At 36.7% G+C, this 72,089-nt stretch overlaps 1 protein-coding gene across 2 annotated transcripts; it reads right to left on the bottom strand.

The window, feature by feature from the left end:
* Nucleotides 1–34,799: 34,799 nt before the first annotated feature.
* On the bottom strand, nucleotides 34,800–68,192 carry CPA3 (carboxypeptidase A3). Of its 2 annotated transcripts, XM_047727386.1 has the most exons (11): nucleotides 68,097–68,192; nucleotides 67,923–67,998; nucleotides 65,450–65,574; nucleotides 55,510–55,612; nucleotides 55,276–55,377; nucleotides 53,947–54,048; nucleotides 52,528–52,638; nucleotides 51,518–51,608; nucleotides 50,080–50,282; nucleotides 47,955–48,039; nucleotides 34,800–36,874 (listed from the first exon to the last, which is right to left on the bottom strand). In XM_047727386.1, exons 1-11 carry the CDS (start codon nucleotides 68,162–68,164, stop codon nucleotides 36,687–36,689), a joined length of 1,254 nt encoding a protein of 417 aa, XP_047583342.1. In that variant the 5' UTR covers nucleotides 68,165–68,192; the 3' UTR covers nucleotides 34,800–36,686. The 2 variants fall into 2 exon arrangements, with proteins under 2 accessions (XP_047583342.1, XP_047583349.1); XM_047727393.1 differs by lacking the exon at nucleotides 55,276–55,377.
* Between the last annotated feature and the right edge of the window lie 3,897 nt (nucleotides 68,193–72,089).

The raw sequence follows: 72,089 nt of genomic DNA, 5'->3' as shown, positions 1-72,089 counted from the left end.
TCCTAGGATTTCCTGAAGAAGTCATGTAGGCAAGAAAGGAAATTCTCCAGAGCTCAGTTCAGTGTCATGCTTGGAAAAAATAATGCTATCACAATTTAACTCCACTTACTTGATATTTCTCAATAAACCAGAATGCTATCTCTGTATATAGATAAAGGAGGTTATCTTGAAAAACACAACAAACTATATAAATGAGTAAAGGTTATAAATAAATAAAGGAGGTTATCTTGAAAAACACAACAAACTATTTTTGTTTTTAGCAGTTACCTTGGAAAGAGGAGCTCACGATGAAGGTCAGTATGAGAAGAAGATGTATTTTTTCATTTTATACCCTTCTGAACGTTTAAAATAAAAATATGTGCATGTATTATTTAAAACAATTAAAAACTAAAATAGTGAAAATTTGTTCAGTACTAATGAATAGAAGACTGAGTTCAGAAATAGCGCAGAAAGATACATGCCGATTCTGTATATGTTAAAGCAGCTTCTTAGTGGTGTGAACAATAGTTGTAGGGTGAACCAGGGAAGCTCATAATGGAAAGAAGGTTAGGTGTGCTGGGTGGCGGGGGCTAGATGGGGGTTGCGGAAGGGAAGAAACCTATTCTAGGCATTTGGAACAAGGTCTGAAGAAGATGGAGCGGAAGAGACTTGGGCCAGAGCATGAGTGTTAGAAACCAATGTGAACTTTGCTGCTGGCTTGAAGGGAGATAAATGTTGTGACAGATGCCTGCAAAGCTTTTGGCAAGGAATGGGGTTCCATTTGGTATGATGCATTTCAAGGTTAAGCTCCTTTGTGTCATGTAGATGTGGCATGTTTTTGGCTCCAGGCTGAACCTTGGGGTTTAGGATTTATATAATTGTGAAAGGCATTGAGTCAAGAGGCAAGGCACATGATTTGGTGAATAACATTTGCTCTAATTCCTCACACATACATTGAAGCAATAGAAATCACCCCCAAAATATCACGAAGGGATTCCAGCAAAACAGGAACAAAAGAGAGAGAGCTCGTTAAGTTGACACATGCATTAAGTTTATGCATGTATCATTCATTGTGTGATTAATTTTTGGGTGTGTTGAGTAAATAAAAATTGTAAAATCATATCAAAAATTGGCTTGAGAGTAGGATGATAACCCTATCATCTTCCTGGAGTTGACCTTGGCTGAGAAGGAAGGAGCTCTGATGAAATCAGGTGCAAAACTGGGTATTCGACTGATGCAATAAATGTAACTCAACCACACTAATGCCTGCCATAATTCTTCCCCTGTTATGACAAGTCAAAAGGAGATAAAACTATAAAATGGTAATATAAATGGTAAAAGCTGTGGGTGTCTGCCTTATTTTAGGAGTCTTTTCTGTTGAGGAGCATACTCCAAGGAGTCTACTGGAGCTTACAAAATATAGCTATTGGCTTTAATTTGATGCTTGTTATTCATTGAAGCCACTGGCTCTGATGGTGTCAGACCACTTATGTTGCATAGAGTGTCTCCTCAAAGAAGGACTCATATTCCAGCCCCTCTTGGCTCAAAAACACTTTCCCACCATTGAATTTTAAAATGGAAAACGTTTTTGTTTATTTAAAGCCTGGATGGTGTGAGATACCAGGAAGCTGATTGGGAAGGAGAGGCTCTCTCTCTCTTCAGAAGGACTTGAATGAAGAAGGATATCAGTAGTTTGAAACTCTTGTAGACTTCTTGCCACCCTGTGGATAGTGGTGGTAAAACCTGTCCAGGATGTAGTAGCTATATAGAGTAGACATGGAGACAAGGTCCTAAGGAAAGTTTTTGAAATTTCTAATTTAGTTATGCCTGAAATCAAGCCTGCAAGTTGTTATTTTCAGGAATGTGGGTTAATATATTCCACTCTCTTCACCTAAACCTTTATTTTACTCCAGCTCTTGGGAGAGAGGTCTTCTGTCCCAAGCAATAGAAAGATTTTTTTACCTGTTACTTAAAAGTACTATGAGAGATTATAAGAAAAATGAGATGTAGGAAGAAATGAAAAAAACAATGTAATGTAAATATGACAATTAAATTACAATAAAGGCAAAAGGTTAGGAGCTAAAATTATAGCTAGTTTAAAAATAAGGATATAAACAATCAACGATTAAAAGTATATCAGTAACTCCCTCAAAGAAAAAAGGGTGGCTCAGTTGGCTAAGTTTCCAACTCTTGATTTCTGCTTAGGTCAAGATCTCAGGGTCATGAGATTGAGCCCCATGTTGGGCTCTGAGCTCAGTGGGGAGTTTGTTTGAGATTCTCTCTCTCCTTTTTCCTTTGCCCCTTCCCCTCTCAGGCTCGCGAGTGCTTTCTCTCTCTAATTAAAAAAAAATAATAAAGGAGAGAAAAGATGAACATAAAGACTAAAACCTATGATATAAAAGTTTAGAATATAAAAGTAGAGGAGAGTAAAGATTAAGAAAAGAAATGAAAAATAATAAAGAAATAAAAAACAATAAAACCAAAAATCTTAAAGGTTCACCAGGAAGAAAAAAACCAAAAAATTATTGATGGGATTTCTTCCATGGGGCAAAGAGCCAAGAAAGCAGAAAGCTCTTAGCTTGAGCAGTTACCTGTAAATACATAAGGATGTCTGCTAATTACTGACACAGGGCAAAACAGTGGGGGGGAAACCTAGCCTTCTCATCTTTGGGAAACTTGAAAAGTGTTACTCATTTCCCTCCACCAGCACACACACAATAGGTACTTGTCCAATTCTTTATTGTCTGAAAATTTGGCATATTATGCATACAGCCCAGAGAGTCTAGTTATAGTCAATTAGACAATTGGCAGGAAAGGCAGGGAGTCACTGGATTCCTTTTTTCAAATGATTTCTTTTAAAGAAGAAATATATGGAGAATATGACAGCAATAAAATAGCTGTAATCACTAAATAGCAATAAACTATGATTCCATTTGAGTTTACATGAGATGGCAGATTTTAGCTTTGTGTTTAACAGTCTTTCAGTTATTAAAATACTAGAACAAGAAAGCAATTCTATAACCAATTTAATAAAAAATCTTTATAGCATTTTTACTTAACCAACATTTTTCAGTTGAGATTCAAATAAAAATGAATTTAGTTCAAATTGAAAAAATTTGTTGGGAAAAATATTGGTATGAATGACCTTGTTCACTTCTTAGCAAAATTAGAAATAGTGAAAAGTCAATTCTCATATCCCTGAAAACTTAGGAGACAAAAACCAACTTGATGTTGAGACTCTAGAACAATATGAAATATGAAATTTCATCAGTTTCTCCCTTTTTGTATATAATCTAGAACGTTGACAAAACACGTTCATTCACAAAAGCTATTTTTCTTTACTTGCCTATACTACCAAATTTACCATTATATTCAGTGTCAGTATTTTTTTCTTGCTTAAAGTGTTTCCTGAAATATCTTAACTATTGCTTCATTAATTTTATGAAATTTACTTGGAATAGCTGTGATAGTTAACTTTTTGTTTGTCAGTTTGGCTAGATCATGGTACTCAGGTATTTGGCCAAACATCTATGGATGTTGCTATAAAGGTATTTTTTAGACAAGATAAATGTTTAAATTAGTAGACTTTGAGTAAAGCAGATGGTGCTCCATGATGTTGGTAGGCTCATCCAATGAGTTGGAAGGTCTTAGGAAAAAAGACTGACCTCTATGAAGAAGACGTAATTTTGCCAGCAGACAGCCTTTGAACCCAAACTACAATATTAATTCTTCCCTGGGTATTCAGCCTGCCTGCCTACTCTAGAGATTCTGGACTTGCCAGCCTTATGTGAGCCAATTCCTTAAGATAAATCTCTCCATATAGGCACACATTCTACTTGTTCTGTTCCTATGGAGAACCCTGGCTAATACAATATCCAAATTCTCTGAACAGCAGAGAATTGAAGAAATTTATTTTTTTTGCAGTGGAAAATGTACTTGGCTCAGAAAAAATATCAATTCTGATCAATAGAGTATAATATCAAACTGTTGTCTGCAGCAATGTAAATATCTTACCTCTTTCCTCCATTAAAAATTTCTTAAATGAAACACACTGGATTGACAACTTTAATTATTATGAGATCTTCATAGGTTGCTGATCTCTGGGATTCACAAAAGTGAAGTCACATCTAGTCTTCCTACCCAGCAGTCCCCCACGCCCTCTAACAAGAACTTCATATAGAAAAAATACATAATGTTTTTCTGGTAACTGCAGGCATTTCTTTAATAACATAATTATTTAAAAATTTTTTTTGACTTGCATTAATTTTCAGTATCCTCTGTAATACTAATTCTGAAAAGATAATTATAGAAAAGAGTATTTTGTTTGTTCTCTAAATATTAAAAATTCTTTCTTAAAGGAAATTTACAAGTCAATCCTAAACTTTAAAGAGTAATAGGACAGGAATAGCTGAAACAATTTAAGAATCTGGACTTGGGAGTATCTTTAGCATATATCAAGATTTTTTACAAAGCTGCAGTAATTAATGTGGTATGATAATTGACACAGGAATAAACCAACAGACAATATAACAGAATGGAGAGCCAGAAATATTGTCATGTATATATATAGGTGTATGGTAAATGAAAGAGCTTACATTATAAAGCAGCATTATAAAGCAGAGGGGTAGACCCACAAAGCTCAAATCATAAAGGAAAATATTTTTGCCTGATAAATGGCAAAAGATTTCATAAGCAAGGTGAAAAGAAAAACAATTGACCAAGAGAAATTATTTTCAAAGCATGTAACTGAAGAATTAATACTTAGAATATGCAGAAAATTTCTGTAAATCAGTAAGAAAAAAAGAAAGCTTAGTTGGAAAATGGACAGGAGATGTAAGCAAGAGATTAAGAGAATTAGAAGTTCAGCAGCCAAAAAGCATATGAAAAAATGCTCAAACTCACATAATCAGGAAACTGAAAATTTAAAAACGAGGTTACTCAGAACGAACATTTCATACTCATTAGAAGTCTGAAAATATTTTGTCAGAAAGGATGAATACCTACCATTTCTACCGACATGGACAGAACTGGAGGGTATTATGCTAAGTGAAATAAGTCAAGCAGAGAAAGACAATTATCCTATGGTTTGACTAATATGTGGAACATAATGGATAGTGCAGATGACCATAGAGGAAGGGAGGGAAACCTGGATGGGAAGAAATCAGAGAGGGAGACAAACCATGAGACACTCTGGACTCTAGGAAACAAAATGAGGGTTGCAGAAGGGAGGCGGATGGGGTGGGGTAACTGGGTGATGGGCATTAAGGAGGGCATGTGTGGTGATAAGCACTGGGTGTTATATGCAACTAATCAATGAACGCTACATCAAAAACTAATAATGTACTATATGTTGGCTAATTGAACTTAATAAAAAACATCTAAAAATATTAACTATTATCGAGGATGAGGGGAAACAGAAACCCATACCCTGCTGATGTAGTAACAGTGACAGCTACTTGACTACATCTAGTATAGCTGAAGATTCCTATACTCTTATATACATATGCCCTAGAGAATGCTTACAATATGCATAATGAGACACATAAAAATGTTTTTTGGAGTATTACTTCTAATAGTCAAAATGTATATACAACATATTAGTAGAGGAGTAGATAAAAATTGTGGTATATTGAATATATAATAGCAGTTAACATGAACTAACTGTTGTGTCAATTTGAATAAATACAGAAAACATGGTACTAAATGAAAAAAACAAGTTGTAGAAGGATTCATAGGCTAGACTAGTATTAAAGTAAATCTTTTAAAACATCTCACATTCATATATTACTTTGGAACAAATACACCCATAGTACAAGTATAAAAAAATGGACAGAAAAACAGAGACCATATTCAGAGCAGATGAATAAGGAAGGATGAAGAATCTGGGGAGGATGCAAGGGAGTTTTAAATAAGGCTCTAGTGTCCTTTTACTCAAAACTCACTGTGGTGAAGATGGGCTAGAAGCGGCAGAGGAGGAAGGAGCGCTTGTTGGAAGCCTCACTGTCTTGGAAGAGTGGTTGCCCCATTGTCTGTTTGGCAGTGTCTTTCTCATTCTGAGCCAGGGCAGACAGTGGGGAGTGGCAAAGCACCTTTGCACCTTCTTTTCAGCCATCAGGTTTTCTGCAACCCAGTGCCAACACATTCATGGATCACCAATTACATTTCTCGATCCAATTCTAAGGATTTTACAAATAGTGGCCATTTCTCCAGATTTTGGCAATTAAGAGCCAGGTCTAGTTTTCACTGCTGTGAGTTCTCAGCACTTATTGGGGGGTTTTTTAAGCATCTGTATTAGTCAGAGTAGACTAGAATATACTGTGATAATAAATAAAAATGCAAAGCACAGTGGCTTAAACTAGCCCATGTTTCATTCTAGCTCCTGCAGTATCCAATGCAGATATTCCTGGTCAGTGGGCTTTTCTGACTGGTTCTCCAAGCAGTGTACTCATGGACCTGGGCTTCTTAAAGGATGGAGAGAAAGATGGTCACAGATTGTGAAGTATGGTCAGCAGCCAGTTCTGAATGTAATTTACTTCACTGTTGGCCAACACCACCAGCCAGAACTCAATCACATAGTCCCACCTAGCCACAAGGGGTCCAGGGAACCTCAGAGGAAAAACAAATGAGTTTCATGAATTTATAGTATTGTCCAGCCACCACATTTTACCGAGGATGGAAGACTCTGTGACAGAATTTAAAACCATTATGTTTTGTTTATTTAACTTTTACTTTTAATTATTTACTTAGTTATCATTAATTAGGTGATAAGCCCCTGCAAACTCACTACCCTAAATATGAGCAAGGACCTTGACAAAATCCTGCAACTAACTAAATGCTCTTCCCCACCTCCATCCTGACTCCCTACACAAGATTACCACCATTCTGAAACTGTATTGATTGTTCCATTGTTTTTCTTTCTTTAAAAAAATCAACCATTCTCTTGAGGTAATAACAGAGGTGGAAGTAATAACAGAGAGAGATCCTTTGTGCCATTTACCCAGATTCCCCCAATGGTAACATCCTGAAAAATTATACTACAGCATTATAACCAGGATCTTAACATTGCTACTACACTCAAGATATAAAATATTTCCATCACGGACAGGATCAGTTATGTTGCACTTCTGTAGTCACACCATTTCCCCTCTGGTCCTCAATCCCTCCTTAGCCCTGGTATTTCCTAGATTGTTCCCCACATTTATAATTCTGTCATTTCAAGAATGTTATACAAAGAGAACCACTTCATTTTGGGCTTGGGATTTTCTTCTCTCAGCGTAATTCTCTGCAAACTCATCTAGACTGTTGCGGATATTAATAGTTCATTCCCTTAAATTGCTCAGTGTATTCCATGGTACGGAGGTACTGCAGTTGTTTAGCCATTTCCCAACAAACGGCAACTGAATTGTTTTCAGTTTTGAGGTACACAAATAAAGTTCCTATGAATATTTGTGTATAGCTGCTGCTGCTTCTTCTTCTTTTTTTTTTTTTTGGAACATAAATCTTCATTTCTCTAGGATAAGTGCCCAGGAGTGCAATTGGTGAAGTTCATGTTTTAACTTTGATAGTCCTCTTGTCCTTCCACACAAACTCTAGAATAACTTTGTCTATATCTACAAAACACCTTGCTAGGATTTTGGTAGAAATTGTGTTAAACTTGTATATCAATTTGGGGGGAACTGACAGCTTTACTGCGTTGAATCTACTAATCCATGAACATGGTGTGACTCTCCTTTTATTTAAATCTTTTATTTAAATTGTGCTTTGTAGTTTATAGTACGAGTCCTGTACATGTGTTATTAGATTTATACCTGTTTTGTACAATTTTTAATGACATATTTTTAATTTCAATGTCCACATGTATTTATTGCTAGTGTATAGAAATTTAATTGATATTTCTGTTTATCTTGTATCCTGCAACCTTCTTGAATTCACTTATTAGTCCTAGGAGTTTTTTTTTGTTTGTTTGTTTGTTTTTTGAAATTCCTTGGGATATTCTATATAGAAAATCATGTCTCTGCAATAGGGATACTTTTATATCTTCCTTTCTGATCTTTATGTTTTTATTTCATTTTCTCATATTATTGCACTGGATCGACCTACCAGTACTATGTGAAATAAGAGTGTGAGAGTAGATACCCTTGTCTTGTTCCGAATTTGAGGTGAAAGCATCGCCTTTCACCCTAAATATAGTATTAGCTTTGGAAGGTTTTTTTTTTTTTTTTTTTTTTTTTTTAAGATGCTCTTTATCAGGTTGAGGGAATTTCGTCTCTATTTTTTCTGAGAGGTTTTGTAATGAATGAGTATTGAATTGTCAAATGCCTTTTCTGGATCTATTGATATAATCCTGGGATTTTTCTTCTGGGAATTTGTAAGGCTCCACTTGGTGATGGCATAAAATCCTTTTCATATACTGTTGAATTCTATTTGTTAATATTTTATTAGGGATTTTTGCATTTATGTTCATCAGGGATGTTGACCTGTAGATTTCTCTTTTAATATGTCTATGGTTTTGGTAGCAGGCTAATTCTGGCTTCATAAATGAATTGGAAAGTATCCTTTTCCTTTCTATTCCATGCCTTCTTATTAGAAGAGATTTCGTAGAACTGGTATCTAAAGTTCCGTTAATTTTGTTTTCGGGGGGCCTACTTTTTCCCTGTTGTTTAGGTTGGTTAATTTCTGCTTATTTTATTTTATTTTTTATTTGTTCATCCATTTTGCTTCCATCCACTGAGGTTTTTATTTTGTTAAAAAATTTTTTTTGAGTTCTAAAATTTCCATTAGTTCTTCTTTTTACCTTCTTTGTTGATACTATTTATTTTTTCATTGAGACTGTTTCTTTTTTTTGTGTGTGCTTATAATTGTGCACATGCATTTTATATTATGGCTACTTTAAAAATGTTTATTAGATAATATTAACATTACTTTCATCTCTGTCTTTTCAACTATCTTTTAACTCAGTTTTAGATCTTCATTGTTTTTGGTCTGACAAGTGATTTTTCAAATAAAACCTGGACATTTCGTGTACTACATTATGAGATTCTGGATTTTCTTTTAAACCTTCTGTTCTGGTATCTCTCTGGAGAATAAGGGAGGGCCCTGCCTCACTACTACCAGGTAGGTATAGAAGTCCAGGTTCCCTACCTGGTCTTTGTTGGTACCTGAGGATGTGGTTCCTCATTACTGATGGGCAGGTTTGGGAGTTCTGCCTCCTTAGTAGGCCTCCAGTGATACTTCCCTGGCAGAGAGGGTTATGGATACCACATTACTGCTCCTCGTGTGGTCTCCACTGTAAGCATGTCAGCCTCACTACACTGGGTAGTGACGAAGGTACTGAATTTCCCCAGGGCTTCCTCTCACACCACCACAGTGGAGAGGAAAGACCAGCACCCTGTTACTCTCAGGTTGGAGTGAAAAAATCCAGGTTCCCCATGTTGTCTTCCCTAAACCCACAAAGGACGTTATTTTTGCACGGTGCAGATGGAAGTCCTGATTCCCTACTCTACTCTTTGACACTACCGCTATTGGTGGTTTGGAGTTCTTTGTTACCACTTGATGGGATGTGGGTGAGTAGTGGGATTGTGGTGGAAGTGTAGGCAGTTTACTCAGTCTTTGCTGGCATGGGTTGGGCCAGAGTTTTCTGTGGTGTTTTGATGGAATAGAGCAGTTTTTGCCTACAGGTTTTTTTTGTCTTGCTAGGCTGTCCCTTTCCTGATTCTTTGGCCAGGGAGAATAGGCTTTGTTGGGGCCTTTTGTTCTCTGTGTCCATTGGTATTTCTATGTTGCTGGAGTCTTCAGCTCTATGTGTGGTATATATAAGGCAAAAATAAAACCCAGAAAACTCCCTAGACTTCCGTGGGTCATAACACATCCCTAGATTGTCTACTTTTTTCCTCCACCTTTCAGGTCTTCTAATGATTGTCTTATTTTTTTGTTTGTTCATTAATTAAATAGAGGTATAGTTGACATATAACATTTTTCAGTTTCAGGCATACAACATAATGATTCTATATATGTATAAATGATCACAGTTGTCTAGTTAATATCTGTCACCATAATAGTTGCAACACTTTTTTCTTGTGAAGACTTTTAAGATCTACTCACTTGGCAACTTTAAAATATGCAATACTGTATTATTAACTATAGTCACCATGTTGTACACCATGCTATACAAGCTGACCTCGGCAACATGCACTTAAACTGCCATGGTGAGAGTTTTTTTTTTTTTTTTTTAAATTTCAATCTATGAACAACTATCTATCTACTTATCTAATATATTTTTAAAATTTTAATTCCAGTGTAGTTAACATACCAGTTTCTTACACCACACATAAAAATAAACTCAAAACAGATTAAGGATCTAAATATGAGATCTGAAACCCTAAAAATCTTAGAAGAGAGCAGTAATTTCTCAGACATTGGCTGCAGCAACGTTTTTCTACATATGTCTCCTGAGGCAAGGGAAACAAAAGCAAAATTAAACTACTGGGACTACATGAAAATAAAAAGCTTCTGCACAGCCAAGTAAACAACTAACAAAACTAAAAGACAACCTACTCAATGGGAGAAGATATTTGCAAATGACATATCTGATAAAATATATGAAGAACTTATACAACTCAAACCCAGAAAACATAATCCAGTTAAAAGATGGGCAGAAGACACAGACATTGCTCCAAAGAGTACACAGGAATGACCAACTAACACATGAAAGGATGCTCAATGTCACTCATCATCAGGAAATGCAAATGAAAACCACAATGAGATATCACTTCATACCTGCTGGAATAGGAACCTTTTTGAGATGAAGGTCAACTGCTCTGGGACTTCAACATCTTCCTGGAGAGGGAAGTAGAGGTCTTCCCGCACAGGCAGTGAAGTGGAGGTGGCAGGAGATCTTTGCGTCTCGACTCCAGGAGAAAGAAACCATGCAAAGCTACGCTGTTTGTGCTCATGAAAAGCACTCTCCACACCGGAGGCGGCCGGCCCCACGGAAGACGCCCTGCGTTTTAATCCGCAAGGGCGATCCACACAGGTCATGTGACCCGAACAAGCCGCAGCATAGAAACTGCACCGGAAGAGCTTGCCAAGTGCGGATCCAGCAGTGAGGTGCGTGAGGTGCGTGTGGTGCGTGACGTGCACACGCACTGGGCCCTGGAGTGTGTGGAGCGCCACTGCCAGTGAAAGAAGTTAGAGAGCTGCTTGTTTGCGTCCTTCGTGGCAGACCCGGCTGGGCTGGGAAAAGTGTGGTGGGATCCAGACCAGGACTTGGACATGGTGACTCTAGTGGCCCCTGCCACCCCTGGCCACCGCTGCTGTGGGATTCGCGAGGCAACTGCGTGCAAAGGCCTGGCCCCATCCATCCTGCGGAAGTGAAGAGACCTTTCTCCCCTGCAACCCCCCAAAACGGGGAAAGACTTGCAAACCATTTGGATGAGTTCTGTGGCTGATTGTGTTTGCAATTCCAGCGAAGGGAGCCCTGCTCTGTACGGGGCAGTTGCTTTATCTCTACACCTCTTGGCAGCCTCTGCTGAGTTGTTACCACATTGGTCCACCGTCTTCCACCAAAAATGTTTCTGAGGTGTCTCCGGGACAGCTCTTGCAGTAGACCCTGACCTCTGTTGATCATATCTCCATTCTGAAGGGGTCAGTTGCCAGGAATACCATGACATGGCGCTTTGTTTACAGAGCTACAGACTTCAAAAAACCTCCATAGCCTAGAGGTTGAGAGATAGGCACCATGACTGCTGATGGTAGTGATGAACGATAGCATCAGGCCTTTCAGTTGTCTTGTCAGTCTTTAAGCTCTTTACAGCCAGGAGGAGATCGTGTCGTGCCTGCTGACAAGTCTGAGGGAGACCCCGACTCTGATCTTCATTCTTAACTTCTGTGTTGTTTCTCCAGTGGGGTACAATGGTGGCTTCTATGTTAATTTAGCGACTGGATGAGCTGAAGAAACTGTGCGAGCAAAATTATCCTTTGGTCTCTGGAAGAAGACACGTGTTCTTTTGCTGACTCGTTCTGTAAGTAGACATGATTGAGTCTGTGAAGAGAAAATTCTGAGAACCTCTGAGAACCAGCAGACAGGGAAGCTACTGAGTACTGCTTTGTTGGCTGGGGTCACCAATACTCCAGGCATATCCGGGTTGTGTGAAGTAGGTGAAGGGGGTCAAAATTACAAACTAACAGTTATAAATAAGTCATGAGAATGTAATGTTCAGCATGATGTTTGTCTTATATTTTATATACGGGGTTTTTAGTTATACTTAGTGGGAGGAGTAGGGAAAAATACATCTAAGCCCCTGGAAGTGGGAGCTGCTTTCCTTTTTTGTATGGATAAATTGTATTTTTACTTTTTTTTTTTTTAAGATTTATTTATTTGTTTTAGAGAGAGGTGCACACCTTCTTGTGTGCTCCCACCCATGGGGGGAGGGGCAGAGAGAGACTCTTCAAGCGGACTCCCCTGAGCAAGGAGCCAATTGGGGCTCCATCTCACATGCGATGAGAAACTAAGAGTTGGAAGCTTAAACCAGTGAGCCACCCAGGCACCCCTCTTTTTACATATTCTAATGTAGCCGTTGCTAATTTTTAACTTTACAAAAAGAGTATCATGTTCAACCTTTCTGTTTTGTCTCTTTTTTTCCTGTTATCTTATCACATTGTATCATATATCATTTAATATCATATTAATGATATTAATATCATGTTGAATTAATGTGATATTGAAAAAAGTTCTCCTTATGGCAACAAGTCCCTGTGTAGTTAATTAGTTTTGCCTGCTATGTATATATAACATGGTTCATTCATCCAAGTTACTGTGGATAGATATTTGAGATGTTTTCATGTTTTCGCTATTGTGAACAATGCTAGTATGAACCGTGTTTTACAAGTATCCTATCCTACAGGAGCTAGAGTTTCTTTTTATAAATACCTAGGAGTGGAATGAATTGCTAGACTATAGGTTATGTAAATCTTTTAACTATAGAATATAATGTTAAATTCTTTAACAAAGTGGTTTTACTAATTTACATTCCCCCTAGCAGTGTGTTACAGATACAAGAGATGTTTACTGAGCTGAAGTTTGAAAACTCTCCCAGGCAGTAAGCTTCTGGGTGATTGTGGGGCTCCCTTCAAATTTTCTGTCTCTCTAGCATCACTTAACTGTCAATTGTTGTGTAATGACCAATATCTAAAAACTACTTTTTCAAATATTTTGGTTTTTTTTTTTTTTTTTTTTTTTTTTTTTTTAGTTTCTGGCAGATGAGTTAATCTGGTCTCTGAGTCTGTCTGGTTTGAAAGTAGAAGTCTTTTAAAATCATTTAAACTCCTATTTTTCCTGTAATAATTGCCTTTTTTTAATTTATAAAATTATTTGTATTTATTCTCTACTTTCCTTGATTAAGTTTGGCAAAGTTTATTTAGTCAGTTTTTCCAGATAGCCATATTTTAGCATTTTATCTTTGTTGGTCTTCTCTATTCTATGTTTTCATTCATCTCTTATCTTGTATTTTCTTTAGTTTTATCCTGTTGCTCCTTTTCTGCTCTCTTAAGATGGACAATTAATTCATTAATTTTGAGGCTTTTCAGTTTTTTTCTGTCAGTAGTCCTAAAGAGGCTGTATAACTTTCCCTCCGATCACTGTTTTTCTCACATCACATGAATTTTGATACATAATTTAAAAAATTTTTAAATCAGTTCTATCATTGAGCACTACATCAAAAACTAATGGTATACTATATGTTGGCTGATTAAAAAAATGAGTATGCTTATCATGGAGTTAGAGACTATTATGCTAAGTGAAATAAGTCAGTCAGAAAGACAAATACCATATTCCACTCATCTGTGGAATTTAAGAAACAAAATGATGAACATAATAGGAAAAAAGAGACAAAACAGAAAACAGACTTTTAGAGAACAAACTGATGATTATCAGAAGGAGGTGGGTGGGGATATGGGTTAAATAGGTGATGGAGATTAAGAAGTGCGCTTGTGATGAGCACTGGATATTGTATATAAGTGATGAATCACTAAATCCTGTATTTTACAGTGTATGTTACCTAAATAGAATTTAATAAAAACTTGGAAGAAAAAAATAAAAAAAAAAGAACTCTAATCAGTAAAAATGTGTTTGAGAGTATTCTGCTAAAAAAATAATAAATCAATAAAATAAAATTGAAAAAGTAAAAAAAATTTTAATCTGTTCTAGATATTTAAAAATTTCCATTAAGGTCTTATTTTAACCCATGAGTCATTTATCAGGGCTTTTAAAAATAAATTTTGAATAAGTGGGAATTAAAAATTTGTATTTGCATTATTAATGACTAATTGCATACTTTTTTGGGTAAAATTGTTGAGGTCTTATGGCCTAATTCATGATAAATTTTTATAGTCATCCGTACTTGAGAATATTTTTATTCAAAGTATCAGATGTTTATTAGGTTTTGTTTTTTAGTTATGTCATCCAGATCTTGTATATCTTTGTTGTTTTTTTCCTCTATTTGTCTTCTCAATAATTGAGAAAGCTGTGCTGAAATCCCTCACTATGATGGTAGATTTATTACTCTGTCCTTGTGATGAAGTTTTAGAATATAAGTGAGGTCCAGAGCTGAGGACCAAGAAAAATTCTTGAGACCTCTGTGGTGCAAAATGGTGGTTTATTAGAGCACGGGGACAGAACCCGTGGGCAGAAAGAGCCTCACCAGGGTCAGGAGGAGTGGCTCATTCTCTACCTACAAGTTGGAAGGAGGAGGTTAAGGAAGCGGGAGGTTTCAAAGGAACTTTCATATGCTAAAGAGGACCTGCAAGATAACTGAGGGCTTGCCTTTGTCAAGTTAGGTGGTTTTCCCCCTCTAGCAAGGCATTAATGGTGAGATAGTTGGGAGATTCAAGGAGGAATGTCACACTTGGCCCACCCTTGAGTGTGGGGTGGGTTTACGGGGTGTCAGCTTCTGCTTTGTCTTCAGTCATATTTCTGTTCCCTCATCATTTGCAGTTCTTATAAAATTTACTTTATATACTTTTAGGCATTTTATTAGTAACCACATATTTAAAACTACTTTATCTTCTTGGATAATTACATTAAGTAGTGAATTGAATTCTCTCTTTAATAATACGTTTTACTTTGATATTTATTTAATATATTGTTAGTAATAGCTGTAGCAACTTTGTTTTGGTTGTATTTGCTTTGTATTTAATTTTCTATCATTTTACTTTTAGTTTTTGTGTGTTCTTATGCTTTAGGAATATCTTTTATAAACAGCATATTTTAGATTTTGTAAAATCTAAACTGTGACTTTATCTTTTTAAAATCTAGTTAATATTTATGCTAATTATTAATATATTTGGACCAGTCCAAAATATCTCAACTTACTTTTTTTTTTTCCCCATGTAAGGGTCTATTCAGCTAGAGACGCTCCACCTCGGTTGGACAGCCATTTTGTTGTTTATGCAGTAAAACTTAAATTGATCCTGCCCCCCCCCCCGCCCAAGGGGAACTTACTTAAAAGCAAGTCTGGGAAACCAGTCCCAGGTAACACAGCCCAAATACAAGGGTGGGTCAGGTCAGGTGGAAATAACAGCCCAAATGTAGGGATGAGTTGGGTCAGGTGGAGACATCCAATCAGTAGAGCGTGCATACTGTCTCCCTAGCTACCAAGGAGTGTGGGCCCCACCTTTTGGGCGCCAATTCTGACCAAGGTGATAGGCTAGTTCAAATGTCTATTATAGGGTAAATTGTAATTCAATTGGTCACTTGGTGTGACCTAGCATGACTGTGTAGCTTTCTCTGTGTGTTACAATCTCATGGCCTTTGCCCTTAAAAGCTAGTCTGTGAAGCAGAGAGGGGTCGCCCTCTCTGTAAGAGGCGCGGCCCTGAGCGTTTGGTTTGATTCTTGATGCTTGGCGCGAAATAAAGCTTTGCTTGACCTTCGCTTTATATCAGTCTCGCTCCATTAATCATGGACCCATTATTGGGGGACCTTTCACCCCCCTCTATTTCTATTTCTTTTCACCCACTTCATCTCCTTCTCTCTTTTAAATTAATAACTTTGTCTACTCCAAATGCTCTTCTGGGAATTGTTACTGATTCATGAGATAAAGACCTCCTGCTAGAATTTAAAATAAGTACCGCTCCCTTCATTGAGAAAGTCTTTATATGTAAAAATCACATTACCTGAACTAAGTGATTTTAGTGATGTGATTGATACACACTGGTGCAAGAAAATTGTTAAGAACTGACAAACAGTTCACAAACTGGCTAGCTTGGTGGACTACAGGTTGCGTTCTTACACACCTTGTGAGAACCTAACTAACTCTCAACATACTGAAAACATTTAAGTTTTTAAATAGGATTATTATATTTCCTCTTTTATGTTGATAATAGATTTCTTTCCTTCCCTCTCTTTAAGGTAGGAACCAACTTTAGCATAGCAACCAAGGTACTTTATCTCTTTTATTCACATATCACTTGCAGCATCTCTTGTTTGCCCTTTTATGTAAGCATCTCCCACCCTGTTGTCATCATGGATCTTTGCATGGCATACCTTCTGAGGCCTTATGAGAATGAATGTGTTTATTAAGCCTTGAGATTTGATTTATATTTGGGCTGGATATACAGTTCTAAATACTAAGTTCATTTTCTTCAGTACTTTGGGAATTCTACTTCCATAGTCTTTTTTTTTTTTTTAAAGATTTTATTTATTTATTTGACAGAGAGAGATCACAAGTAGGCAGAGAGGCAAGCAGAGAGAGAGAGAGAGAGGGAAGCAGGTCCCCTGCCAAGCAGAGAGCCTGATGCGGGACTCGATCCCAGGACCCTGAGATCGTGACCTGAGCCGAAGGCAGTGGCTTAACCCACTGAGCCACCCAGGTGCCCGTCCTTCCATAGTCTTTATGGCAGTGTTGTTTCTGAATAATTTGATTCTTACTTCCTTAGTGTAATATGTTTTTTTCTTTTTGTTAACTTTTAGGATTTTTTCTTTATCTTTCTTATTCTTAATTTTTAATATAATGTGGTGTGCATTTTTCTTTCTTTCTCTTTCTTGCCACTGTACAGACTCTTTCCATCTTAGGCCTGTTATCTTTAAAAAAATCGAGTATTTATCTGCATTGCTTCTTCAAATATTTACTCCTCTTCAATTTTTTTTCTCTTTCTGTGATTTGCATTTTAGCGCTTCTCTTTCTATTCCTTATGCCTGTTGATTTTTTTTTTTATTTCTTTGCCCTTCCTTTCTGAGCAGTGTTTTTTTTGAAGTGTACCATTTTTGTGTTATTTATTTCAACTATTATAATCTTGTTTTTAAAATATTTGCTTCACTCTTTAATAAATTTTTAATCCTATTGATGAATTCTTTCCTTTAAAAAGAATATTTCAGGTGCCTGGGTGGCCCAGTTGGTTAAGCTACTGCCTTTGGCTCAGGTCATGATCCTGGAGTCCCAGGATCGGTCTGCATCAGGCTCCCAGCTCCAGGGGAGTCTGCTTCTCTCTCTGACCTTCTCCCCTCTCATGTTCTTTCTCTCTCTCAAATGGGTAAATAAAATCTTAAGAAGAAATAAAAAAATATTTCATTAAGCTGATTTAAAGTTATTGGTGTGTGTATTTTTGCTTTTGATAGAATCTGAAAAGCCAGATAGTTATAACCCTTAAATATCTTATGCTTTTGATTTATGTGCTTTGTTTTTCTTGGGGTTATTCTGTCAAGCAGAGCAGATAGGGGAAGGTCAGACCCCTTCCTTTGTCACCTCAATTAGCTCAAGGAGCAGGAGTGGGGTATATGTATGAGCCCTGGCGTCCAGAGGTTCAGGCAGTGAAAAACTCAGTCCATCTCTCCTCATCCTAAAAAAAGAAGGTAATGTAGGGCATTGCCCTTTGCCCCTCAGGAAAGAGTAGCTTTAGGTGGGGATCTTCCTTAAACATAGCGACTTAACCGGAGTTGATACTTTACTTTATGCATGGTGTCACAGTAGCTCCTGCCATTGATTTTCCTTTGTTTTTGAGATCACTCAGAACACATCTGAGTTGCTGTAGGTGTAGGGTAGATACTCTTTATCTCAACGGTGCCTTTTCTATTTTATTCTATTTTCTATCCTCTACACTCTACTGAGCTGCCTCTTGTTCTCCCTGAAGCCAGTCTCTTCCTCTCACATTAGTTCAAGATAGCCCTTTGTTTTCATCTCAGGGATTTCTCATACCTTTCTTGGTATCTTTGGTTGGTCTTGGGAGTGAGAGTTAAGAACAATTGCCTCTTCACCTTCCTAACCTAGTAGGATCTAGAAATGGATCCACCTACTCTTTGCTACTATTTTTAGGGACCATCATCCCCCCCCCATCCAGCACAAAGTAACCTATAGTTTTTCATTGTTTTATTTTTACAAAAGGTGTTTAGAATATAAGTAAAAATGTAAGATGAAAAATATTATACTCAAACTCTTTGTGTTGTTTCTAAACTTTTTGCCACATGTGCAATCATTTTTTTTTATGCTGCAGGGTTTTTGTTTTTTTTTTTAACCACACAGTACTTATTTTTATTTGTTTTTCTTATTGATTTTATGGTTCTACAGTGTTTATTTTGACATACTGTATAATATTTTTAAAAATGATATAACAAAGTTTACCAAGGCTCTCTTAGGTTTAGGTTATTTTTATTTTCCACTATTAGAGGTGAATATAACAGCTTTATAAATGTATCTTTTGTCTTTTGATTTATTGGTTTAGATTTGTTTTAAGAATGAGATTACAGGGTCCATGGACATAAAAACTTTATGGCTCTTGATAAAAATTACCAAATTGCCCTTCAAAGAATGATACTATTCTTTGAATGGTTTTCTATATACTTATTCTGATGTATACTTAATTGCACATGCACAAACTTGTTGTATATCACTTAAGACAAATCCTCTTCTTTTTACACTACTCTGATTACATTTTTTAGGGATACATTAAATTAAAATGGTGATAGACCATCTCCTTTTTTTTAAAACCACTATTACTTCCAAATAGCCCTTTAAAGTCCTCTTAATTCTAATTCTAATTCTAATTTAAGTAATTAGGAATATAAATATAAATTAAGACAATGGGTGACATTTACTCCCTTAGATTCTAGCAATGTAGAGAGCATGTATTACTTAATATAGTTTGAGGTCTTAGGTGTAAAGATACAAAATGTTTTTTGAGCTCCATTTATTTCTACAAGTTGTCTGAAAGTCTGGCCTTCCCCCTGTTTGGAACCATCTAAGTCCTGAGGGTTTTGTATCATGCAAGAAAGGGCTGAGGGGTGTAAAAAGGAAAGCTGTTAGACTTGTTGCCAACCCTGATGTCTGGTGCTCAAACTAGATATAATTTGATATAGAAAATGTAAAAATGTAACATTATTTACATTTAGAAGCCTTGCTGTTCATACCTGCTATTATCTTTAAACAAAAACTCTGAATACTTTGCTTACATATATTGTTTACATCATGCTCCTAATTTAAAGATTCCTGAAATAGTTATGGTTAATATGTACCAAGCACTGTTTTAGATGTATATTTAATCCTTGCAGTAATTCTTGTTGCATAATAAACAATGTCAAAATCTTGGGGGTTTACAATAATAAACATTCATTTTCTCCCTCATAGGTCTGTGGGTTGTCTGTGGCTCAGCTGGGCTCTAAGATTGCCTGGCCTTGCCTCTGGGCTGTGGGTTGAGTTCCTGTCTGCTTCTCCAGTGCCATTGGCTGTCTGGGGCATGGTCTTCTTATTACAGACAACTGAAGTGTAAGTAGGCAGGCTAAACCACACAAACATATTTAAAACTTCTGCTTGACTTACGTCTACTAAAATTCCATTGTCTCATGCAACTCACATGCCAAGTGCAGCTGCAGTAGGTTGAGATATGTATACTTTGCCCACAGTGGGAGGCACTGCAAAGTCATGTGGGAAAGAGTGTAGATGTGTATGTAATCTTATTAAGGAGTGAGTAAAGAACCGAGAACAATTGTACAGATTGTCTCTTGTTAATTCACTGTCATCGTCATCCCCTATATGATATTAAAGGTGCTGATTGCACTTCATTTTAGGAGAGAAGCCTAGTGTATTAATTAGCTTGGGCTGCCATAACAAAATCTCATTGACTGGGTGGCTTAAACAACAGATATTTCTTTCTCACAGTTGTGGAGCCTCAGAATAGGGTACCAGCATGATTGGGTTCTGGTGAGTGCTCTCTGTCTGGCTTGTCACCTTCTCACTGTGCCCTCAAGTGGTGGGCAGAGGGAAGGGTCCAGCTCTCCAGTGACTTCTTGTAAGAGCACATTCTGTCATGGGGGTCCACTCTGTCAGCAGGTGGGCAGGTAAAGGGCAATGGCAGACAAAGGTTTACTTCTGAGTTTTGGGGATTCTTCTATAGGATTACTTGGTGCCAGCAGCTGAGATCACCATCATCACAGGTTTTCTGTGATTCCTTAAACCTTCTGACCTCTGAAAGCCATTGGTGGTTTTCCCTTACCTTGGCTCCCCCAGAGCTTCCCTTAATTTTGTAAGCACTTGTCATATTTTATTGAATTTAAGATGCTATCAATTGTGTTGCTAAGAAAGGAAAAAGAACTACTAATCAGATAAAAAGTTTTTTACCCCTAAGCTTTTTGTTCCATATTTTTAGAAAAGGCTCTTTTAGACTTAATTAGATAGGTTTATAAAACACCCGCACATATGATTGTACATACATAAAAATGTAAATATGAGCACAATAAATCTACTATTCCTGAAATAACTTTATATCCAGAATTTTGGTCTTCTGAATCATTTTTTCCACTTAGAGTACTCGATGTGAGTTTTTCCCCTCATCAGGAGGCATTGGGAGAAATGGTAATGGATCATTTCTTAAGAGTACTCCATCATTACCTACTGTCTTTTCTTCCAAGCTGCTAACAAACATTCTGCTAGTTTGGCTGGAATTGTCTTAATTTTATGTCAAATCCTGTTCCATTCACAAAGAGTACTTAAATAGTTTGTGGATTTAGTATGTAAGGATTTTACAGTGGTTGAGTCATGCCAGTGGGAATGACCATGAGGTTCTGCACTTCTCTGTGAGCTTAGTCTTTATTCTTCTTGATAGACATTTCTATGATGCATCAAGAATTGATCAGTAGGTTGTATAGGATTGCTAGGGATCTGTTCCAAAGACTTTTAGCTAGCTCAGTTGGGTATCTGTCTGTTTTCTGAGCTGTGACATCTTGGGTGAAGATCTCATTTTTGTATACCATTTTGCAATTTAAAATTAAATCTAAACCCTTAGAATGTAGAACAGCAAGAGTGAAGGCTAATGTATATGGACTTTGAGTGATAGGGATATGTCAGTGTTGATTCATTGATTGTAATAAATATGCCACCGTGGTGTGAGATATTGGTGAGGGAGGCTATGCATGTGTGTGGCAGGGAATATATGGGAACTCTATTTTATGGGAACTCTACTTTCTGCTCAGTTTTGCTGTGAACCTAAAATCATTCTAAAAAATTGAAAAAAGTCTATTAAAATATTAAATATAAAAATAATCTTGTTATTGGTAATTATTTATACCTTTATAGAGTTAGGCTACTTTTTATAACCTGTGTCATGGTGTTGTTATCTTTAGCATCTTTAGTAGTGACAGTATCAGCACTGGAGTTTCTTTAGCATTTTCTGTTTGACCAAACAAATGGTTTTATTAATTTACTCAACTGAACTGTAGGTAACTGGCAATTAAGTAACTGCTATTCATAGTCAGCAAAAAGTTTCTGACAAATTGATACTTAGGGCCTTAAGGATAATCTTGGATGGTACATAAATTATTCACAGAAACCTCTTTTTCAGCTCTTCTGGATGACTATGCAATTTCTTCTGTCTTGATTTTCCTCTTATTTTGGGTTCCCCTAAAAGCAGAGCCTGAGATAAGGATGTGGGTACATAGCCTATTTAGAAAGTGCTCTCTGAGGGTGCCTGGATGGCTCAGTGGGTTAAGCATCCAACTCTTAATTTTGATTCAGGTCATGATCTCAGGATTGTGAGATGAAGTCCCACTTCCGGCTCTGAGCTCAGTGGAGAATTTGCAGGAGGTTCTCTCTCCCTCTCCATCTGCCCATCCTGCTGCTTGCTCTCTCTCTAAAATAAATAAATAAATCTTTAAAAAAAGAGGTGCCTGGGTGGCTCAGTCAGTTAAGATCTGACTCTTGGTTTCAGCTCAGATTGTGATCTCAGGGTCAAGATATGGGAGCCCTGTGCTTGGGCTCACTGCTCAGCATAGAGTCTGCTTGAGCTTCTCTCTCCATCTTCATCTCCTTCTGTCCCTCCCCTTCCTCACATGTGTACTCTCTCTCTCTCTCTCAAATAAGATAAATAAATATTAAAAAAACAAACAAACAGGGAAGTGCTCTCTGAAAGCATGTTATCCTCTACGGCCATTAACTTCACCCTTGAGCCATTTACTGCCTCCACACCCCAGCTGCCAGGCTTCTCTGAGGTACAAGAGCAGAGATACCTTATTGTTTTGAGTAAAGGGAAAGAACAGTGATGAAAAGTGAAAGTTGGCCACTGAGAAGCATATGCTAGTTTTGTTTTCTCCATATTACTTGCTAGTTCAAAATGCATGAAGTTGAGACATAGCATGATCTTATGACATTTATTCTCCCAGCCTATTTGCATTTCTGCCTCTTTAACAACTGCTTGGGATGGATGCTGTCTGTGTAGCCCAAGTGTATCTACTCTGCTTTCTCTGTTTCCTTCCAAACCCCCATCAGCCCATAGTAGATGAATAGGTTAGCAATCTTACGTGGAAATCAGACCATAGTGAATCTGTTGACATGTGTTCATTTAACAGAGCTTGTTTATGCCTCATCACATTTTTGCACATCAGATTCTGTACTGTGGTCCCTCTGCTTAGGCGTTGCCATCCCAGGAGGCTCTGCTGAAGTAACCTGCCAGGACTGGTTTTATCCTTTACTATGTCATAGATGTGGAGAATAAACAAGAAGTCCATGCAATAGTGGCTGATTTTGGGCAGTATAGATGCATGCTCAGGAACAGCCCTCCACAGAGGCGAGTTTACCTCATACTTGAAGCAATTGAGACAGAGGAGAGCCTTCATGGACTGGAGCCTTTTGGAAAGGCCCCCTGAGGGGACTGGGTCTGATTAATAAATTTGAATTAGGAGAGCAATTTTGAAAAGGGCTCCTAGGACACATTCTTTTGGAGGCTGGACACCCCAAGCAAATGTCATTTTAAAATGTGATCTTACTCTTCTTTGATCACCAAATGTCTGAGAAGTTAGTTGAAATCTATAAACCTTAAAAGCAGGCGACTTTGATTGTGGGATTGAGGTTGAGTGTGGATTCAAATGCTGTGTTTGCCAAAGAGGTGGATGACTGACATTTAGCAGTGTCCTTGAAGAGGCTTGGTGACTTACTTGTGTATGGAAATGTCAGTTTCTGGAATGCCTGGCACTTCTGGATAAGAGCCACAGATGCAGTGGAACCCATAAAGAGGAGAACGTCGCGGTTTGCTCTTTGGGGCAGCCAGACATATTTAGTTAGGTCCATGCACTTGGGTTCAAGCCATTGTATCATCTGTGCTGGGGAATAGCCAGTGGGAATTGCTGCCCCTGGCTTGCTGGATGATACTCACCAACTCCTAGGCAGACTTGCACTTTGAAGAGCCATTGCACACATCCCCCAACACCTTTCATCACTAGGGAAGAGTTGTGCCATTTACTTTGGTTACATTTTACCATGGGCTATGGTGACTTGGAGATGGGGGCCTAAGGTGGCTGGGTGGAATATCCAACCTTCCTTTCGTTTTTTTGTTCCTTGTGAGTCTATGCTATCCCTAAACTGTCACTTGTTAGATAGGGAAGAGTTTACTTTCAGCTCTAGAGGCCTTGAATGATGTACCACAAGGACTTATGGTCACCTTTGGAAGGCATTGTACTTGGGTCTCAGAGCTGGGTTCAAATCCTGATGCAGCTCCTCTGACGAAAACCATGGGTGATTCTCTTAGATTCTTTGAGTCTTGCTTCCTCCTTTACATGGTGGTTAATTATACTTGTTTCATAGCATCGTTGGGAGATTAAATAAAATAATGATTAAAGTCCCTGGCACAGAGCTTTAGAAATGTAGTTTCTTTCTACTGTAGCCTAATACTGTCAGTTGTGATACCTGAAGCTAAAGCCTTCAAGGATTCCATTTAAATTTAAAGAAAAAATAACATATTTATGCATTATTTAAAAAAAAGAGTGAGAAAAATCTTTAGATTTAAACAGGGATTTTGAAGATAGAATTATGGTCTTATTTTCTAAATGCATTTGTGTCTAGTGACTATTTTATTCACTTTATAGAGAAAAAGTAATGTTATATAGAAGGGATAGTCTTGATATAAAGGCATGTGATGAAATGCAACTAATTAAACACATAATTTGGTATAGACTGCGTACCCAACATATTTTGGCACATAAAATATTTACTCTGATAGACTGAAGCTGTTATTTTGAACTGGGTCTCAGTTGTTATTGAGACTGAGTGTTTTTAATCTAGCAAACGATAATGACTTTATCACTTCTGACTTTGTGTGTCTGGTTCAGCCGGGAATGAGATTTTATTGCTGTGCTTTCAGCTTTTGCTAAGAGTGCTTGATGGACTATCACTGCTAAATTCTGTTTTTGAGAAGAACATTAAATACTTGTTAATTTATATTTATATTCAAAACTCTAAATCTGTGCTAAACATAAGTAAGTGTCCTAATTATGAATTTCCCTCCTATTTTCAGTTTTATATAAAAGCTAGGAACTTAAACAGCACAAAAAGTAGATCAGCTCAAAGTTTCTTTCAAAATTCTTTGCTATTTTGGTCTCTGTCTTTCCTGCTTTGTGATTCATTTGTATTAGAAAAAAGGGATAGTCTTGGTCATGTTCTAAATAGGTATATTTTGAGGAACCCCACCCCCCACCCAAACCTGTGCTATAAGAGAGCATTGTCTGAGTTTCAGTTTTAAGTTTTTACTTAGTGTGTTTAAATTTACTTCTAGAGATCCAAGTTCTACTGTAGTCTAACTTTAGTTTCCTTCACTAAGTCTCAGGTGATGCTGAGGCCACTGGTCTGAGGAGCCCTCTGAGTAGAAAGAGCTCAGTGTGCACATTTGAAAAACTGACTGCTTGGGTTCGAGCACTTGCTGTACTCTTTATTATCCCTATGACCTTGTGTAGGGTGTTTAGCTGCTCTGTGTCTCTATTTTTGGCATCTGTCAACATGGGAGTGATTAAAACGGCATTTGGCTCTAAGAGTTCATTTAAAGAATAACTGATATTGCCCACATAAAGTATTTAACATCTAATAGCAGAGTGATAATTACTAATAAATTTTAATATATTTTATCTGGTGAAAATAGCTTTCAGAAAATTGGAAGGGGAGAGGGGGAGTCCTAATATTTATTTATTTTTGCTTGAGAAATATTTCATTGCAACTCAGTGACCAGTTGTCCCATTTTTCCCAGAACCGGTTTTTCAGTGTTTTTTTTTTTTTTTTTTTTTAAGATTTTATTTATTTATTTGACAGAGAGAGATCACAAGTAGATGGAGAGGCAGGCAGAGAGAGAGGAGGAAGCAGGCTCCCTGCCAAGCAGAGAGCCCGATGCGGGACTCGATCCCAGGACCCTGAGACCATGACCTGAGCCGAAGGCAGCGGCTTAACCCACTGAGCCACCCAGGCGCCCTTTCAGTGGTTTTAATCCTGAAAGTCTCTTGTCCTGGGAAACCCCTCATTTCTGAGCAACTAGTAGAGTTGGTCACCCTTATATTTACAGGTTTAGGGTGAAGTCTCTATTCAAATCTGCCTTTGAGTAACTTCATAGTCCTTGGATGCTTCATTACATCTGTTGTACAATCAAATGTTGTTGCTGTATTCTTATGTAGTCTTTCAAAATGTATATCAGAAGCATATTTGGTTTAGAATAAGATAAAAGAATACAAGATATTCAACCTTCACAAAGTTCATAAAAAGCAGGTAAAAAAGGATATACTGGACATGCAAGAATCATGAGGCTGCCTGCCCTGATCTAAGGTCTGAGGAAAGATGACTCATCTCAAGGACTTTTTCATCTCAAAGTCTGCTTTTTGTAGACAAATAAAATGGACAGTTGGATTAAGATGGGGGCTCAGTGGCAGACTATATAATTCCAGTAAAGGATAAGAGTTTGTGGAAGGAAGAAGATAGGAGTTTGTGGAAGGAGTTCTAGGGAAAATCTGATTTTATTACTTTTTTCTTTTTGACCCTTTTCTTTCTAGTCTGCCAAAACGACCAGACAGGTGTTCCATACCTATCTTCATTTCTCTGCCTTTGTAAAAAATTAATTGAAGTGGACACAAGTGAACTTTGTCAAGTGGCAACATCAAGGGATTCCCGAACATAAGAAAGTCCTCATATTATCCCATTACCCTGTCTAAGCTTTTTATGTGACAGCCAGAGAACTGTATCAGCTGGAATCCTTGCTTTAGTCTTCATGAAACAAATGTTCTTAGCTCCAAAAATACTTCTACAAATACTTCTCACAGAATTTGCTCAATTTTACTATTAAGAAAGCTACTGCTTATTGCCAAAGGAATTCTTACAATAGTTTCCAAACAAGAATTTCCTTAGTTGGATATAACCCTAGTGAACCTGGCCCTCAGGGGAAGTCACATTTTTTTATTCTAAAAATGGACTTGGATATGACATTTAACATAAAAACTGAAAACTCTAAAAATTCAAGGCATTCATATAAAATATAGTATAAATAATACAAAATAAATTAATGCTAGTTATCTTAAAATATGTAGAATCAACAAAATTTTAAAGTAGGGACCCTTTGTTATACTTTTTATTTATGTATGTTTGTAAACTGTTTTAATGTGTAATGGATTTGAAATGTGTATGTTCAAATGCTTGATTTTGCTATTTACAAACATTTTTATAGAAGATAAGAATTTAAATGGAACTATCCCAGTTTCATCTATTTGATCTGCCTACAATTTTAATTGGAGATAAAACCCGTGATTAAGTTACTTTTGCAAATAAACTGCACATTTCAATAAAGATCACTAAAGTTATTGAAAAAAACCTCAATCATTGAAAAATAGAAAGAAAATGTAGAATTATTCTTTATCAGTGGTTCTCAAAGTGTGGCTTCTGGACCAGCAATATCAGCATTACTTGAGAACTTGTTAAAAATGAAAATTGTTGTGTTCCACTGGAAACCTACTGTTTCAGAAACTGGTGGAGGGCCCAGCTGTCTATACTTTAATCTTCCTTAGATGATTCCTGTTCAGGTGTGAGAATCTCTGGTCTAAACCCTCCAGAAGAGTGTCTAATGGGTCATTATACCTTTAGCAAGATTTGAGTACTAGAATGGAAATTGATGACTCAGAAATTAGATAACCTCTTTTTCTCTTTGCCTTTGAGAAAAGTGATGACTGTTGGACAGTGTGGTGTAGTGAAGAGAATTTGAATTTTGAAGTGTGAAGATTTGGTTTCAGTTTGCAACTTTATATATGCAAATCACTGAAGAAGTTTAAAATGGTGATAATGATAGCCTCCCCACAACTCAGTCTCATAGAGTTGCTATGATCAAATGCAGACATGCATGTGAGGGCAATTTTTAAATTATCCAATGCTGTGCAAATGTTACTTTTCATATGATCATTACTGCCAGTATGATTACAGTTCTCAAAACTTACCCTTCTCACCTTCCCTGTCTTTGCCCCATTAAAATTTAATTACCTCTTGAAATTTAAGTTTTACAAAGAAGAGATTTAAAAAAAAAATTGGAGACTTTTTAAACAAGAGAAAACCCAGAGTTCTTACAATTTCTTTTATATATGAAATGATACTTGCAGATTTTTTTCTTTGTTTCATGAATAGTCTTTTAAGCATTTAATCCACAATGTAAAATGAATCAGTAGCACACTTCAGTGATACCATAGCAATAATAATGCATTTGGAACATTAAGTGTCAGATTTCCCTCACATATTTCAAAAATTGTTTCACTTTTTTTTCCTGGTTTAACCTCTCTCGACACCAGTGAACTTAAGGCTTGTAATTGAAGGATAAGTGAACAAAAAAGCAGTTCAAGTGATAATATATCCATTTCAATTCCTGTTTTCTGGACGGAGACCTTTTATGCTAAGTTCATCTGAGAATAAATTTTTATGACAAAATTATAACCCTTAGATCGATGTTACTCATGCAGGCTGAGATCTGTCCTGATATAATGGATTTTGTGACAATGAAATGCAAGAGAGTCTCCCAAAAGCTTTGCCTAAGAAATTTCTGACAGTAGCCTGTATGCCACCAAAATTTTCAAGATGCTATTATGACTCATTTCTACTCATTACAGAAAAATGGCTTGGTATTTTAATCATGAACATACAGTTGTGTCAAAGAGGAGAAAGAAGCGTAAAGACATAATCTTTGAAATACTGCAATGTATTCATATTAGCTGCACCATTTAGTAGATGTTGTTGCTTTTATTGTTTCTTAAAAATATTTTTTAAAAAAGATTTATTTATTTGAGAGAGAGAGGGAATGAACAAGGGTGGGGGCAGAAGGAGAGGGAGAGTGTTTTAAGCATACTTCATGGAGAGTGTGGAGTCCAATGCGGGGCTCACTCTCATGACCCTGAGATCACGACCTGAGTCATAACCTAAAGTGGGGTGCTTTAACCGACTGGACCACCAGCCTTCCTTTATTGTGGTTTTTAATTTGGAAGGTTGCATATATTTGTTACTCCTAATTGGACTTCCAGTCATAATTTTCTGCATGTCACTAGTTGAATGAATAGAGGTGTCTTCTGTAATTAGAGGTAATCTGAATTTAAGTTATTTCCTGTAAGTTCTTTCTTCCCTAAGTGATACTGCTTCTTCTCCCATTTCAGTAGGTCCATTTTTTTCAGGGAGAATATGTAAAGTTGCCTCAAAATATTATAATACATGCAGTTGAAAATTTCATAGCATCTGTAAGGGCTGCATAGTTTTTTCTTTTCTTCTCCTCAGTTTTATTCAGTTATAATAATATAAACATTGTGTAAACTTAAGGTGTACACCCTGCCTATTTGATATATGTATATATTGTGAAATGATTACCACAATAGAGTTAACACCTCTGTCACCTCACCTAACTACCATTTGTGTGTGTGTGTGTGTGGTGAGAACATTTAAAATTTATTCTCTTAGTAACTTTCATGTATATGATACAGTGTTGTTAACTGTTGTCATCATGCTCTATATTAGAGCCCCAGAATTTATTCATCTTTCAGCTGGAAGTTTGTACCTTTTGATGAACATTTCTCTGTTTCTCCATCCTCAGTCTGGTAGCCACTATTCTGCTGTTTCTGAGAGTTTGGCTTTTTTAGATTTTACATATAAGTATTATCATACAGTATTTGTCTTTTTCTGTCTGTCTTATTTCACTTAGAGTAATGCCCTCAAGGATCATCTGGGTTTTCAAAATAGTGATTGCCTTCTTTCTCAAGGCTGAGTGATATCCTAGTGTATATGTATGTATGTATGTGATACCATTACAATGACATTCATGTTACATATGTTACATATAAACATGCATGTTTCACACACACATTTTTATTATACACATACCCACATTATATGTATCTCACATCTTCTTTATCTTTTCCTCCATAGATGGATATTTAGGTTGTTTCCATGTCTTAGCTATTGTGAATAATGCTGCAGTGAACATGGGACTACAGATTTCTCTTTGAGATCTTGATTTCATTTCATTTAGATATATACCAAGAAGTGGGATTACTGGATCATATGGCAGCTCTATTTTTATTTTTTTTGAGGACTCTGTATTATTACAGTGGCTGTACCAATTTCTATGAGTAGTGCCCAAGTATTCCCTTTTTTCCAAATCTTTGCCAACCCTTGTTATCTCTTATCCTTTTGACAGGTGTGAAGTGATAGGTCACTGTAGCTTCAGTTTGCATTTCCCTGATAATTGGTGGTACTGAGCATCTTTTCGTGTACTAATTAGCCATTTGTATGTCTTTGGAAAATGTCTGTTCAGGTTCTCAGTCTAATTGGATTGCCTTTTTTTTTTTTCCTGTTGATTATATGAGTTCCTTATATATTTGGTTGTTAACCCCTTATCATATAGGTGGTTTGTAAATGTTTTCTCCCATTCCATAGGTTGTCTTTTCATTTTGTTGATTATTCCTTTGCCTCTACCTACGGGATTTCTAGTTTGATGTAGTTCTACTTATTTATTTTGCTTTTGTTGATGTGCTTTTGGTGTCATATCCAAAAAATCATTGCTAAGACCAGTATCAGGGAGACTTTACCCTATGTTTTCTTCCAGGATTTTTACGGTTGCAGGTCTTACGTTTAAGTCTTTAATCCATTTTGAATTAAATGGTTTCCATTTGCGTGGAATAACTTTTTCTGTTCCTTCACTCTGAACCTCTGTGTGTCCTTAAACCTGAGATGAGTCTATTATTAGCAGCATATGATTAATTTTTTTTGTCTGTTCTGTGTCTTTTGATTGGAGACTTTATTTACACTTAGAGTAATTTTTGATAAGTATTTACTGATGCCATCTTACTGTTTTTTTTTTTTTTTTTTTGGCTTTATTATGGTTCCCTTGTTCCTTTCTTCCTCTCTTGCTGTTTTCCTTTGCAAATTCATGATTTTCCATAGTGGTATGCCTTGGTTCTTTCTTGTTATCTTTCATGTATACTGAAAGATTTTGCTTTGTGGTTACCGGGAAGATTACATAAAATATCTTATAAATATAACAGTCTCTTTTACAGTGATAACAATGTACATTCAATAGCACACAAAAACTCTACTCCCTTTCTCCCCATCTTATGTGATTTTGATGTCATAATTTGCCTCTTTTTATATTATATATTCATTAACAAATTACTATAGCTGTAGTTATTTTTAATACTTTTGTCTTTAACCTTTTTTTAAAAAACTAGAGTTAAGTGGTTAATATAACACCATTTCAGAGTATTATGGATTTGATTATATACTTACTTTTACCAGTGTGTTGTGTATTTTTACATGTTTTCATGTTACTGATAGAGTCCTTTCATTTCAACTTCATTTCAACTTCAAGGACTCCTTTAGCATTTCTTATAAGGCAGATCTAGTGGTGATGAACTCCCTCAGCTTTTGTTTTTCTGGGGAAATTTTGGTCTCTTCTTCATTTTTGAGGGAAAACTTAATTGGATAAAGTTGGTTGGCGTTGTTTTCTTTCAGCATTCTGAATATATCATCCTGTTTGCTCCTGGTCTATAAGTTTTCTGTGGATAAATCTGCTGATAGACTTATGGGGATTCCCTTATAAATGATAAGCTTCTTTCTTTTTGCTATTTTTTTGGTTCTGTGTTTGTCTTTGATTTTTGCCAGTTTTATTATAATATGTTTTCGAGAATATCTTTAGAGTTGAATTTATTTGGGGACCTATGAGCTTCATGAACTTGAATGGGCAAATCTCTCCCCATATTTGGGATGTTCTCAGACATTATTTCTTTAAATAAGCGTTCTGCCTCTTTCTCCCTTTCCTTTTCTGCTACTCCAGTAATTTCCAAGTTGCTTCTCTTGATGGTATCCCATAATTCACATTGGCTTTCTTCACATTGGCTTTCTTCACTCTTTTCATTCATTAAAAAATCTTTTTCCTCTGGATAGATGATTTCAAAGTTCCTGTCTTTATTTCATGGATTTTTTTCTTCTGCTTGGTCTGTTCTATTGATGCTCTCTATTGCATTTTTCATTTGCTTTGTTGTTTTCTCCCACTCCAGAATTTCTTTTAGGTTCTGTTTTTATGATATCTATCTCTTTGTTAAACTTCTCATTTTGTTCATGTAGTGTTTTCCTGCTTTTTTTTTTTTTTTTTTTCAGGGGGATTATCTTTCTGCATTTTATTGTAGCTCATTGAACTTCCTTAAAATAGCTATTTTGAATTATCTGGTAGATTGCAGGTCTCCATGTCTTTGGGGTCAGTTATTGGAAAATAATTATTGTTACCCTTTGGTACTGTCCTGTTTGTTTGATTTTTCATGTTCCTTGAAATCTTATGTTGTTGTCTTCACATTTGAAGTAGCAATTACTTCTTCTAGTCTCTGTTGACCTTGGAGAAGAAATACCTTCTTTCAGTCTTGCTAGGGATTCTGAGTTTTTTTCAGACCTCCTGTGGATTTGCCTGTTCCACACTTCTTGCTCCCTCTAGTGGCAGAATTCTTTTTTTTTTTTTTTTTTTTTTTAAAGATTTTATTTATTTGCCAGAGAGAGAGGAGAGCGAGCAAGCACAGGCAGACAGAATGGCAGGCAGAGTCAGAGGGAGAAGCAGGCTCCCCGCCAAGCAAGGAGCCCGATGTGGGACTCGATCCCAGGACGCTGGGATCATGACCTGAGCCGAAGGCAGCTGCTTAACCAACTGAGCCACCCAGGCGTCCCTAGTGGCAGAATTCTTAAGCTTGTACGCCTTGTCTTGATTTTGTGGATTGAGCTGTGCCACCCTGCAGGAGAGGTGATGTGGGTAAAGTAAAACTGTTCCTCTTACTCTCTCCAGTGTGTCCTGACTGAAATGTTTTTGCTCCACTTATATGCTGGAACTTCTCCACTAGGTCCCTGGACTTCCACATAACAAATAACTTGGCAGGCTTTAATAATTTTGTTAAATTTCAGGATATTTAATTTTCTTGATTCTGGTAATTGGAAATGTAATAGGTATTTTATATATTTCTTCTGAATATTGCTAAACAAACAAAAATTCATAGTAACAAACAACAAAAAAGAAGCAAATTACTACACAAACTCCAACTTTCCTCAGTTGAAGTTAATACTTACTTTGATGTATGCAAATATTTTTTCAAATTATGTTGGATTTTGTTTTCTATTGTTCTTAATATTTTCATTTGAGGATCAGTGACCTTTAGACTGTAAAAATTTGTTGAAATCCATTTGCATATAGGAAAATGTACATACGCACATGTGCATGTCACTTTGCTTCTCATGGTAGCAGGGCCTTGGGGAAGAACCACATTTGAGAGCAGCAGTTGTGCCGTTTTTTTTTGTGCCACCCAAACACCTATCTCAAATAGAAACCAGCTAACCCAGCTCTCTTTAAGATAAGTGTGCTTTGTCCCAAATACAAACAAAATGGAAATTAGTGGCTTACCTTGGTGAGCATTTATTATTTCAAATACTAACAAATATCTAGAAGATAAGCAAGGCAGGCAAAGGGTGATTGTGTCTTACTGGATATCAGAATTCTCATCCGAACTTTCTGATTTCTAGTCCCATAATTTTATATAACATAGCATTACTCTCCAAAGATTTCCACCCAGGACATCTAGAACTGTTATGCTAATTGTCATGAGCATAGGCTTCTACTGTCATGTTTTTTGCTTCAGTTCTTGAGAGGATTTTATGGTTCAAGATGATTGCTTAGTATCAGTCATCACAATTGTATTTCAGTCTGAAAGAAAGAGGGATGGAGAAGAAGGACCAAAATATATATACCAGAGGTCTTTGAAGTTAGCTGCTTAGACTTTGCCACATGATGTTTGTTCTTCCAACTTACTGGCCGGAGCAGTTCAAGAGCCATCTCATTTTGAAAGGGAAGTTTTGAATTTAAGATTTTGTTTGAGTGACTATGTGCCAGTTCAGAATTAGGAGATCTATTACTACGGAAGAAGAAGAATAGATTTTAGAGGACAACTGGAAGTTTTTAAAGTCAGGCTGTTTCTGGACCCCATTGTTTCTTATAGTTGCTCAAATAAATGAGTGTTCAACTAAGATTGCTTACTGCTGCTGCTTTGTATTATTTGTATCTTGGGAAACCAATATCAGTTTAATACTATCACATTTCACTGCAGATTTTTGGAATCAATACATATTATATATTAACAGTAGGAGATGAGTTTATAATACTGAGAGAACCATGCAGTGGAATCAAGAAGAGTTGTCTGTCCATGATCTTTTCCCATGTTCAGGAAAGCCCAACATCCATCCATTTGGAATGACCAAAATCATTTAAATTCTTTTATGAGAACAAGGTGCTGGGGGAGAGTCTGACAACAGAGAGAACTTCTGTATTCTCAGTGATCTAAGTTTCTCTGGGATTAATTTTTTTTTTATCCAAAGAAAATCAGGCATAGATGTTTGTTTTAAATGAAAAACAGAAACTCTTGTCAATAAACCTAAAGTTTACTTAGCCAGTGAGCACTTACATAGTTATAGAAGATATACATTGTGTAGGATGTGGGGAGGGAACCTCTGATACATTTTAAAAGCAGTTTGGAGTCATAAGTCTACTGGAAACTTATTTATTTACATTAGTGAAAATAATCCGTGAGATGCTTCATTTCCTCATATAATGGAGATGTAGGTCTTAGCCACTAGACCAATGCCATTAAATAATAAATTTTCAAAATACTAAACAGTGTCTCTTGAGTTAAAACTAGAAAAGGAACGAAGATTTAGAAGATTTTCTTGGTGAGACATATTGTCAGGAATATTGTAAGAGATAGCTCAACTTGTAATTTGGGTACAAAATCCTCTTACTGGGGCACCTGGGTGGCTCAGTGGGTTAAAGCCTCTGCCTTCGGCTCAGGTCATGATCCCAGGGTCCTGGGATCGAGCCCCGCATCGGGCTCTCTCCTCAGCGGGAAGCCTGCTTCTCCCTCTGCCTCTCTGCCTACTTGTGATTTCTGTCAAATAAATAAATAAAATCTTTAAAAAAAAAAAACAAAAAAACCCAAAAAAACAAAATCCTCTTACTGATAAATAAGAAATGACAAGAGAAGAATTACAGCACTGACTACTCAAACTTTTCCATAAGTAAAATGATGTTTTAGTTTTAAAATTTTAATATATGTTTCTTCACATATTTTTACAATTCATATGAAGTCAAAGAAGCAAATACTCTGAGATGTCATGCAAAAGATATTAATTACCATAAAGAATGGTCTTATCAGGATTTTTTATTTTTAGCCACTCAAGTAATTTTTCTCTGATTGAGAAAAGAAATATTAAACTACATAATAACTGAAATAAAATGGTATATAAAACTTTTGTGTCTTTTATAATCTAAATAATGGATGAACACAGAAGATAGTCAACAGTTGGGATTATCTATTTTACCTCCTCCTTCTAAAGACCCACTGGAATTAGAACTATTTATGTAAATTTTAAGGTTAAAATTTCTCTTGGTCTTTTCTCAGTTGAGTAAGTGTGAATGAGTGAATAATTGCCATATGGTAAGCTTGATGGAATGAATTTACATTCCCATTTTCTGAGCCAGTTTTGAATACTAAATATTTAGGTATAGATACTATGTTTTATAATAAGAGGCAATGTAATCTCGTAAGCACCGTTTTGCCTTTTACTTTCTTGACTCTTGTCACCTTTCCCCCCATACCTGTAAAGCAATTTTGTTAGTTTATGTTGGTTTCCTCTAGACAATTTTGCATGAGAAACTTTTTTTTTTGCACAGGAAACTTTTACCTACATCATAGCTATCAGAAATATTCACCACATTGTAGATTTGATGGCATTCTTTCTTTTTAGGACCTCCTATAGGATTAATGAAGAATGTCCCAGATTATCTGTATACCTGGTTTCTCAGGATCATGGAGGATCTTCAAAAATTTTGTTCAGTGTTATGAGAAGTCAGTTTATAGGAAGTCAAGGAACTCTTTACTTGTCCCTCAAATTCTAGAATGTAGATACTGCTGGAGTCATATGATGAGGTATTGAAAAATCATGGTGCTGGAGGCAGGGTAGGGGGAGATATTTTGTAACTCTATCTTAAACAACAGGACTATAAGCAATATAAAAGTTTAAGTTACTCTGATTGTCCTTGGTCAACATGACTTTTTCTCTTACACTTGTACTATATTTCCAGACTTTATTTCCCATCTATTATGAGGGCAGGGCTCACATGTGACCAGACTGTCTTGGCTGTGTCAGTAACTACCAAGAAATGTTTTGGCAGGTAGTTTCCTTGGATTATGGCAGGTTAAATTAAACTATTTTGTATTTAATGTATGTCATGTTGAAGAGAACTGGATTAATTGTTTGAAGCACTGAGATTCATCTCTATATGAACCACTTTATTTCCTGTTAGGACATCCTTTTGCTATTGTGAAGATATAAACAATGTCTCCTTCTGTTAAAAAGAAATATATATGCAGGCAAAGTATGTTTTTGAATTGAAGATACTATTTCTTATTAACAGACTGCATGAGACACATTAATGCTTGATTATTAATGCTAATAGAGAAATGTGGAGAGTATAGTTTATCAAAAAACAGAAGATGCATTTTGGAATACAGTTTATTTTATTATATAAGTACATGAAATGATGAAGCCATATGGAAAATCTGATTCTGGAGAAACCTAAGGCTCTCATTTCTTTTCTGTGACCAACTGTATATCATGTTTTGAAATACTCAAAATATACTTTTTGCTGGGTTTGAACTTCATTTGGAGCAAAGAAAGGAAGTTGAAAGCTTTCACTTAAAGCTATTTGTTAAGATGCTATTAAGAGTAAATAAAAGCAAAAAGAAATAACATAGGATTTAAGTGAGCAAGAGAGGGACCTATTCACGTAATGTGGAACCTTATATTTCAGGATAATTGAAGATTGACTTTCTGGTAAAAGGCACAAAAAAGGATTAATTGGCTCATTCCAAACCGAGGCCACTTCTTTAGGAAGCATGCTTGAGGATATACTTGGCAATAAATTTAACAGCTATCAAGGTCTCTTTACAGGTTGGCTTTATCAGAGACTCTGGAAGGAGAAAACCAAATTTGCCTTTATCTCGGAGTTCAAAGGCAAATGTGTGTTTGATGCCCAGGTTGTAAGCCCAGTCTAAAGAAGAACCTGATGTCGGGTCTGTAAAACATAAGCAATAAATATTTAATTAGAAACAAATGCTAATGTTTTTCTTGAAATGGAAATTCACTGGTGTAAAATTAGCAGTAAAAAATAATTATGTGTACAGTTAATTGCAGTAATGGATAGCAGTAGTGTTCTACATAGCATTGAGTGTTAGAGTAAAACATGATCATGGTTTTGGGATCCACCACACATTTTAAATATGTGCTGCATTTTCAAAATCACATTTTGCTTGGGTCAGTACTATAACTGATTTTGTTTCCTGGGCACACAGTGTTGCAGATGGAGGTGGTCTGGGCAAGGGCAAGCAGCTGTGGAAACCAACTGAGGAGGGGCCTCTGGTCAGTGAAAACTCAGCATACAAGCTAGATAAAAGTGTATTCTTTTTAATACTTCAGGTCTCTTTCTATTCATGTTGCTTGGATAAACAATTTTTATAGTTAAAAAACCAAGAAAGCTTAAATCAGTTATTTTAAGGATGTATTTAATCCCTTAACCCAACTTTTCAATGTCAATATTTATGAGATCTTACTAAGAATGTTATTTGAAAATCTAAACAGACATCTATAAATTATGTACATGTAAGGTTTATACAAGTGCATATATATACTATAAATGCATTTATGTATATTTTTCTTTGCATAATAAGGAAACTACTTTCTTGTACATAGAATCATTTATGTTCTAGGACAGATAAAGAGTTTAACTAATAGTAATATTTTAGGTTTGAATGATAAAAATTCAAAGCTGTGATGAAGAAAAGAGGGAAGAAATATTTTGGTAGAAAGAAGGTTGGGTCTTAAACTATTCAACAAATATTTATTAAAGCTTTAATATGGGGGTGCCTGAGTAGCTCAGTGGATTAAGCCTCTGCCTTTGGCTCAGGTCATGGTCTCAGGGTTCTGGGATCAAGCCCTGCATCAGGCGCTCTGCTCAGCAGGGGCCTGCTTCCCCTGGCCGCCCCCCTCCCCCGCCGGCCTCTCTGCATATTTGTGATCTCTCTGTCAAATAAATAAATAAAATCTTAAAAAAAAAAGCTTTAATATGCACAGTGCACTTTACTAGGCACTGTTGGAGGGGGGCTGTGCAGGGTACAAAGATAAAGATGATATTGGTGTCTTTGGGAACTTGCCGTTCAGGGGAGATAAGTCAAAGATGCAAATCAATAGAGATAGGGCAGAATATGTAAGTGCCATAAGGAAGGTGCAATCTCTTATGAAGATTAAACAAAAATATGTATGTCTGGTGAGGAGGGTGACATTTCATGCTCAATGCCTGCTAAATACCGCCTTCATGATGGAAAGCCTTGGAAGTTATTTTTCTAGATGGAAATGGAAGAAGGGCATTCTGGTCAGTGAGCTACAAAGACAGAAAAGCATGGAGGCCTTTTCAGGGACCATTGGATCCAGCTGGACTGGAACAAATGGAGCAGTGAGAGTTTGTGGGCAAAGTTCAGAAAACCTGATAAATCAGGACAGGTGTTTTGTTTGGGAGGCAATAATAGTTATTTTAGTGCTGCACTTAGGACAGGTAACTTGGACTGGGAAGAGTAGAGACCAGTGAGGAGGTATTGTGAAAGGAAAACGTGAACTTGTGTAGAGTCACCACACCAGGAATAGTGCTGAGGGTTTTATGTCAAAAACACTGGAATGGAAGAGTCACAAAATCTGATAAAAATGATGGAGATTTCGGGGCACCTGGGTGGCTCAGTGGGTTAAAGCCTCTGCCTTCGGCTCAGGTCATGATCTCAGGGTCCTGGGATCGAGCCCCACATCGGGCTTTCTCCTCGGCGGGAAGCCTGCTTCGTCCTCTCTCTCTCTCTGCCTGCCTCTCTGCCTACTTGTGATCTCTGTCTGTCCAATCAATCAATCAATCAATAAATAAATCTTTAAAAAAATGATGGAGATTTCAGTCTGAGATTTCAGAATTAATAGAAATAGGAAGTCAGGACAGTGATGGGGAAAAGAGAGGATAAAGGAGGAAAGACAAAAGGATGTTTAGCATCAACCACATTTAAGAAGGAGCTTGCAAAAATGAATTTTGAAGGTATTGGCAGAAACATTATAGGTGAAATTGGCTTGTGCACATTCAGGATCATTATGTTTTCTTGGTGGATTGATCCTTTTATCTTTATTAATGTCTCTCTTTGTTTCTAGCAAGTTTCTTTGGTCTGAAACTTATTTTATCTGATATTTAAATATCAGATGAATATCATATTAATATGGCCACTTCTGCTTTGATTAACATTTGTATGGCATATCTCTTTTAGGCATTTCAATTTCAACCCGTCTATGTTATATTTAAAATGAGTTTATCACACACAGTGTATTGTTCAATTGCATTTTTTTAAATCCACCTGCCAATCTGCCTTTATTTAATATCTTTAGGTAAATTATTGCTATGACTTAAATCTGCCATCTTATTGTTTGATTTTTATTTGTTCCATATGTTTTTCATTCTTTTATTTTTCTTTTATTTACTTTTTCTGGATAAATGAACATTTTAAGGATTCCATTATGATGTATTTATTTTTATTTTTTAGATTTTATTTATTTATTTGACACACGGAGAGAGAGAGCATGAGCAGGTGGAACTGCAGGGGGAACAGGAGAAGCAGGCTTCCCTACTCAGCAGGGAGCTGGACACGGGGCTCCATCCCTTGACCCTGGGATCATGACCTGAACCGACTGAGCCACCCAGGCGCCCCCATTTTGATGTATTTATAATAAAGTTTTTTAAGTCTATGACTTCGTGTAGTTTTTAGTGGTTGCTCCAGGTGTTACAATATACATATTTTACAATATATATAAGTTACTATCATCTGCTGATATCAGTGTTTTACCACGTCAAGTGACATATAGAAATCTTACTTGCATTTAGGTTCTTTCTATCTTTCTACTTTTTAAACGTAATCGTCTTGAGTACTTCTGTACATGCACTGAGGATCACATCAAATGGAATTATATTTTGTGGTTCCACCATCATGAAGACATAGTTGTTCATTCACTCATTCATTCATTCATTCATTCTTGCTTCATTTCTACCAGTTTTTAAGGCTTTTCCTGTTACATTTCTTTATTATTTGGGGAGCCTCCTTTAACCATTTTTAAAGGGTAGGTCTTTGGGTGATTAATTCTCTTAGTTTTCCTTTGTCTGAGAAGGTCTTCATTTCCTCTTCGCTTCTGAAGGATATTTTTGCTGAATATAGAATTAAGGGTTGATAGTTCTTTTCTTTTAGCACTTGAAAAATATTGTCATTTCCTTTTGGTTTTCCATGGTTTCAATGGAAAAATCTGCCTTTGAATTCTTTTTTCCCCTCTAGATTGTTACTCTCTGGTTGCTTTCAAGAATTTTTTCTTTGTCTCTCGTTTTCAAAATTTTAATTATGAGGTACTCATAATTAAATGAATTAATTAAATGAATTCATAATTAAATGAATTTCTTTGAGTTTATCCTATTTGTCATTCACTTAGCTTTTTGGTATGTTGGTGTATGTTTTCAGTCTTTATTTTTTTTCACATATTTTTCCCATTCTCACTCTCTTTCTCCTCTTCTGAGACTTTGATGATATGAATGTTGGCTCTTTTATTACTATATCTCAGGTCCCTGAAGTTTTGCTTATCTTTTTTTTTTCCAATTTGTTTTCTCTCTTCACTTTGCCTGAATTCTTATTCTGCCTTTAAGTTAGTTGATTCTTCTCTCCATCATACTCATTCTGCTATTGAGTCCTTCCAGTGAGTTTTTAAGAATTTAAGTTACTGTATTTTCTAGTTATGTGATTTCCATTTGGTTCCTTTTATATCTTGCCTTTTTTCAGTGAGATTTTCTGTGATGTTTCAAGGCTATCTAATTATTTGTTGAAGCATTTTTATGATTGTGACTTCAAAATTCTTATCAGATAATTCCAACATGTAAATAACCTCAGTGTTGGCATCTTTTGGTTGTCTTTTCTCATTCATGCTGTGATCTTCTTCATTTTTGCTGTGACAAATAATTTTTCCTTGTATCCTGGACATTTTGTCAAATTTTAAATCTTAACTGAAAGCTATTTTAGCAGTCATCCTTCCTGTTTAGATTTAGCGTGAGACCCTCATCTTCTTTTGAGCCTTGTTCCATTGTTCTAATGACAATATGGTTTTTATTATTTTATTTTTTAAAGATTTTATTTATTTATTTGACAGACAGAGATCACAGTAAGCGGAGAGGCAGGCAGAGAGAGAGAGAGAGGAGGAAGCAGGCTCCCCGCTGAGCAGAGAGCCCCATGCGGGGCTCGATCCCAGGACCCTAGGATCATGACCTGAGCCAAAGGCAGAGGCTTTAACCCACTGAGCCGCCCAGGCGCCCCGACAATATGGTTTTTAAAATCTCTGCATGGCAGGGCACCTGGGTGGCTTAGTGGGTTAAAGCTTCTGCCTTCAGCTCAGGTCATGATCCCAGTGTCCTGGGATGGAGCCCTGTGGGCTCTCTGCTCAGCGGGGAGCCTGCTTCCTCCTCTCTCTCTGCCTACTTGCGATCTCTGTCAAATTAATAAATAAAATCTTAAAAAAAAAAATCTCTGCATGGCTATTTTGGACTGATTGGTTCCCCTAGTGCAGCTGGTTTCTCATTGATTGCTGCAGGTAACTACTACATGGGTGAAAGGTGATCCCCCTAGCTTGGCCACCTGGTGCCTCTAGGTGGTGAATGAGGGCTCTACCCTGAAGGATAGAGAGCCCTTCCCTGATGAGGAAGAAGCAAGAAAGAGGAGGAAGGAACTGAAAAGAGAACCCTGTGTGATATATGTGTAGTGTACCTGGTTTTGTTTTTGTTGTTTTTTTGTTTTTGTTTTTTAAATGTCTACTTCTAGAGGTAGTCAGCAGAGAAAGAATAGAAAAGAAGGTGGTAGAGGCAATCCAAGAGAGTTTATTTGTTATTTTCTTAAAGATTTTATTTATTTATTTGACACAGAGAGAGATCACAAGTAGGCAGAGAGGCAGGCAGTTGAGGGGGAGGGGAAGCAGGCTCCCTGTTGAGCAGAGAGCCCAGTGTGGGGCTTGATCCCAGGACCCTGAGACCATGACCTGAGCCAAAAGCAGAGGCTTAATCCACTGAGCCACCCAGGCACCCAAGAGAGTTCATTGTTTAAGGAAGGCAAAGGAATGGCAGGAAGAAGGGATATCACCAGGGTCCAGTGTTGTAGGGAGATTGTGGAATGTGTAAGCTAAGTGTATTGGTTTTAGTGATCAGGAAGACTGTCATTTTTAGCTAGAATTGGGTTTAAGTTCATTAGAAAAAGGCACATAAAAGTAAGAATTTGGTAGCAATAAAGGTAAGGTAAGTAGGAATTATGTCTCATATGGTGATTTAGAGTCTACTAGGCATTTTAATAAACTTGGCCAATTTCTAGCTGTACTAGTTCCCCATTTGCAGTTAAGTAAACTATTGTGATTTAAAAGAGTTAAAGAGTATGGCTGTATCACTTTGACAGATTTGCTTTATGTGAAGTTTCTCGTTAAAATTAATAAACTAAATAATAAATTTAATAAATTTAATAAAAAATAATAAATTTAATAATAAAAAATAAATAATAAATTTAATAAAATTAAATTCGTTATTGAGAATATATGTAATTTGTGATTCTTCATAATTGTGTGATGTTATTGAGAGTAATACATTTTTTTTAAAGATTTTATTTATTTATTTGACAGAGAGAGACACAGTGAGAGAGGGAACAGAAGCAGAGGGAGTGGGAGAAGGAGAAGCAGGTTTCCTGGGAGCCCATTGCAGGGCTTGATCCCAGGACCCTGAGATCAAGACCTGAGCCAAAGGCAGCCGTTAATGACTGAGCCACCCAGGCGCCCCTACATTTTCTTTCTTGATACCACTTTTTGTATCTTCAAAACCTTAACTTTGCAAACAAAAACTATATAAGGCATAAAATAAATGCAAAACTGAAAGCTTTTTACTTGTAAGAATGCATGTTTATTAGAACTTTTTTGAACATGATACTTAGCTTTTTGTTTATCTACAGCTAAACCTACTAAAATATTTGTGTGTGTATGTATATATATTTATTTAATTTTTAAAAAATATCTTATTTATTTATTTGACAGACAGAGACCACAAGTAGGCAGAGAGGCAGGCAGAGAGAGAGGGGTGGGGAGGCAGGCTCCCTGCTGAGCAGAGAGCCCGATGCAGGACTTGATCCCAGGATCCTAAGATCATGACCTGAGCCAAAGGCAGAGGCTTAACCCAGTGAGCCACCCAGGTGGCCCGTATATATTTATAAGATATAATAGCCACTTGCTAAATGTCAGGCACCCTTTTAGTGCTTCACGTATGTTAACTCATTTCACAAATTCCTATCACAATCTTAGGATTTAAGTACCAGTTACTTTTTTTTTTTTAAAGATTTTATTTATTTATTTATTTGACAGATCACAAGTAGGCACAGAGGCAGGCAGAGAGAGAGAGGAGGAAGCAGGCTCCCTACCGAGCAGAGAGCCCGATGCGGGGCTCAATCCCAGGATCTTGGGATCATGACCTGAGCCGAAGGCAGAGGCTTTAACCCACTGAGCCATCCAGGTGCCCCCCCCCCCCCAGTTGCTTGTTTTACAGAAGAGGAAATTTAGGCCCACAGGGATTGAACAGTTTGCTCAAATACATTAGCTAGTAAAGGTTGAGTCAGGAATCAAACCCAAGCTGCATGTGTTTAGAGTTTGTGCTATTAACCATTGTACTATACTACCTACTGTATGTCAGTCTACAGTCCTCCCAATAAAAAGTCTTCTTTGAGTTCTACAAGATAACTTTTTGTTGTTGACATCATTTTCTTAATATATTGTCATTGAAAAAATTCTGTGCCTTTCAAGGCATGTTAGGTGCAAGGAACTTACTGTAATACAATCAAAACAAGTAAAAATAAAACTGAACCAAACTGGGAATCTGGCTTCAGTCCACAGGAATCTACATAACATAATGCTGGTGGCTTAACATTTGTTTTTCCAGAAAAGTATTATTGACATGCATTAAATATAATAACCAGCACTTTTATGTCAATACTAAGTGAAATTTCTTTTTGAAGCAAGAGCTAAGCTAGAGGTATGTGGGCATAAATTGAAATATTTTCTTTGCATTTTTATTGCTCCTTAATATAATCTCAGCTTGAATGTCTTAGTAGATAGAGATTGGGTGTTGTGAGCTACAAATGTGAGGTCTTTTCTCTTTTTCAAAATGTGGAAGTAGTACAGAGTGTGGAAAACAGTACCGGGTTGAGATATAGGAGCAGATCTAGCAATTTGGTGTGTAGGGAAAGCAACAAGAAAGGCACGTTGAAATTGACTTTTTAATTTATGATGTGACACAAGGTGGGTGATATTAATGATGCAAGCTATCTGTTCCTATCAATTCAGTGAACTGTTCTTTCTAACTAGGTACTATGTTCTGTTATTTCTAAGATAATAAAGGATTGGATAGGTCACCAATATACAAATGTAAACATTTCACAACCTTTTACATCAGTTTTTGTGTCATCTAAATATTGTTGCTTTGTGGCAAAGTAGTTGGTATACCTTTTGACTTTGGTCTGGAACGCTAATTTTTGTTCCTATTTTTCCCCAAATTGCTCAAATCTTTCTTTACCTTATTTTTATAGTCTATGAAAGAGGGATTAAGCTTAGACCACTGGTTCTCAAACCTAGTTTCATCTTTTTTTGTTGTTGTTGTTAAAGATTTTATTTATTTGACAGAGAGAGAGAGAGACAGTGAGAGAGGGAACACAGGCAGGGGAAGTGGGAGAGGGAGAAGCAGGCTTCCTGTGCAGCGCTTGATGTGGGGCTTGATCCCAGGACCACAGGATTATGACCTGATCAAAAGGCAGATGCTTAACGACTAAGCCACCTGCGTGCCCTCAAACCTAGTTTCATCTTTGAATCACTTTGGGCACTTTAAAAAAACAGGTGACTGGCCCACACCACAAACTAATGAAATCAGAATTTCTGGGGGTGGGGTCTAATCATCCACATATTTTAAAAGCTCAGATGATTCTGATGGGAAGTCAGGATTGAGAACCTTGAATTAGATCATCTCCTAGATTTCCTCCTGATTTCAAATTTTACAATTTTTATTTATTGTCTATATTTGCTTCTTAGGTTCAAATTGCAAACTTATTTTTTCTGGAGGTGAGAGCTCTCTCCGTAATTTGGGTTTAAAAATGTTTCTTAGCCCTTTTCTTTGGTTTCCATCAAATTAAAGAGAGAAAACCACTAGCAAATGCTATCAATGCTTTTCCTGAGTCCTGGGACTTTTTAAAGTGACAACCAGGGTGTTGGAATGACTAAATTTTAATTGTGGGGTGCCCTTATTTTCTGTTCTTACCAAGTTAACACTTCGTTACCCTCTGCTTCCATGAATGGTTGATTAATTCAATCAGGTACTTTATTAAAGAAGTCACTCCTAAAAAATTTAAACATCTATCAAGCTGCTCTAGCCCTGTATGGAAGAGGCAATTTTTTCTAAATCTGCATTTCTTTAAAAAATCTTTTAATATAACTAAAAAAATTTAAGATACTGTTACACAGTTATACAGAATGTAATTCTTCTTCACCTTATCCTCCCATTTTGAAAGTGATACATGATGGCTTGGAGCCATGGTATTTTTGCCTGTCTTTCTCCTAGTTAGAATATAACTCCTTGAGAGCAGTTATTTTATCTTAATTCTTCTAACCTACCTCTCAAAGCTCCAAAGTTCTGGGCTGTGAAAGAGGCATTCCATAAATTCTTGCTCATTAAATTACTGTGATACAATGCCATGCATAGCTTTAGTGTGCTCAAAATTTGCATATATATGTAAATGTACATTACATATATATGTGTGGAAAGTGTAGGAGCAATAATCCTTTGATGTTCTAGTTGCCATTTGCAAAGTGTGCTCCTGTTTGGAACCCTTTGTTCTTTGCTGCCAAGAAAGAACATCTAGCTTGTCTGGTACTGCAATTCTCAATATCCACTAAGTAGGCTGCCATTTTAAACTGATGTTCTAGTTTGTCCTATCATTCTTTGCCCACTTTTGGTCCACCTAACATAGCTGAGTATATCATCTTTTTTGAAGTCCCATTTTCATCTACTCGTATGTGTAATTAATCTCTAGCATGGCTATGTTGCAACAAGAGATCTGAATTGATATTGGTGAATGATTGTGTCACTGTACTTTCTCTTCAGCCTTTTAATAACGACTAGTTGATAGGTGATTGCTGATGAATGTTCTCTGGGAATGGACTTGTCTGGTTTTTTGATCATTTTTCTAATTCCACCAAAGGAGCTTCCAATGTGATAGCACAGCAATTAGCAATTATTGAGGGTATAGACCTTAATTCCAAGTTTATACTGTTAGCTTGGGTTGGGGAAGTATTTTATAAGGTGTGGCCAGGTAGAATTACTGCAAAGAGTCCATGGATTCACACATATGTATTTCTTTTCTTCAATCCATGAATTTAAAAAGGATAATGGAAATAAGTATATATGTTTGGTGGTGGTGGGTTGCTCATGAAATATTTAAAGGTTAGGGACATCTAGGTGTCTCTGTCAGTTAAGTGTCTGCCTTTGGCTCAAGTCATGATCCCAGAGTTCTGGGATCTAGCCCCAAGTCAGGTTCCCTGCTCAGCAGGGAGTTTGCTTCTCCCCGTGGCCCCACCCAACTCATATTCTCTTTCTCTCTCTCTCACACACTCTCTCTATCTCAAATGAATAAATAAATAAATAAATAAATAAATAAAACCTTTTAGAAATGTTTACAGGTTAAACAGCAGTCTTCATACTAAAAATATTGGATGTCCTGGCTCTGAAGAGTGATGCAGGCTAAATCGAGTTCAGTCTTGTGGTTTCAATCCACATTCATTCTTTTTGGATCAGTCAGGGTGCTATTTTAATTGAGCAAGTTTATGGGAATTAATTCTGCTATTGTTCCATGCCTTGCACTGTGCTAGGTATTTTGTGATCTGAGAAGAGATCTGAAGTGTAATCGTTGCTTTTGAGGAATTAAGTTTTGTTAGGAAGTTAAGGTTTTGTAAGCAGTTCTTTGGGAATTTTCCATTCTTCAGTTCTAAGAATTGAAGCTGCAAAATGATTTGGAGAAAAGGCAATTTTTACTGAAGTATTTGCAAACTAAGATCAGTGGGATCTTGCTATAAGAGAACAAATGATTTTATTTCCCAAGGTTTGAATTAACGGTCTTTGGTGAAAAATCAAATGAATTTCTTTTCATTTCTTAAAAATAGAAAAACCTGGTTATTTTAGCTAAAGAAACCAAATGAGAAAGCATTATATGTAGTGGCCAAGATCATGGTTTTTGGTTTTGAAGCCTGGGACTAAATCTCAGTTTAGCCAGTTGTAAGTGCAGCCTACCTCATAGGATGTTCTGATGATTAATAAGATTGTGAAATCAAGGGCCAAGCACAGTACCTGACTTGTCAGAAATCTGTCAGTAATTAAAAAAATGCACAAAGACAAAGAAGTCTAAAAATAGTGAAGAGTAAGAAGTGGTACTTAGACACTAAAACAAAAGCAACAGCACTAGAATCTTTATATCATTTTTCTTAATCCACCATACACATTTCAGTTTAACACCATAGAAAGGGGCTGATGAGAAGGACAAGAAACTGGTTTTACATGATCAAAGTGGCTGAAACTTTTGGTCGGCCCATTTTCCTGTCAGGAGCTGGGGAAGAATGTCCAGTTAAACAACAACAACAACAACGACAAAAATTGTAGTGTGCTTCAACTAATTCTCATTAGTTCCTGTGAGGATAAATGCTGGTGGGGAACGGGAGGGTAGTTTAATTCTAAACCAAAACTTCATCTTGACTTAACCATTTCTACTGACCTTGTAACCTTGTATAATTTGTTTCTAGAAAAATCTTATCCCCGAAAAGGGCAAAATGTATCCCCTAGATTCACATGTAATGCAGAATCATCCATTAAAACTGAAGTTTAAATTAGCAATTCTAGATGTTCTAATCCTAATTTACAAATGCTAAAATTTCTTTAATATTTATAAAAAGAATTAGTGGAAATAACATAGTAAATAATAGGAAAAACTTACAGATTGTTGATGCTATTGGGCCATAGATGTAGCGGGTTTCATATGGAGTTGCTAGAACATCAGTGCCGAGTTTTGCAACTTTGGTCTGGAGAAAAAGGAAGTTAGAGTTGGAATGATAGAAAACTATGTGAACAGTATTAATTTGTTTGGGAATCAAAAAAAGTAAATTTTACTGGTTATTTGGCAACTGAAGATCAAAATAAAATCAACAGTTAAATTAGGAATTTATTTTTGGTAAGATATATTGTTATTGTGAAGAATTCTAAATGTGAAATCAGTTATATATAGTAATGTCATATCTCATTTTAGATTTCTCCCCTTTCTTTTCTCTCTTCTTTCTCCCTCCCTCATTGTTCTCCCCCCGCCTCCCCTGCTTTCTTCCTTTTGTCCTTCCTTCTAAAAAATGTATTCTTTCTACTTCTCTCATATACTTTCTGGCTGCAGATACTTGTCTCTTCCAAAATCAGTTTCTTCCCTGTTTCTGCTTCCTTTGTTTTTATGGGCGCCACATTGCCAATGGACATTTTCCACAGTGAATTTTAGCGTGCTGAGGGAAGAAATGTGGTTGACTCTTCTTTAAAATAGTTGTTAAATTAGAGTTTCTCTTCCAAGATGGATGCATTTCATGACCTTTAATATATATTAGTGTTTCATGCTATGAGAATGATTATTGGAATGAATTTTAATGGAATGTAGTCACTAACATATTAGTACCCTCAATGAAGATTTTTTTTTTTTAAAGATTTTATTTATTTATTTGTCAGAGAGAGCGAGGGAGAGAGAGCGAGCACAGGCAGACAGAATGGCAGGCAGAGGCAGAGGGAGAAGCAGGTTCCCTGACGAGCAAGGAGCCCGATGCGGGACTCGATCCCAGGACGCTGGGATCATGACCTGAGCCGAAGGCAGCTGCTTAACCAACTGAGCCACCCAGGCGTCCCATCAATGAAGATTTTTACTTTGTATGTGTAAGGTATATAACCAAAAGATAAGTTTTTTCTTAATTAATTTAGTTGCTGTTTAAGAACTCTTTACTCAGAATAGTTTGTTGTGTGTATTTGTATTTTTAATCCATAATAACCATTTTCCTAAGGGCAGACTGAAATTGCATTGCTCTAGCTTTTCATGAACTAATCAAACTCATGGGTTCAGATTCTCAACTATATTGGCTAAATAAATGACTCTGGGCCACATATTGCTTGTATATTTTCTTTGTTGTATATATACAGATGGTTTTAATGACTGGTTCAAATCTCCGCTGCAACTGAAATTAAATGCTGTTGTGCTGAATACAATGGATGGAAATCAAAATGACAATAGTGACTTCTTTTTATTTTTAAAAATATGAGGCAGTATTGGAGCCATAGCTTCTACTGGATGTTGTTCTATTTGTCAGCCCTGCATGGGATCTGGGACACTGAACTTTATCTGCTTTATTTCTTTTCTTTACAGCAAAAAATACCCCTTTTTATGGATATTCACACTACAGGTTCTTGTGATGCACTGGAACCCATATGTAGAGGTTTTATTTGTTTTAAGCCAACATGATCAAATTAGTTTTCATACAAAGGGAAAGGATGCGTAGTGGATCTTAGTTCCTGAAAGACAGTGTGTTCTCAGTGAGGAAACTTCACAAACATTCATAATGTTCTTTCTTTGGGTAGTAACAGAATTAATATTATTTCCAAGTTGACTAGGAGGATAAAAATACAATGGATCTTCTTAAATATGGTTTTTAGGGACAGAAATAGACATCTTTGCTGTTCTATTAGACTTTTGCTGATTGTGGTTTTATAATTTGTCCATGGTAAATGTTTATATAACAATCTGAGTAGTAATGGAATTCTGGTCTGGATGGCCTAGACATTTTTCTCCACTGGCTTAATCTTAGAATCACATTGAAAGATTTTGTCTCTACCTTTTTATCACATGAAAGATTAATCTAGGAATTATGACTTTTAACTCTAAAATAAACTTTAAGGTAAACTTTATTAGTTTTTTCCTTTGGTATTAAAATGTGAAATTCTTTCAATTCATGCAGTTGTTCATAGAGAAGAGTTGTTTGTGAAAGTCAGTGGCAATGTCTGTCAGTGCATAACTGTAGTTTTTTTTTTTTTTTTCTACATACCAGGTCCTTGTGGTTAGCTGGCAGTTTTGATGTATATCCATAGGGAAACAGTAGCATCTGGGAATAGGAGTGGAAGGTGATATAGGCCTTGATTGATTTCAGGTGGCTTCGAATGAAATCAGTGACAGCCTTGGTCTCTTTCTCGGACTCTGGTTCTGGGCCTCGATAGGTATCCATACATGGATTCTTGGTGCTCGGAAAAGCTGCAGTGGACATGGGTGGATGAGATCACAGTCTGCTTCCCCTCAGAAAAGCTCCTGCCTCTTCTGATATGGACACACAAAATGTTTTAGACATTTTCATCTCCCAGGTTTACAGGCTGCCTCAATGTCTCTGGTGTCATAGTCATTGCAGATCAACTTTGTACACACAACTCAGAATGTGACAGACCCAGTCCACTGGAGTATTCTTAGCCTTGTTTATTTTGCCTCTGTTTCCCAAGATTGTAAGAATAGTACACCAGAAGCAACCCAGAGCCTGGAGCCGGATAGAACCCAGTTCCAGTTCAGAACCCAAGTTCCACTCCAACTTGTTGGGGACTGGTATGAATTACCTTTTTGGAGTTTGAGTTTCTTCAACCCATTTCATCAGGCAGTTCTCGCTTAGGGATAGCTGCTATTATCATAATTACTGTGGTAGAATAAAATTAAAAGCTAAGGTGGTATTTTCAACCAAGTTAGGTAAAGAAAAAAATTTATGAATAGGGGTAGTGGTAATTTCTCCTTGAATGTATGTAATGATGAAGTCAGATTTTTATAACAACTACAGTGTTATCTGATGTAGCAGGCTTTTGCTTATCATTGCATTTCTATCAAACCTTTCACGTTCTTTGACCCAGCTGTTTCTTTTCACTAAACATCTGAAGAACTATCTGTATGCTGGTTTTAACCACTGGTATTTCTCAGCTTTTATCAGACCAGAAGAGAAAGGACCTGAGACCTCTCTCTTCAGATTCTGAATTTTTGTGCATCTGGATTGTGCCTGAGTTTTAGCAAGCTAGATATATTAAGTAAGAGATGGTTTGATAAACACCACCACCCCGCACTTCCTCCCATATGACAAAACATTCATAATATTTCTAAAGTAGGGATGATTATCTTTTATTTTTTAGATTACAAAATTAACACTCAGGGGATACATATTTTACTGAAATAAGTCAGTGGTTTAACTGAATTTGCTGTGTGAACACTTTTTTTTTTTTTAAAGATTTTATGTATTTGTTTATTTGACAGACAGATCACAGGTAGGCGTAGAGGCAGGGTGAGAGAGAGAATGGAAGCAGGCTCCCCGCCAAGCCGAGAGCCCGATGCGGGGCTTGATCCCAGGATCCTGGGATCATGATCTGAGCCAAGGCAGAGGCTTTAATCCACTGAGCCACCCAGGTGCCCCTGAACACTCTTTTATAGCTATTTTCCTTGAGATCAAGTATACTACTCACAATTCCATGAGGCATTAAAATTCCTGTTGAGGTCAGTGCCGATGCATTTGGAGTTTTGGTTCTTGGAACGATTTTTTCTCCACATGCGGTTCTGCAGGATTGAATGATGGAAGTGTTTATATTAGATCAGTTTACATTTTTCAATTTGATCATTTCAGACCCTCTCTGCAGGTGTCCACAGCATTATTTGAAATCTGCCTAGTTAACCTGAGGCTCCTTTTTATGAAGAAAAATATATTGTTTTCCTATAATTTGAAATATTTTCAGAAACATTTTTTTAAATTACTGTTCTAAGGCCTTGATAAAATAATTTAATTAACTTTAAGAACTGTTGATTAGTCCTTGGTACTAGAAAGTGATGAATAATGTTCTGAAATTACCTGTAATTTAAATTATAACTTCATTACATCCTTTACCATTTATAGATTTAGGGTATTAAACAGGCCAAATTGTGACTGTTGGAGCATAATTTTCAGAAAGAACTGAATGTGATAGTATCTGTCTGAATGTTCAGTATTAATGTTATTTAGCAACAATAGGTCAATAAGGGATCCAATTAAAGGACAGATAGATAACTGTGTCACTCTTTTATATATTTGTTTATTTTGATACATTTATTCCACATCAGATTCTGTTACAGATAGACTGGCATACAGTGCCTTTTGCTTTGAGATCAGTGTTCAGAATGTCTTTAATTGACTTTTATTTTTTAGGTAGAATGTGCATTTTCCATATCATATAACATACATTTCTTTTATAATTATTGCTCTTTTTCTTTTTATTCATTACTAGCTTCAGCAGCAGAAATTTCATATTATTTCAAGGACACCTATGTAACCAGGAAATCACACTTGCCTTAGTCTGAAATTGAGGTTCTTTAAAATTACATTTTTCTGAATTAGAATTAACTAGTTATTGAAACCTTAAACTTAATGCATAACAACCAGTGTGCATTAAAGTCAGTAAATACTATATTGTCCAAATGCAAACAAGAGATTATGGTCTCTTACCTGTGTCCATGACCAAATATATCCATCAACATTGAATACAGGAAGAACATAAAAATTCATTCGGTCCAGGAGTTTGGTCATAATTTTATTTTTTCCATAAGTTTTGGCTGCCTGTAAGAATAGGAAAAAATTAAGCTATTGGTGGAAAGTTCACCACCATGTGGAAAGCTGTGGCTATAATAGTAATAACTACCACCACTTTGGCCATTTGCCCAGTGTCACATGATTTCAAACATATTTCCTCCAAATAGCATAAAAATGAGTGACCCATATAAAAGTTACTTATTCAGACTAGTGAAAATAATTGAATTGACCATTCTTTAAAGGATCATTTAATTGTCAAGACTGTAGCATTCCACGTATAGTATGCAAGATATGTTATATAGGAAGAACAGAGCCAAGTCAAAAATTAGACATACACCTTGATTTAAATAGATTCTACCCCTCACATCCTTTAGGTAAATAAAGATTGAGTTTGTAAGCATAGAAATATGTAAATACTGGAGCTGATTTATAAATTAATTATAAATAGGATTAAAGAAAAATGCTCTATTAATAAAAAAACTCAAGCTTTAGATTGACCAATCAACTCCTTTTCTCCCAACAGATTGATATTTCTGAAATTATCTGTACTTCCTATGGCTGCTTAAAATCTCTCTCATTCTTGGAAAATCTCTTCCGGGTACATTTGTTCCAGAGCCAGGGGATTTCTTGTAGCCCTGTCACATGTATTCCTTTATAGGTTGAGTAAGGGAAGCTCTTGGCCCTCAGCTGGAAGAGCTAAAACAACTGCAGGGATAAATCAATTCTACTGGCAGATTCATTCCTAGTTAAAGCATCCATGCCCAGAGAGCCATTGTCATGCATATTACATCAGCATGTTGTTTGCAAAAGCTGGCATAAAAGAGAAAGTTAAAAGATGGTAGGAATCAGAATAGAAAAGAATGAGAGGAACAACTCATAAGCTGGATTTACCTTTAAAAAGGATGAGTTGTTTTTCCCTTGGAAAGGAAAGTACGAAAATTCCAAGCGTGTGATTGGCCAGTTAAAGATCTAAACAGGAACTCGAGGTCTGTGCTTCGAGCTCACTGAAGAAAGGCTAAGATTATAGGTTGTAATATGAAGGTAGCTTCAGATTGTCTGTACTTCAGTATAGGAGAAACCATATGATAACCTCAAAAAATTCTTTTAGTTTTATAAACTGTCAGCTGGAATTCAAGAAGTTTGAAGGAAGGTGTCAATTTTATAAAAACCCCAACAATGAGTAAAATCCAGAGCATTTATTTCCTGACAGCACTGAATGTGGAACCTTCTAGTTAAGTGGAATTGTACTCATTTGGAAAGGGGTGTTGCCACACAGTGAAGGGCTGGAGATTTGACAATCAAAGGAGAATTGGATGAGCGTTCCGATTCACTTACCTGATAGACAAACCACTGGCAGAATGCTGGGGAGATCCATTCTCGTGCATGGATGCCACAATCCATAAAGATAGCCTTTCTTCTTTCATCCTTTTTCCCAATCTATTTAAAAATAAACTTGAGATATTATTTTGCACGAGCTCACACATTGATCCTTTGTTGTCCAGTAACTCCTGTGCTCAAAGCAATTCTTTTCCTTGTCTTCTGTTGAATAACTGCATATGCACATATTGTTCTCAGGGAGGACGATGGCACATATCCTTAAATGTCTATACATAATTCATAATCTATCACATAGTCTTTTTTTTTTAAAAATTTTCCTAGTGTCAGAGTTGCTTTTAGGGTTTTAAAAAATCATAGTATATTGTTTTTCTTACTTTACTGTTAACATCCTTTGGTCTGAGAAATAGATTATGTGTTGTTTCTGTTTCTGCCATTTCCTTTTGTTTTTCTGGCTTCATAAATGGGACATTTAGCTTTGGGTGGAAAAGATTTTATAGTTGTGTTTGCAGTGGGGAGGAGGAACAGTGGCTGAATATTTGAAGAACTATCATTTTGAGGAGAATTTAGATTTGTTTTGTTTGGGTACTTAGAATAAATGGATGGCAGTTCAGGGTAAGGAAGGACTTCTCAGTTATTAAGGGCATGTTTCAGGGAAGAGTGTCTTTGGATGTAGAAAAATCCAGCAGCAGCTGAACAGTAATTGTCAGCTCCATTACAGAAGGGAATTCCCTGTCAACATAGGGTTGAAATGCCTTATATACTGTTCCAGGATCCTGTGATTCTGTGATACTTAAACTTCTCTTTTCTTCATGGCATTTAATCACCAGCTTCACTGAATTTTAATGGATGGAAAACTTTTATCTATCAGGGACATCATAAACTCTTCTAATAAAGATGTGGGATAAGATATTTGTCTGAGTTTGTCCATTGTGTCCCACAAATGGTTTATTCAGGGACTTTATTGGTACTACTTAAAACCACTTATCACTTCTATATGTTCTTCAAAAAAATATAAAATTTTTATTGTCTCAGAATTCACTAGTTGGGTCACAAAGTAACTTTTTTTTTTTTTAAGATTTTATTTATTTATTTGACAGAGAGAGAGAGATCACAAGCAGGCAGGGAGGCAGGCAGAGAGAGGAGGAAGCAGGCTCTCCGCAGAGCAGAGAGCCCAATGCGGGGCTCGATCCCAGGATGCTGGGATCATGACCTGAGCCGAAGGCAGAGGCTTTAACCCACTGAGCCACCCAGGCACTCCACAAAGTAACTTTTAAGTTAATATTTTCCCAAAATAATAAGAATCAGTAGTTCTTGAATTATTTTTACCTTGAGAACATACAGTGGATTATCTTCAACAGTGGTTCCAATTTTAATACGAGAGACCATTTCAGGATGCTTATGCACCATTTTTTCAGTCCAAGCAACAATCTTGAGAACAAAACCAATTTTGAGGAGTTAGAATAAAAAAAAAAACAAAACTAAATGAGAACAAATGTTAAGGGTTATAGTTTTTTATTTTATTTTATTTTTTTTTTGAAGTACAGGCACTTTATACTGTACCTTGTCCCAGTTATTGTATTTTGCATAACTGTGCCTGCCTGGGATATCTTCTTTAACATCAAACTGTTTCTCAATCTCTTCTTGCAGATCATGAATCAAGATTCTGTTTGACAGGGGAATGATAAAATACACATTTATTGGAGGAAAAAAAACCCAGTTATCTCTCATTTACAGAAATTTCCTCTTCCTTCTTCTCTATCTTAGATAAAGTTTGCTGTTTCTTCATTATTCTCTAGCCGTCTGTTTTAGATATGTCATGTGTCTGGCTTCAGAACTTTCCATTTGGGGCGCCTGGGTGGCTCAGTCATTGAGCGTCTGCCTTCAGCTCAGGTCATGATCCCAGGGTCCTGGGATCGAGCCCCTCCCCGCAGAGCAGGGAGCCTGCTTTTCTCTCTCCCACTCCCTCTGCTGTGTTCCCTGTCTTGCTGTGTCTCTCTCTCTGTCAAATAAATAAATAAAATCTTTTTTTTTTTAAACTTCCCATTATCTAGAGCTGAGCTGTTCAGTATGGTAGTCTAACCACACATGGCTATGGAGCATTTAGAATAGGGGTTGTCCACAAAAGAGGTTGCTGTTATGTCAGATATATACTACATTATGAAGACTTTTTATAAAAAATTATGAAAAACATCTCACTAATGAGTTTTATATTCATTATGTGTTGAAATAATATTTTGAAGCAATAATATTGGGTTATACTATATTGCTAAAAGTAATTTGCCTGTTGCTTTTTAACTTTTTTAATGTGGCTACTAGAATGTTTAAAATTGCACATAGGGCTTGCATTATACTACTGTTGGTCAGCATTGATCTGTAGTCGTTCTCCAGCATTCTTCAAACACACACACATTCACATACACGCAACACAGGTAATAGTGGATATTCTTAGGCACAAATTTACTGACCATCCCATATCACTTGATACTTTGAGAGCTGGGAGAAACTTGAATAACTGTCATAGTAAGTACTTACTTACCATGTCCCAGTCATTGCTCTAAACCTTATGTACATTATGTACATTATGTACCTTATGTACATTAACTCTTCAATTGTCACATGAAATTATTATCCTCATTTTATAGATGAGAAAACTGAGACACAAAGTGTTTAAATAACTTGTCCATAGTTACAGAGCTAGAAAATAGTTTGATTTGGAGAGAGTGAGGTAAGAGACGGAAGAATTGTTAGAGGCTAATTGGGGACCCAGAACTCTTATACCTCTACTCTCTTCTCTATTTTTATCTCTATTCCAGAGTTATCTTATCTCATTTCATTGAATTCCATTGCTGTAATGGTTGCCAACATTTGTGTTTCCATTCCTGGACTCTCTCCTGAACCTCCCATGCTTCTAGCTCTTCCCCTACTTCTCCCATGGCTTGTTCATCCAGCTGCCTATCTGACATTTTCATTTGAACATCCGTTGTTTCTTATGGGTCAGGTCCTGCTTCACATACATTATTTTGTTTTTATCTTATTAATATTAGCACCATTTTACAGATGGGGACATTGTGGCTTAGAAAGCTTAAATACCCATAATTTGTGTATGTTGGGGTTGGGAGTTTGAATGCAACCTTGCTTGACTTTAAGATTTATGGTTCAGAAGTGCCATTGTCATCTCATATGTACTCAAATATTTTTGTATGTTTTGTCTGTTTGGGGATTTTCTGTTGTGCTCCACTGGTTTGTTTTCCTACTGTTACGTAAGAACCAAACCATATTTAATTATAGTTTTAATATTGAATTTTAATGTTTAATGTAGTGTCTGTCTCCTTATTCTTGTCTCCAAGTTTTCCTGTTCTTAATAAATATTTGGTCAGAATCATTTTACAAGTGATTAGAATTATTAGAAAAATATAGGCTTTTCATTAGAACTGTATTAAATTAGGAATAAATTTGAGAAGAACCTTATTTTTTTGATAAGAACCTTATTAATTATGGACCATAATAAAACTGTCTTCTTGATTCTTCAGTAAAATTTTGTGTATTTTGTTTATTCATATATTTTTATTAGTCTTGTGAGTGGCTTTTTTCTCACTAACCATTTGAACTAGCTATTCATATAATTAAAAAAACTTATTGCTTTAGTTACACTTATCTGTTAGCCACCTTATTAGTTAAAAAATGATCTTTTCACTTCTGAGAATTTTTTAGCTATGCCTTTAGGGTTTTTTTAGGGTTTTGGGGTAGTTATTTCTTCTTTTTTATTAATTATTTTTATTAACATATAATGTATTATTTGCCCCAGGGGTACAGGTTTGTGAATTGTCAGGCTTACAACTTCACAGCACTCACCCTATCACGTACCCTCCCCAATGTCCATAATCCAACCACCCTCTCCCGCCTCCCCTCCCTGGCAACCCTCATTTTGTTTTGTAAGATTAAGAGTCTCTTATGGTTTGTCTCCCTTCTGATCCCATCTTGTTTCATTTTTTCCTTCACTACCCTCCAAACCCCCCACCCTGCCTCTCAAATTCCTTATACCAGGGAGATCATATGATAATCATCTTTCTCTGATTAACTTCTTTTGCTCAGCATAATACCCTCTAGTTCCATCCACATCGTTGCAAATGGCAAAATTTCATTTCTTTCGATGGCTGCATAGTATTCCATTGTGTGTGTGTGTATATATATATATATGGATATATATATATGGATAAAGAAGATGTAGTATATAGATACTACATCTTCTTTATCCATTCATCTGTTGAGGTAGTTATTTCTTTTGTAAAAAATAATACTTTCTGCTTTTTTTATTCCAATAACCATTTTTTCCCCTTGCTTTATTGCATTGGTTAAACTTCCTGAACAATGGAAAGTAGTAATGGTAAAAGAGGGCATTCTATTTTTTTCCTGCTTTTTACAAGAAAACCAGTCTTTCACCACTACATATGATGTTGATTGCCTTTTGAGATTAATATCGTGGTATTTTTCCATATGATCAAATTATTATTGTTCTGTTGGTGTCTAGTTGCATTGAATTTTAGTTTTAGATTCCTTAGTATGTTAAATGTAATGTTGTAATCATCAGAGATTAACAAACACCCTCACAAAAAGCTTCATTCATCTTATTTTAGATATAATTATAGAAAGCTTATTTGATCTATAAGGAATACATTGGACATAGGTAAAATAACTTGTAGAAAGCAAGCATGCTATCATTAGGAGATAGCTAATAGCAAAAAGAAGGAAAATAAACTATATCAACAGAAGGATTTAGCAAACACAGGGATCATTTGGTGTAAATCCAAATGACCTAGCATATTTTAATAATGTGAATAGCTCTTAAGGATGTCATTCTTTTAAAGCACAGTGTGAAAATTCCTGTTAGTAATGGTAATTCCTCAACCAAATTAAACTGTAGTATTTACTGTACCTTGTTTTTCAGGATAGAGAGGGATGGCTTATAATAGAACTATTTCATGAAATATTTAAATTCAAGAATTGTTTGAAGTTGTACTTGAATAGTTTCCTTATTTGGATTATCATAGTTCCAAATGACTTCTTATAAAAAAAGGCGTTACTATTGTTTATGAAATACATATGTATTTTCCTTCTGTTAGCAGTAAGTCCTATGTAGGAAGATATTGTCTATTTTTAAACATGCACTCTAATAATTTAGGATAGTATCATGTACTCTTTCACCTCCATGAGCCCAACCAGAAAAGGAAGTAGTGACCTGGTGAAAAGAGGCTCTGTGGTCATTCTTGGATGCCAACCCCATTTTGGCTTAATACTTTATGTAACCTTAGGTGGGTTAACCCTGTCTCTCAGCCTCAGTTTACTCGCTTTTACAATGGAACCAAACATATCAGCCAGGAGTGTGGTAAGGATGAAATGATTTGAAATGTGGGAAGTGATTAGCAAGCCACAGGTACCAAATGAAGCTCATATGACAGTGAAGTTGAGTCACAAAATTGACAACCACTTCACAGACTTAACATGTCTTTAACCAGGCTTTGGTGGTATGTAGTTGTTTGACTCTGATATCTTCAGTTTCTTAACGATAATGAACTGTGACACTGTAGCATCCATTCTACTTGTTGGTTTTTTCTTGCTGATTGACTGATCTGAGTTTGGAGACAGAAGATAAATGAGGTATACTTCTAATTAGAGTTTATTTAGCACATGACACCAAGTACTACTCATGAATATTGATTCCTATTAATATTACTGACAAACACATTATTATGCACATTATATCTAATTCACTGTATGCTTGGCTTTTTGACTTATGATGAACCTGGGACTTCTCAGAAGAAAAATTATGACACCAGATTTGGAATCAACTGTGACATGTTGCCCTAAAGCTCATGAAGCCTGAGAGGGTTAGAAATTATATTTTGGGTGGTCACTATAGACATAATGAATTCCTTTAATTAATTGCTTTAAGTTCTAAAAAGGGTATGAGGCTTTTGCTCTACCTGCATTTATAGAAGTAGAGGAACCAAGCAAAAGAGAAATTTTATGGTCCCAGAGGTTGATTTATAACATAAAGCAGTATTAATTAGTCACAGGAAGCTCGTATCTAAGAATATTTTTAGACTTACATATATCAATTTAGCTCTTGTGGTAACAGCAGCAAAAGAAAATCATGTGAGCTAAAATATGACCTTTCCATAAAGCAGCTGCATGAGGACATCAGAATGGTGCCAGATTGTTGCTGATAGGGACTAGAAATTAAGCCTAAGGCTGGAAATTAAGAACTAGGGCCAGATGTTATTTTCATGAGCCCCTCCACTAACCAGAAGTTAGGCTTAAGCAGATGAAACCAAATTACTTTTTCCCAAATATTATTGTAGCTCTCCAAGATTTGCTTAATTTGTTAAAGAAATTCCTAAATGTAGATGAAAGGATAGATAGTTATTATTGAGGATTTAATGATATAAATGACTAATGTTTGTTGAACCTTTCTTACTGCCAGGCATTCAGCACAGCCTGGTATTTATTATTTGATCTTCACATCATCACTATGATGTGATGATTTTATTATTTGATCTTCACATTGTCACTATTAATTGGGTACCATTATCACCCCCAAAGGTTAGGTAGAGGTTTCCAAAGTTGACACAACTGTTAAAATGCAGATGTTGGGATTTGAACTTAGAGGTGTCTGATTTCAGTATTCCAGCTGTGAGCCATTATACAATGATGCTCCCAATGACAAGGAGTGAAATCTCTGGGAATTGCCCTCAGACCTGTAGTCTTCTTAGACTCCTGAGTATTGTGCAAAGTTCTCCCCATTGACCAGCTCTCCTAGAAGACTGTGTCACAAGCTCAGGAAGTAGGTAAGAAGTTCAGAGAAGAGGCAAGATGAGTTCTTTTTTTGACAATTTCAGGGCTCCCTCCATCTGTTGCTTTCTAAAGAGTAACAAAGAAATGGAGAATGGTAGGCCAATGTATGTGACAGCCATAGGCTGTGTGTGTGTGTGTGTGAGATAGGGAAGCATGTTCCAGGGATGCAAAGTCCTTTTTATGGTGTCTTATAATCTAGAGGTCTGGATTGCCTCCCCTCTTCTATGGCCACATTCCAGCAGGATAGGGGCTACTCAAAAAGTGTGAGTTCAGGTTCCCACAAGATCCCATTTGTCCGAAATTACTCCCTAACTGGGTTACCGTGTATCCAACTTGGCATTAACTGACATGGATTTCCCGACATTTGAGGCACACCTCTGTGTTGGATAATAAACTTTAAGGCACTAATTTACTCACTAGGAGGGAAAGGGAGCATCTAGTGATAGCCCCTAGTTATCCTCTGTTGTAGAGTGTGTATGTGTGAATGTATGTGTGTGCACTCATATAAATACATGTATAAGTGGTCTTTCCCTCACTTGCATTAGTAGAAGTAGAGGAACCAGGCAAAGGGCGATTTTATTGTCCCAGCCAATCTTCATGAAACCTCTATTTTAGAGATGAAGAAAATGTGGTGAAGAGAAGTTAAGTAAATTATCAATGTTTAAATAACTAACATCTAGTTTAGATGGGACTGGACCCAGGCAGCCTCACTGAGAATCCACATTCTTATTTACCACACTTTACTGCTTTCCACTATGACCAACATCTCTTTGCAGTTTGTAGCGGGTATCAACAAGGTTTCACTCTTGGGCAAGTAATATATAAAAATGTAGAGCAAAAGGAGAAATGGGACAAGACATTAGGATGATTTATTTGAGATACTTGTCTGATAGGACTGGGTGTACATTTGGAGTATTAAATTGTGTCTGATCTTTATTAGGTAATTGGATATTAATATGAAGTGTCAATAAGTCAGTTTGATATAGATGGGTCAGTTTGATATAGATTTCTTTTGTATTTCCCATATAATCTTATGTGCATCTTATTAAGATTTAACTTAATTTTTTAAAAAAGATTTTATTGATTTATTTGACAGAGATCACAAGTAGGCAGAGAGGCAGGCAGAGAGAGACGGGGTGGGGGGAAGCAGGGTCCCTGCTGAGCAGAGAGCCCGATGTAGGGCTTGATCCCAGGACCCTGGGATCATGATTTGAGCCGAAGGCAGAGGTTTTAACTCACTGAGACACCCAGGCACCCCAAGATTTCGCTTAATTGTATCATTTGTTTTGCTTTATTTGTGTTGTACCGTTTATATTAGTAGTTGTTTTCTGAATTACCTTTCATTAATAATTCCTCATTTTCTAATTTTAACTTTTGATCAAAGAAAAGATAATCTAAAGTGTGTAAAAAAATTGGTAAAAGCACTGGGGTTTTTAACTACTGAATCTAAATATGGTGTCTGCTCCTATAGAATCAGTCCAATAGTTCTACTTTTCTTTCTTTCTTTTCTTTCTTTCCTTCCTTTCTTCCTTCCTTCCTTCCTCCCTCCCTCCCTTCCTTCTCTCTCTCTCTTTCTTTCTTTCTTTCTTGACTTTATTTGTTTATTTGACAGAGCACGAGCAGGGGAAATGGCAGGGAGAGGAAGAAGCAGACTCCCCACAGAGCAGGGGGAGCCTGATGTGGGACTCAGTGCCAGGACCCCAGGATCATGACCTGAGTTGAAGGCAGTCACTTAACCAACTGAGCCACCCAGGTGCCCCTTAGGTGTGCTTTTTTTAGAAGTTTATTTACAAGTCTGTTCAGGTTTGTTGGTATGTAGGTATTATTTGTTTTTTAGACTTGGTCTTTTATGATTTTGTAAAGGTGTAAATAAAAATGGAGCAAACATGCTATATATATATATTTTTAAAGATTGTATTTATTTGACAGAGGGACACAGTGAGAGAGGGAACATCAGCAGAGGGAGTGGGAGAGGGAGAAGCAGGCTTCAGGCCCAAGCAGGGAGTCCGATGGGGGGCTCAATCCCAAGACCCTGGGATCATGACCTGAGCCAAAGGCAGACACCCAATGACTGAGCCACCCAGATGCCCCTCAAACATGCTACTTTAAAATTAAATCTGGGGCACCTGGGTAGCTCAGTGGGTTAAGCCTCTGCCTTCAGCTCAGGTCATGGTCTCAGGATCCTGGGATGAGCCCTGCATTGGGCTATCTGCTTAGTGGGGAGCCTCCTTCCTCTCTCTCTGCCTGCCTCTCTGCCTACTTATGATCTCTCTCTCTCTGTCAAATAAATAAATAAAACAAATAAAATAAGATCTGTCTTGGTAATTTAATTTTCTAAAAATTAAAAAAACGTCACACACAGATACTTTAAATAATAGTTTATATGCGCTGTCTAATGAAGGATATCTAAGTAAATTGTTGTGTCAAACCAGCTTCTTTAATGTGGTTTTTTACAGACTGGTGCCTGGGTCCACCAGATGTTTCTGTTCTTAGAACACTTTTCTGTTACTGACTGACACCAAGTAACACATATAATTAATATGCAAATAAAATTATCTATATAATTAGTACTTGGAGAGAAGATTTAAATAGTCCTTGTCTGCACAGATCACTTTACATATTTATATTTCTGAGGAAGGTAACTATCTAATTATATGGCTTTCCCACAACTGTGGCTAATTTGGACCAATTTCTGGAAATCATGTCCTAATTAGATAAAACTAATTTTTATTGGTAGCTTAACACTTTGGTTCTTGATGTAGGTAGCAAGGAAGTATTTTGGCATAAAACAAAGTGAAAAACACACTGTATTTGTGAGGATCTGGATTTAGACCTCTGCTTGAGTCAGAATTGTTTCAGCCTAAGGGAGACCTAGAGGTCCAAAGAGGAGAGAGAGGTGCCGCCTGCCTAGATATCTTCTGTCACAGCGATCTGTTCTATTGTCCAAACTCATGGCAAGCAACTAGCTTTTTGTCTACATTACTAGGATATCATGGAAAACTTAATACTTTATTTTTCTGTTGCTCTTCAAATCAAATTAAACAAAAGTGACCTGCTAAAATTAATAAATCAATTAATTAATTAATTAAAATTTATTTTAGCTTGGGCTGGATACCTTTTAAGAATTAGTTGATCACAGGAATTTGGGTCAGGTCTATGCTAATGAAGTAAAATAAAGTGTATAATAATTGAGGCACACATTTAAGAAGACTGGCTGTGAAGTTAACCAAGAGACACAGGCACCGGAGAATATACAGGGGGAGGAATGATTTCTTTTAGATGAAAGAATCAAGACCATCTGAACCTTAGTGCAAGTAGAGAGTCTCTAATATACTACTAGTTTCTGAGATCTTGGAGGTACAGTTATAAAGTGTCTTTCTAATTCTAATTTTAATGGTACAATTTATAAGAACATAGAAAAGCACATATTGATATATTAATTAGAAAGGGTTAAATGCTGATAGAAATTAATTCTGAATATGTGCTCCTCAATTATTAATTTCTACATTTGTTTCACTAACCTCTTGAAACAACAGGAAAAACAAAGACAGTCGTTAACAAAAATCACAAATAAAGCCTGCTACTTTTTAAGCCATTAAGCCGAACAAGAATTTTGTTTACTTGTCTTATATTTGTCTTTCCTTAATTTCAATAGAGTTTGTATTTATTAAGGGTATTGTGGCAATAAGAACACAAGCAAGTTGTGGTAAGCAGCAGTAAATCCTGCTCTGCGAAATAACATGATATGTTTCAGCCAGAATAAGAAGGTTTCTTTAGTTACAGCTCCATGTTGGGTAGCAGAGGCATGAAATAGCAAGTCAAAAAGAAAGAGGTAATGCTTAGTGGTTTGAATGGTGAGGGTCTCAGTGAAGGGAATTACTGGGATGACAAGGGCTGGTAGAGTTAAAACAGGACCCCTCAGCCCATCAAACACATTTTGTTTTCTATGTATGTGTGAATTTGTGAAATTCATCACTGGGCTCCCTTGTTCAGTGCCCCAGGGCCCAGACTGTGCATGGCCAATGGTTGGAGGTCAATGAATTCTAATTTTCCCTCATTTCTCTATGGGAGCACAATGACTCATTTCTGCATCTTTAGTGATTTAGAATTCACTCCTGTTGGATTTAAATCTTACTCTGTTGCATTGCTTTTGCTTTCTCTGAGGTAGAATTTCTTTCATAAAGAATTATTTATTATATATCTTATATTCCCATATCTCTGACTCAGTTATTTGGGTCTCTTTTTATGTAGCAGGAGAATTAAAATTCTCAAGAATTGGTGCTGGTGGTCACCAGTAGTGCTTGAGCTCTGTGTTGATTACCTTTCAGAGGCAATGAGTGTGGCTAAACCATTCATGCCTGCACAGATGCACAATGTCCTAGGTAGGAGCTGAATTTTGGAGAAGGCAGACATAGATAATTGCCCTTCTTGCAGATCAAAGCAAAAAAAGATGGAAGTTGAGTGGCCACGTTTGATCTCATCACCTCTGTAAGCAGGCCTCAATAGTATGTTCAGAAGTAACTGTAAATTTTTATCTCATAGAGCTTTCATTTTTTTGGCCCAATTAAAAAAATAGTACTTCCTTCTCAATTTCAAGATACTCTGAACTTTGAGTGTCTAACACATTTGAATATTTCATAGGACTTACTCATAGTGCATTTTATTTTGATCCAAGGCAGACTGGATGGAGTGGGATTCCTTTTCACTAACTCGGAAGTCTATTGTCATGTTAGCAGCTACGTGGTGGATAGCATCTGGATACCAGAAGTCAAGCTGTATAGAAGAGTTCAACGTTAGTCACAGTAATTTGTTCACCCAACACATATTTTTTAAGAAATGCATGTGTCATACACTACAAAAGGAATCTGGGCTAAGGTATGGGCCCTTCTCTTAGTAAGCTTAAGAGAGTGTGCAAATACACTATTGAATATCGGAGTGGGAGAGATTGTACTGATCATTTGCACTGATTACTTTTTCAGGATATAGATAGTATCTATAAGTGCAACAAAAAGAGTAGTTTTTGCTTAATCTGTTTGCTTCTACCATCTTGGGGTTGAGTGGGGTTGTTTCACAGTTTATTTAACCATAGAATCTGTCTCTAATTGGGAATATAGATTAAAATATGCCTCCCTTAACCCTGCCCCTGAATCAGGCCTCAAAACCAGTTGCCCCTGTAAACTCTGGAATTCCTGCAAGGTTTGTGTCCAACAGAAGGCATCTTAATCTCCAGCTCTGTTATTTTTCTATCCATATGTCCTTGGGCAATACTAAAACTCCTTGAGTTTCAGTCCTTTTTTGTAAAGGAATAGGGTTAAGAGGACTCCATTTGGAGTCCTCTGTAAAGATTATGAAATGGATGTGAACTCTGGGACCTGCAGACATTTAACAGCTGCTGATTCCCTTTTCTTTTTCTTCCTCTAGCTGAGAATTTCAGAAATTTGGTGAATTGGTCCAAAAGGATAGCATTCAGCTTAAAATAACTTTTCGAAGATTCCAATTCTTGTTGTTCTTCAAAATCCTACTCCATCATGAAATCAAATGAAATACAATTCCCCAACTTGGGAAATGTGAAGGAAATGCTCAATTCCTACCCACCATTCCAAGCTTGTAGACATGTCTAAGTCCACCTGAGTATTTTGTAGTTGAATCCCACTCTACCTCTAGGTCAGTCTGTTACACCCTAATATGAGGCTGCTCTGAACCAACAAGTATTTATTAGTTTATTTTGATGAGAAGCCTACAGCATAAATTGGACACATGAGAGATGTAGTATGATTGAAAGGAGTTTTGGTGCTCATGGAGCTTGAACAGTGAGAAAGAGGGTGGAGGAGTGGGAGACTGTAGAGATACGCAGTTTGGCAGATCATGAAGGATTTCAAATGTCACACAAATAACAATAGAAAGTGCTTCTATAGTGCTTATTATGACCAGGTGTCCTTCTTAGCGTCACCAGATTATTAGCTTACTTAGTCTTTATAACAATCTTAAGAAGTAGTTATGATTATTACCCTAACTTTACAGAGGCGGAAACAGATTGAGAGAAGTTAATTAAGTAACTTGCCTAAGGCCACAGAACTTGTGTAGAGCTAGTACTTGAAATTTTGAAGACCGTGCTCTTTCCATACCAGGCTGCCTCTCATTAAAAATCTTCAAATGGAGGAATACAATGATCAAGCTTTAGAGCAGTCAGGCTGTAGTGCAGACATGGCTTTTTAGGAGCAGTACTAGAACCTGAACCCTGGATAAGGGGCTATTGAAATAGTCCAGTTAAAAGGTGGGGCAGACATAAATTTGGCAGTGACAAGGAGGGAATGAAAAGAAAAGTATGGATTTGAAAAACATTTGGGAAATTAGAAGAGCAGAACTTTTGATTAGTTTGATGTGGTGATGAGGGGGCTGTGACTAGAATAAATCTCAGATTCAGTTCTGGATTTAAGTCTGCCATGTTATCTTGGTCATTTAATTTACTGTCTTTGAATTTCAGTTCTTTTGTTTTAAGTGGGTTTAATTATGCCACTGACCCAAAATCTGTTGGAGAGTTTGAAATGATACATAGAAGGTGACTTGCGCTGTGTGCTTTGTATATGGGAGCCTCTGAATAAATGATAAAATGATTATGTTAGCTCACTGGATTTTAAAAGAATGATCAAACTTTAAGAGTTTCCTTTTAAAATGGGTCTACTTTTGGGAACGGTTACATCTTGGTATTATAAACCATTACTTTGATGTTACCAGTTAACCAATACCTTGATGTTACATAATTTTAAGAGAAACTATGCCACTGGTGGATATCAGAGTGGGAGAGAGGAGAATGGAGCAAGGGACTAGCAGGGAGGGGGAAAGAGGTCAAGAATGCCTGCCTCCTTATTTCACAGTTTCACCTAGAAAAAGCTGTTGTTTGCAAAGCTTTTGGGAGGGAAAACAGGATTGGTAATTTGGGGAAAAAATAAACAAAAACAAGGAAAGCACTATAGTGGTGATTGGCTGAATTATCTAAGTACCTTTTGCCACTTTCCCTTTCTTTGCCTTTGGAAGCTCTGCATGCATTAAAAATAAAATACAAAAGAGGCAGCTTTTAGAAAACAGGAAGAAAAGATAAAACAACCCTCTAAATGCTTTACCTGGTTGGTTTTGGCCAAGTCCTTTATGATATTTGCTTGTTTTTCATCCTGGGGCTTCACGCGGAGCACCTTCTCCCTTTAAGAATGTAAAAAGATGAAACATGTGAACTGTAAAGAAGCATTCCTTTATCCTCTTCCTGTGTAGAGACTGGAATGCAGGGCAGTTAGGTTTACCTGTCAAAGCGGACAGGAGCAATTGCTAGGGTGGTAGCGATCAAACCCAAAGGCAGGATGAACCGCATGGTTCTTCTTTGACTGCCCCAAGATCCTCTACCAGTTTTATGCCTCAGGTCTTATCTGGAGGAGCAGCTGATTTCCTCTTAGGGTTCTGGTGGATGAAATGTTTTTCTAATTGGGGAGGGAGGGGTAGGATGGCAACACTAACACCAAATGCCCATTTTGTGGCAGATGCAACGTCACGCTACCCTTTTGGAATTGGGAATACCCATATTACAGGTGGCAGGCAAATTCATTTTTTAGGAAATAACTTGTCCAAGATAGCAGAGCTAGTATGTTCACAGAGTTGAGATTTGAGCCCAGTTCTTTGTTCTGAAATGCAGCTTTTCTGTGATGGAAAAAAATCACTTCAAATTTGCACTTGGAACCTGAGATGAATTTGGGTATCTGGCTTCAGAACCTTGGTGGGTGGTCCTTAATAACATAAAATATGTTTTTGAAGCTACATTGTAACTTGGTAAGTTATAAAATATTTTGAATATACTAAAAATACTATAATCTCAAAAATATTGATGTGTTCACTATCTGTATTTTGTACTCTTGCCATATTTTTTCCGTACCTCTCTGTGAAGAAGTAACTGTTACAGAAAGAGCTAAAGCAATCACATCCCCACTCCTTGCTCCTTCTCCTCCCTCTGTTCTCAGAGATAATCCCTGTATCTAAAGCAACTTGAGGACTCCTAGAAGGCACCATTATATGGTTGCTCAAGTGTTTGTTCCTTGGCTGCTCTCTTTAGGGTCTGGATGCAGGGTTCAATAAATGCTTTCAGAAAGTTGAATTAGTGAAAGTCATTTATAGACCATTCTAAATAGTCTCTTGAGGGATCTTTAACTTTGAACATGGGTTATTTGGGAGAAGTCATCACCTCTGCTCAGTAGAATTAAGGTAATCTAACGGAGTGAGTAAATTTAGCTAATCGGATAACTTACTAGACTTTCCTTTTAAAAGCTACTTCTTCACATTGACAAATGGATATAGATCGTCCTATAGGAAACTTCGCAGAGTCATGGTTATATAGTTTTATTATCAAAATAATAGTGTTGGGGGAGATGCCCATGTTGCATGTACAGCAGCAATAGCTTCATTCCTCTCTCTCTGATAGGTGTGGATTAGAACATATCCCCAAAGGGCTCTCTTTGCCCCAACCTTGAAGGTAAGGGAGATGTGGGTTTTACAAATGCCTTCACATTTTTGACAGTGGACAAACTCATCAGCACTAGAAATACCCAAAGCAAATATTTGCTTTGTTGCTTCTGAGGATGTATTTAGTAGGGGTACAGAGGAAAAGGAAGAGCTTGACGTTACAGTTAGAAACACATAACCTTAGAGTGGCTCCTTCACCCTGAGCGAGCTGCTTAGTCATTGTGGGCCTTTGTTTCCTCATCTGTAAAATGGAGATGCAAATTGGACTCTGTCAAGTGGTGGGACGGCTAAATGAGATAGCATATGTGAAGGACTTGGTGGATGGTAGGTGCTAAAACATATGCTTGTGCCCTCTAAGCACTTGTTAAGGTTGCGAGGTTCTGTGAACAGACTTATAGTTGACTACTGTCAGCTGGGGTATCAGCATGTATCATGTAGTAGATTGAAGTCGTGGCTGCAGGGGTGCCTGGGTGTCTTAGTAGGTTAAGCGTCTGCCTTCCACTCACGTCATGATCCCAGAGTCCTGGAATCGAACACAGCATCCCACTCCCTGCATAGTGTGAAGTCTGCTTCTCCCTCTTGGAGAAGTAGTGTAGTTACATGTAGCTCTTCCCCCCTCATGCACCCATTCTTTCTCTCTCTTTGTCTGATGAAGAAATAAATAAAGCGGTGGCTGTTTCCTTTAGGGGTGAAATATCTTTCTGTATTTGTTTTAATGTGGACTACTTCAGGAAAAATTTTTTGTTAGGGCTTTTCTTTTTAGAATTTTATTTTCTGATTCTTCAAGTAATGAATGCCTACTAGAAATAATTTAGCAGAAACAGAAAATTTGAAAGAAGAAAATAGAAATCACCTTTGATTCTAACATTCTTTTAAGTTTTCTTAAAGCCTTTTCCTCTACGACTAGTATTAAAACTGTGGAGAAGGCTTGAATATCTGTTTTTCAGGTCAAGTATGAAGGACACTTCTGTTTTATTTGGGGATCTATGTAAATGTGTGAAGGATTCTGGTATCTCTCAGGATAAGACTCTGATTTTAAATAATCTTGGACTTAATATCTGTACGTATTTCAGTTCCCTGTTTCTAGAACAGGATATTGGCATGTGATGCTTTTAAGACTTCCCACTACTCCCCAGTTTACTTAGCCTTTGCAGAACAGATACAATAGATTTCAAGAGTATTCTGGAGCTTTTCCTCAGAACAAGTGATTTCTTGGTAGTTATAATTCTGAATAATCTTATATTATTGCATCAAAAATTTTTAAAAGATCTTGGCGTTGTATAGAATAGGATAATAGCTATTGGACAACATATTTTAGGATTGACTTTGTAAGGTGATGTGACGTTTCATAGGTCAAATTCATCTCTTTAAAAAGAAATTTAAAGTTGAATGGCTCACTCAACAATAATTTTCCATCCTTCTGGATCTCTGTACTCCTAGGATTTTTGTAGTAGTATATATCTAGCCACAGTTTAAAATACTTGCTTTAGGGGCATCTGGGCGGCTCAGCTGGTTGGGTGTCTGCCTTTGGCTAAGTTCATGATCTCAGGGTCCTGGGATCAAGCACCACATTGGGTTCCCTGCTCTCTGTGGAGCCTGCTTCTCTCTCCCTCTGCCCCTCCCCTTCTGCTCATGCTGTCTCTCTCTCTCACTTTCTCTCTCTCAAATAAATAAATAAAATCTTAAGAAAAATAAACTACTGCTTTATTTTTGAAGTTATATTTTTATGCATATTTTTAAACATTATCACTGTAAAAGAGATATCCTAGAAAATGAAAATTCTCTTGTGATTTTACTAGACTCTTTCAGATACTTCTTCATCTTCAAATCAAATCCAGTAAGCTTCTGAAATACCTTTAGATATCTCAGAAAGGGTATGTTGAAAGAAAAATTTGTGGCCTTTAGTTGTGGATACTGGATTCTTAACATTGAAATGAAGCTGCCCTGCAAAATGCTGAAGGAAATTTGTCTTCATTATTTGAAGGAAAGTTGGCATTTCTGACAGAGTTGTGGGTGTGTGGTTCAGGCAGTGTCAGAGCTGGCTAGAGCGGGGGGGAAGTGACTATCTGCTCAAATGAGATGACCTAAGAGGATCATCAAGACCCCATTTGGCCCCCAAATAACCTCATTAGCTGTCATGGTTCCTTCTGTTTTTCCTCTGTGCCTGAAATTTTCTTTGAGCAATTCATATAGTTTAGCTAGCAAAAACAGGTGAATACATGGGATGTTATTCTAAATGTGAAGAATCTACTCCCATATTCCAGACTGGAAAACCAGTCTTGCTATGTTATAGCAACACTGTTTGAGATAGGAAAAATTCAGGGAGCCATTTCTGTGCTGTTGGCTAATTACCGTTTGGGGAGGTAAGGGCTTGGGACTGAGGAAAGGCTCAGAGCCTGTCCTGGGATCTCAATGTGGGGATAATTTAAAGGAGGGAGTTAAAGGGAGGTGCTCTTACAGTCAGAGGCTCTTGGGTGGGCAGGGCTGGGTAGGAACCCTTTGCAGTCCCTGGTCCACCTGTAGGAGGTCATATGGTATTACTGCACTGGGAAGGACTAAAGCAGACGTGTCTTTTTGTTTTAACTCAGTTTAGCTCAGGCAAGTGGCACTCCTAACCAGCTAGCTGTTGACTTTCAGTCGGCCAGAGATACAGCAAAAATTTTTCTGGTGCAAGAAATCTTGGATACAAGGGATTTTAAATGAGAATATTTACATACTTACTTTCCTGGTCCTTACCTTTAAAAAAAAAAATTCCTTGGAATTTTTGAACATTTCTAATTTCTAAT

The sequence above is a fragment of the Lutra lutra genome, chromosome 1, assembly GCF_902655055.1.
Source record: "Lutra lutra chromosome 1, mLutLut1.2, whole genome shotgun sequence".
Lineage (NCBI taxonomy): Eukaryota > Metazoa > Chordata > Mammalia > Carnivora > Mustelidae > Lutra > Lutra lutra.
This window is presented reverse-complemented; position numbering and strand designations above follow the sequence as displayed.

Coding starts and splice junctions, on each gene's coding strand:
- CPA3 (XM_047727386.1), bottom strand. CDS start 68,164: ATGCGGTTCATCCTGCCTTTGGGTTTGATCGCTACCACCCTAGCAATT. Junction 67,999..68,096: donor GCTCCTGTCCGCTTTGACAG/GTAAACCTAACT, acceptor ACATTCTTAAAG/GGAGAAGGTGCTCCGCGTGA. Junction 65,575..67,922: donor ACTTGGCCAAAACCAACCAG/GTAAAGCATTTA, acceptor TCTTCTATACAG/CTTGACTTCTGGTATCCAGA.